At 37.9% G+C, this 72089-nt stretch overlaps 1 protein-coding gene across 1 annotated transcript; it reads left to right on the plus strand.

The window, feature by feature from the left end:
• Nucleotides 1–8994: 8994 nt before the first annotated feature.
• PPP1R3A (protein phosphatase 1 regulatory subunit 3A) lies at nt 8995–35398 on the plus strand. The gene is made up of 4 exons (XM_015853848.3): nt 8995–9813; nt 29475–29533; nt 29642–29778; nt 32002–35398. Exons 1-4 carry the CDS (start codon nt 9020–9022, stop codon nt 34519–34521), a joined length of 3510 nt encoding a protein of 1169 aa, XP_015709334.2. The 5' UTR covers nt 8995–9019; the 3' UTR covers nt 34522–35398.
• The last annotated feature ends 36691 nt before the right edge of the window (nt 35399–72089 follow it).

Genomic DNA, 72089 nt, shown 5'->3' on the forward strand with positions numbered 1-72089 from the left:
GTCCATGTCTCTCCTGTGCTGAGGACTCCCCATCTGGACACAGTACTCCAGGTGAGGCCTCACCATCACAGAGGGGCAGGATCAGCTCCCTCAGCCTGCTGGCCACAATATTTCCAAGCAGGTTTTTCTGAAAGTTTACAACTTAGAAAAAGCCGAATGTTTTCATTGGAGTGATTGCTATGCTTTCCTGATTAAATGTTATCTGTAAGCAAACTCTAAGTGCTGCTCCCATAAAGCATAGCTACAAGAAATGCTAATTTCCACCTTCAATGCCCCTTTAGTTCTCATAAAGTTGAAACATTTTAGAAGAAATTAAGAAAAATATAAAGTAACAAAACTAGCTGAAGGCAAATGCATTAGATAAGCATGGCAAAATGTTTAGCAATTGAAATTAAATATACATCCATAAAATCATAACTACTCTTAAATAGTAAACATGAACACAATATAGGATAAGTATTTTCAAAAGATATTTTGAGCAGCCTTTAGTATAAAACTAATTTTCTGTACTTATAAATACAGAGCTTAATAAAGCAATTTGATTACAATAAGTTTGCTAGGTAAAAATTTGCTTTTAATAAATATAATTGAATACTTAGTATCATCATATACTCTATAACTATGTAAGCATTTATGTCAATACATACAATAATGTAAACTAAAAGCATAGGTACAAGCTTAAGCAATTTCACATAGGTGACATTATCTAAGGAGTGAAAATTTCTTAAATACATTACACCCAAATAATGGGTAAACCAGAAATTAGTCATGCTGTCATTAATTAAAATCAATTAAGATATTGCTATGCATTCAAGAACCAGGCTTGAACTTAAAAACATATTCAAAATAATGCATTCCTATTTCACTTGAAGTATTTATTCATCTGAAGATTTATGCAAACAGGAGCAACTATACATTTAATTGATAAGGATATATAAACGTACAATGGTCTTTGGATCAATACACCAGAATTAATAGTGGCAAGTAGTTCTAACCAATGTATAAAATTAAATGAACAGAAGTATAACTCACTTAGTATTTCCAACAGTGTGGCAAACAAGTAGTATTTTAATGACTTCCACAACTGACTGAAGAAAAATGCATTTATTTTTTCTATTCTAAATGCCACAGCTCCTCCTAAAGTAATGCATCCTATTTTATTATGCTGGCCCACAACATCAGAGGCAGATGTTGGTGGTATGGCAGTAGAGGCTGAACCTTCCCACCAATATTCTGTTACGTGTTGTTGCTGTATGACAGATGGCAGCAAAGGTGCAGTCTGGCAGAATGGCATCTGACATGGAAGTGAATATGGAACAGAGGTGTGTCACTGAATTTTTCCATGCAGAAAATATTGCATCCCACGATAAGCATTGATGCTTTCTCAATATTTATGGAGACCAATCATTGAATGTGACCACAGTGAGGCAGTGGGTGATGCTTTTCATCTGTGACAACAATTATGTGAAAGACAAACCATATTCCGGACATCCATGCATATTTTTATGAGTGTAGCATGCAGGCTCTTGTTCATCAGTGGAAAAAAATGAATAGACAATGGTGATGTCTATGCTGAAAAACAGTGTTTTGTAGCCTAGAATTTGATCTATCAAATAGAGTTATTGTGCTCTCTGTATCTGATGTAGTTTTCATAGACATAAATAGGAGGCATTACCTTCAGAGCAATCTACATAATATAAATGCAATTGTATAAATGGGTGTACATGTTTGAGTATATAGTTATGCAGACACAAATATACATACTAATTTAAAAACTGTGCTGCAGTATACTACAATGTGATTAATATGGGATAATTTTAAAATAATTTCATTGAGCAATCTGTGCTAATGGAGAATAACAGAATGGTTAAGGCTGGAAGGGACCTCTGGAAGAAATCTGGTCCAATCCCCCTGCTCAAGCAGGGTCACCTAGAGCAGACTGCCCACCAAAACCTGTTTACATCTCTTAATCAATGCATTGCTATTGTTCAGCATATATATATATATATATATATGTATGTATATATATATATACACACTGAATATATATATATATATATATATATATATATATATATATATAGTAGTAAGTTAGAAACTAATACTCTTAGGTAACAGTCATTGGCAATCACTGGCTTACATGAGCAAGAGAGTTCTTTTGCTGTCTTTAAACATAACATAAACATTGAAAACTGTACAATATATATTAATGTATGTTGATAGAGTCCCAAGAAGAGATGCCTGTAAAGCTGCTGCACTTCAAGTACCATCTAGTACTTACAGGTATGTCTGAATGCTTAACATCACTGCTGCTTCTGAGGAGAGAAAAACAAGGAATTAGGCAACGTGTGCTGAATATTTAGGCAAATATTCTGATGCATAGCTGAAGCTGTAGGAAATCTGTAAAACCAGTCCATACAAATGCTCTGTGGCTTATTAGTCTGTAGCGGAGGCAAAAACTTCCCTGTGATTAAATCACTGTTTGCATTCCACTTTTGGTATTCATGCATAAACTGCAGTCTGTCAGCATGGAGCATTTTCCAGAGAGGATCTTGAAAATAATGTGTTTGATAAAATACACCTGGTGTTGGGTAGGAGAGACAGTGTCCCCATGGCATAAAATAATTCATAGCAAGGCAATGCTCTAGCTCCTTCTGACGTCCTCGCTTTCGTGCCCGTCGGTGTTGCCTGAAGTCCCCATGAACAAAGTCATTTAAGTTTGATGGGTGGATACTCCAGTAGTTCCCCTTGCCATCCTCACATCTTCCCACTTTGATGAAACAATCATTTAGTGAAAGGTTATGCCGAACACTGTTTCTCCAGCCTCGACCTTTGTTCCGGTAGAAAGGAAAATTATCTTCAATATATTTGTAGATAGCAGCTAAATTCAGTTTATTTGCAGGGGAAGAAAGAATTGCCTTTGCAATTAAGGCTATGTAAGATAGGGGTGGTTTTTCCAGAATTCTTCCTTCATCCACAGGTACAGAAAGACCACTTCTGGTGCATGTGTGTGAGCTGGGAATCTGGGCTGGAATCCTATGAACCAGATTTCCATCTTCTCCTCCTACAGTAAGGATGGCTGGACTTCCTTCACTGTTTTCAGAATAGTCTTCAGTCATTATAGCAGCATGAAGTCTAGCAGTTTTTTTAAGTGTCCTGATATTTTTCTGTAAGTATTCAGTTGAATAATTGGTTCGCTGAATATAAGCAGCAGGAGAAAAGGAAGCAGGACTTTAAATATGCTTCACTCGTGCACATAGATTCCTATTTTATACTCTGTTAAGTCAACATCCTTAACAATGAAAACTGAACTGCCAGTGTTTACAAAAGTCAAGGTGCGAATCGTAGCTGAATGAAAAAAAATATAAAATAATTATACTATGTTAAGTATGAAGATAAACAGACCATGACGTTAGCCTTTTACTTCATTATAATCTGAGAAAACACCCTTCAGTGTTCCCCACTGAAATGTAATGATTAATGAAAAAATGACTGTGGCTTGATAGCATTGTGAAAGGATTAGACCCTTCACTGATATGCAGAACAAATTGAAATCAACATGTTGGTTCCTGTGTTCTACACCTAGTCAAGCATGTTGTATTTAGTACAACAAACATTTGTTTAACACCCTAAAAGAAAGTACTGCATGACACTTGCTATCCAATTTGGTAGCTGCAGGATACCTATTCTTGATGAAAATGAATTAAATTAAATTAAAGCTCAAAAAAAACCATGGAATTCTCTGGTCCCAGTTGTGCAACTAGTTTTCAATCTGAGTATGCATGTGACCTGTCTTTCTGAACCCAAGAAACCACTTGAGGGAGCAAGTAGCACTCAAAGTGAGTGAGTGCTGTGCACTGGGACCCCAATGCGTGAACTTCCACTTGAACTTTGACATAACCCTCAGAGTCCTGAGTTCTGACACTAGTAAGGACAAGACAATCATCTCATGTAATTAGTCAAGAAAATTGATTAAGTATGCTTAAGTATTTTCTAAAGTAAAACAAAACAAAGTGGTAGAAGCTTTGAAAGAAAACCTTGCTTCTCAGAAGAATCATTCTCCTTGGTTACTTGATTGTCTTCTTTTGGGTCACTTCTGATGTTCAAAATGTGTTTTCCCAAACGAGATCAGTATTTCAAGGCATTAATAACAGCCTCAAGGATTCAGTCTTACAAGGCTGAAGTTGATATTGTTCATGATTTCCTGACTTATGGAAATAACTCTTGGTGGCTTCCTTCAAGCGTGAATTCTAGCAAAAAACTGACAGAGGGCCTAGACTACCCATTAAACTGATCTCTTTGAGCTTGGAGTTCACATCCTAGTTGATTATCTTGATTGAGTACTTGCAACATTTTCTCAGACTCTAAGATCCACTAGCTTCTGGTTCAGTTGGTAGCCATAATCTTTTTAGATCAGGAAACAAGACTAGTAATTCTATTGTCCACACTGATCTTAGTTATGAATTCTTTTGAAGGCATTCATTTGACCTGCCCTATCCCTACTACAAAATTCCTTCCCGGCACATCCGTAAGTTCCAACCATCTTACCATCATACTGGTGGCTTTTCATAGTCTTCTGTTGACTTATTTATCAGTTTTGTTCTCCTTCTGTCTTACTTTTAGCAAACTAATTGTGATATCGTGGTAGAAACTGTTGAGGTTATCTCTGAAGGGTGTGACCTGGCACTTCAGATTGTCTATTATGGATCACCACACTTCTGTTACTGCAGCCAAAAGCCAGTCAGATCTGAATGCGTTTCTACAATAATAATATCAAAAGTGATTTCACCAGATTCATTGTAGGTTATATGGTTATTTCTAGTGAGATATGTGTCTTTATGGACTAGCATCAGATTGGAGAGCAATTACCTCACTTTGATAGGGACTATATATTCCTTCCTTTGTTTCCAACAAAGAATCACAGAAACAAGCACATGTTCTGCTACTTTAGTACCCACTGTTTAAAAGTAGAAAATTTTAGACTGGACTTTGAGTATCTACAAGTATTCAAATTAAATAAAGAATAGGGAAAAACCATCTTACTGATGTTTTCAATTTCAAGGGCAGGCATTCAGAAACTGAAGAAACTGAGGTTATTAAAGGAAGCCAGACTGAAGAGATAAGGAATTTAAGCACAGTAAAGACTTAAAAATCAAAAGCACAGAAGTTGGACTCAAATCCCAAGCAAGAAGAAATGTGTAGAAAAGGGCTCCATACCTGAGCAGATGAACAATCCTGTCAGCAAATAATACAAGGAAAGAAAGATGTTAAGGAGAATGAAAGATAAAAAGATGAACAAAAGAGAAATATTCTGAGGAGCTAAAACCTCTAATCTCTGATGTAAAGATTTTCAGGTGTGCCCACAAGGAAAATATCCACCCCATATTTCTGAGCACTTTATTTGTTTCTCCTTGCTCCATGTTATTATTGGAATTGATTTTGTTTTCCTTGAGTCTTTCCCTTTAAAAGAGAAAGAGTGAAAAACTTCCCAAATCAAGGTTTCTTATACAAAATATAAGGCATATATAATTCTTTGTTTTATGCCTATTCTTTGTGGGAGTTTTCTTGTCACTGTCTGAAAAGTCTGCAAAGCTTTGACATCAGAGTGATAGCCACTCTCACTCAGTCAGTGTCCAGTTTTATCTGAAAGAAGAAATATATGCAGAGAAAATATACTGTCTATTCTTCCTATACAGACTTTCTCTAACCTGGGGAAGCAGATTCTTCTTCAAAAATAACTTTCATAACTTACTAAAGCAGCTTTAGTAAGTTCTCTCTCCTCTGTAATGTTTACAATGCTGTTCACTGAAGAAGTAACCCCACACAATGTCATTTTATTTTCTGCCCATTCTTACTGTATTCTACCTCCTATTTCCATTGCTAATTAAACAGTATTTAGTAAAACACTTGCTTTGATTCAACATTTGAATTTGGTATATGCAAAAAAAGGCAAAGAAGATGAGGATTCAGAAAGTAATTGATTAAGGAAATTACCCCTTGAAGGAATTCTTAAATTACCTGTTGCTGATACAGTCCAAAAGGAAATTCTTATTCTGTCATCTGACTTAGGTACTTTGGACACCATAAAGCAAGATGCAAAGAAAAAGCAAGATATTTTCATTTATTTCTTGTACTGCATTTTTCATAGCAATAATTTTACATTGTTAATGAAATTCTTACATGCACTGCAATACTTGCTTTGGTGTATCTCTCTATACCCATCTGGTTAAATACTTACTGAGACTCTCATGAAAGCAATAACATGGAACAGACTTTCCATGCAAGCCCTAGTTCAGGTGGAGGAACAGTCTTTAGTCTCCACCCCTCTGCACTGAAGATGAGGCTTGTGGATTCAAAGTGATTGTGGCCATTTCCCCTTGTCCTTTCTCCACACACTGCTGAAAAGAATCTGGCCTTGCATTTTGCCCCCCACACTTCAGATATTTATAGACCTGGATCAGGTCCCCTCTCAGTCGTCTTTTCTCAAGGCTAAACAGACCCAGTTCACTTAGCTTTTCTTCATAGGGGAGATGCTCCAGGCCCTCCAGACCCTCTGCTGGACTCTTTCCAAGAGATCCCTGTCTTTTTTGTACTGGGGAGCCCAGAACTGGACACAATACTCCAGATGAGGCCTAACCAGGGCAGAGTAGAGGGGGAGGATCACCTCCCTTGACCTGCTGGCCACACTCCTCTTAATGCATCCCAGTATGCCATTGGCATTTTTGGCCACAAGGGCACACTGCTGGCTCATGACCAACCTGTCATCCACCAGGACACCCAGGTTCCTTTATTTGCAGGGTAGGTGATGAATTCAGTCAATTCACCATAACAGTTACATGTGCACAGACTTGTCTTGATTAATGTCACTGGTATTTCTTGTTTATAGAAGTGTCCTTGAAACAGAAATACGAGTAACCAGTAGGGTAATAATGTCATAAATAAGTTCTCTTTGTTTGTACAATTACTACTGTAGTATTTTCTTAGATTACCTTGACAGAAGAAGTAAAACTGCCACTAGAGCAAGAAGCCTCACTTCCCAAACAGCACTTAATTTGCGTGATACTAAACCAAAATGTGCATACAGCAGGTTCACTGTGTGGCTGTGTGTAGGACAGAATGCAGGAGGAGGTAGAAGAGATGCTTCTAGGATCTCACTGAGTGAGACTCCTCATGGGAGGGGCACTAGATCTCATTCCCTTCCTTGGACCTCAAGAATACCTGTCTGGATAGCATTACTGTCTTTAAACAAGAAATTTGCACTGTTAGCCCTTGCTGAAAAATGCATCATTGCCAAGTACAGTTTTAAAATCATTAAAATCCCAAACGCTGTGCTAGAAGTTCTGCAGCTTATGTTAGAAAGTGATTTTATGAATTTCTCCTTACGTGCTATTTTTTCAAATTACGGTAATAGTAATGAAGTATGGATGTTTTATAAACATTTTCCTGTTCGAAAGTCTGAGCAGACTGGGTCTGTTCAGCCTTGAGAAAATAAGCCTCAGAGGGGATTTGATTAATGTTTGTAAGTATCTTAAGTGTGGGAGTCAAAGGGACATGGCCAACCTCTTTTCAGCAGTCTGTGAGGACAGGACAAGGGGAAAGAACCACAAACTGGAGCATTGGAAGTTCTGTACCAGTATTGGAAGGAACTTCTTCACAGTGAGGGTGATGGAGCACTGGAACAGGCAGCCCAGCAGGTTGTGGATTCTCCTTCTCTGGAGATATTCAAGACCCACCTGGACACCTACCATGGGATAGCTATTAAGAGCTTAAGGTGGAGAAGCATTGGAAAGACTTGGAGATGCTCTGATGGTGGAAGAAGCAAATTACTTGTAACAACAGGAGAAAGGATTCAAGAGAGATCAGAAGGCCCAAGCCATATGAAAGTATGAAGAGATCTGTGATGATGCCACTAATGCTGTCAGTCTCTGACATGGCTAAATCAAAGCAAGTCCTGTCATATTTATTAACTTGTACTGCACAATTACATTATAGCATTCATTTGACCTTTGAGAAAGACACAAGGAAAACAGGTAAAGAAATATGAGTCAAAAATATGACATTTTGGCTCCATGATCCTTGCCCCAAAAACACTGCATTTTTTTCCATGCATGGAATACCATGAAATTGGGAACGAAACTCTAACTGATTAAGTTGATTGAGGAACCATTTCATTTAATATTATCGGAAGATAATCTGCACAAAGGCAGAAAAATTAAACAGAAAATGTATTTCTTCCTCCTGTTTATAGCTGTGTGACACACGGTTTTTGTTTCAGGGCTGGCTGCACAAGTTAATTCTATGACTTGATTTTGTCTCCACTTGGTTGGATGATGCTCAACGCAGTCAAGCACTAGATAATTTTGTATTATAATTAGTGATTAATTCAGTCCTATTTACAATGGTGAATTACAAATTCATGTCTAGGGTGCTTACTTCAGTGCTTTACTGCATTTATTGTCCATTTAAGTTGTGATTGCTGATCCTTAGCTAGAAAAAGCTGGCACAGTTCTAGGATCTGGCTCACTGGCTTAGCATGGTATAATGCCATGGGAGAATGTGGCATTGTACTTTTGTATCTTAAAACACTGCAAAAAATGTCCTTGAAAATAAATATGGAAGTAATTTAAAATATAGTAATGACTGACCTGATACATTCTAATCAAAGATTAATAGCTCTTCATTTGTGGAATGTGATGAATTTGTTGTGAAACATAAGTTGTTCATCTAAAGGTAGTACCATTTGTTTAGCTTTATTTTAAATATTATCTTTCATCATAGCACACAGAGCCACACAAAATAGGGAATGCAGTATTAAAGAAATGTATAATTGAAATTATAACATCAAATACTATCATATTAAAAACAAGCCAACATAGCTGACACACCACAGCATCTATTAATAGGTCTAAGCCCCTTTTGCAATGTCAACTGTAACATTAATCCTTGTTTTAGATCAGTGTCTCAAATATCAGCTGCTACTAGTTGTACAGTCCTCTTTCAGTTTATATCAGAGAGCCTAATGGAGTCTTTCGAAAGACCTAGTCGGGTTAGCAAGGCTAACTTATTAGAAGTCCCTACTGTAAACGATTACTTTTCTGAAGATGAAGATGTTAAACCTGACATTAAACACCGTTTCTCTCCACTTCCCCGAAGGAAGAATTCTGCTTCTTCAGAGGAAGAGGAGGCAGATGCCCCCACCAGCATTGCAAGAAAAGTTTCATTTGCTGATGCATTTGGGTTTGATCTTGTGTCCGTTAAAGAGTTTGATACCTGGGAAATTCCAAATATAGCACAAAACAATGACTTAGAAGACGAAGCTTTCCCTCAAGAGGAATTCTTTTTAACTCAGCTGTTTACATTACCTACTTCCCAAGAAGAAGTTTTGCAAAAAGTGCGAGAACAGAAAGTGCTGTTGGAGTCAATTGTGTTCCTGCCTGGGATTACCTGTATGAACGGCATTATACGAGTCCTCAACGTATCTTTTGAAAAGGCGGTGTATGTTCGAATGACACTGGATAACTGGGTCAGTTATTATGATATCCTAGCAGAGTTCATGCCTAATTCTTGTGGCAGTGAAACTGACCAGTTCTGCTTTAAGATTTCTTTGGTGCCTCCTTATCAGAGAGATGGAGCCAGAGTGGAATTCTGTATACGATATGAAACATCGATCGGTACCTTCTGGGCAAACAACGATGACAAAAACTACACTCTGATTTGTCACAAGAAAGAAACTGTGCCCAAGTTGGATAATAAACCACACAGAGAAGGTGCTGATAGACATCTTAAAGGCTGCTTAAAGACGGCACTGAGCAGGTGAGGTTATGTCTTCTCCGTTGGTAACTTAAAATAGAGTTGACTAATTCTAACTTTCTAATTGTGCTTGAGGGATTTAAAATTCTGTGCTGCATTTTAAAAACGGTAAATGAGGCTAAGAATTTTTTTTAGTAAAATTTTTGAATTTATCAGGTATTATTTTTCTGTAGACAGTTTGGTTGGGAACAAACATCAGAATTTTAATGCATGACAAGCATGCCACTCATTTGGAAAGCAAAGTGAAGGACTACAAATTATGTGCAGAGCACTGATTTTGATCTTTGTATCATATAAACTGAGCTGACATCAGTGAGCTGGTAAGCCCAATTTGCTCTAGATTGAGATAGCTGTGCTGTTAAAACTCATTCAGTCTCTTGGTAAATCTACAAGTGTTTAACAGAAGAAAAAAAAAAAGTGATTTTGGATTTTCTCAGTTGTTTTTTGTTTTTTTTTTCATATTTCATTCTCAACATCCAACCAGTAAAAGAATGGCAATAGTATTTCAGGAAGCTGGTAACTCAAGGAAGGGTCCTACTGCAATTAGAGTAGTGGGTACTAACTTTTCTATAATTGCCTGGGCTGTTCTGTAAGTGGTAACTTGAAGGATCAAATCTGTCTTCCTTTCAGTGCTTGATGTTTTTATTTCACAAATGGTGATATGAATAAAGATTCATAAGGCAGAGCTGATGACATATTAAAAAGTATATGAACATTAGTTAAATGTAGTATTCTCCTAACTGAAAAGTGGCAGTACTTAACATATAACTTGATCTCGTGTAAAGAGATAAGCTCAGGAACAAAAACTTTTAGATTCTTACTCTGTTTTTAACACCTTTTCTTTCTTCTCTGTAAGTAATGTTGATCATGAAAACCTGATTCTTAGGTTTTTGATCAGTGTATTTCCTACAAATCTGTAGGTGTTCTGCAGAACCAGATCTGTTTCTTACTTGCAGTGTCCTCTGTAATACGTAGCTCCCAGAACTGAATTTACATTGAATATTTAGCTCCAGTAATCTTGCCAAGACAGTGCTGTTTGATTTCCCAGATTTTAACTGCCTGTGCTCTTCCACTGAACTGAACTTGTGGAGAGGGGGGAATAAAACCACGGCAGTGTTTGAGGTTTGAGAAGTGAGGAGCCTCCAGGGCTTCCCCCAGCCGAGCCTTCCTGCCCTTTTTCCTTCTTAAGGCCAAGCTTGCTGTGCTGAGAGCCTCTGGTGGCTCTGATTGAGTGTGAGTCCTGTGATAGCATGTGTGCAGTGCGACTTAGTGCCTGCATCACCATCCCAGTGTAGGGCCAGTTCCCTGTGATAACCCAAGACCCAGTTCATAGCCAGACCACAGAACTATCCCAAGAAATGTTCCCTAGGCCCTCACTGGGGCCACCCCGCTGATGCTTCCCCAGGGAATATCCTTGTACGTGAGAGAAGAGGGAGTGACACATTTACGTACCATGTGGCCAAACCCTGACATTTGTGCCTGGTTCTGTACGTCGTATCTGTCCTTCAAGAAGTGTCACATGATGCACTCCGGGTAAATAAGATAGCCTGAGGTATTCTGTAGAAGGGCCTTGATATCAGATAACACAGGCATATGCAGGCAGTGTGATTTCAGCCTGAGTTCAGGTAGCTCACATGGAGGAGATGGACATGGATGGCTGAGTCTTCATCCAAGGGGTCCCAGGCTTCCACCTGTGTTCAGGTCCAACCTGATCATTTAGATACATCTGGGCAGATGAGGTCAAGCGGTGACAAACTGTTTAATTCCCTTAAAACTCTAAGGTGACATGTTTGGTGTTAGTGTAGGTTGTAGAAATATTTCATTTGGAAACTGCTCTTTTGCATGTATATAATGAATACATCACAGGTAACTTAGGCATGGAGATATGCAAAATATAGGAAAGAAGATAACATATCTGTTTCTTAGCATAAAATTAATTAACTTGCTCCCTACCAGAGATGTGAAGTTCTCTTCCTCTACATTAGAATGCAGAGGAACATACATATATATGCATGTGTGTGTGTGCTGTGTGCACAAGAGTACATATATATTTATGCACATGCATATTTGTTCATGTATACACATGCACACACATGACAATTTGTGATAGAAAAATCAAAGTAGTCAAATTCGTGTTTACATCAAGTTCTATTACACATTTTTGCATATGCTTACTAACACACACTTTCAAGACCTTTTAATGGCAGAAGCGTGTAAATATACCCTACAATAAATTAAAAAATGAGCCAAAAGTATTTCTGAAATAAGGTTTCAGTGGTCTCCATGGCTTCTGAAAGACAGTTCTGGCAGATTGTAATCCAGGACCAATTTTATGCTACAGGGACTTCATTGACTTCACAGGAGTTACAGATTTCACCAGTGTAAATGAGGTCAGCATCAGGGACTTTCGTTTCAAAAGAACTAAGATGCCAACCTCCATTGCTCACTTGTTTTTCAAAGTGTCTTTGTACGTGTTGCCCCTTTGAGTGAGGAGGAACACCCTGCAGACATCTGCAAAAGTACCTCATTATTCTCCTTCAGACCCTCATTAAAACTCCTTTGCTTTGATGTCTATAAAAAAGCTCAAGAAAAACAAACCCCCCAAAATTGGCAAAGTGAAGCTGCTGATGTGCTGTGAGTATTTCATATCATGTTGAACAGTGCTGTTTCCCTGCTTTCCTCCACCATCCTGTCTCTCTCTCACCCCTTGTTCTACGCTCAAATTATAAACTCTGCATAGTGTATATATGCTCTAATGCATGCATACAGAACGTTTAGTAAATTGGGGTGCTGGACCATAACTAGGTCGTGTGAGGAGCTGCAGCAAAACAAGCTGATATTCATAGAAGTAATAATTTTATCTATGGATCACACAATGAAAACACAGGTAAGGAATATTGCTGTCCCTGTCCACAAAGTGGGCATCTAAATTGATGATTTCTTTATAGCAACCTAAATACAAGGATATTTAAAAGCAGCATCTATTTAGGACCCTTGCTCAGTTTTAGAAACCTATTATCATTGATTTATTTTCTTTAAACCTCGTCTCTGTGATATTTATACTTTCTCTTAAAATGAGCAATTTACCTCTTCAGTTACAAAATTAGGACTGTTCAAGAATGATGCTTTTTTTTTTCTTTTCATGCAGATAGTCTGATACACTCTAGGGCATAGCTGTGTGGCTCATTAAATGTCATTAGTAGGGATTATTTGTGTTATTTAAGTGAATGGAATAATATAGAGTTATAGAGGAAGTTACTGAGGAAACACAATCAAACTGTGCCAGTTTCCCCTTAAGAACATGAGCCAGGACAAAGCTGCGTGTGAATAAGGGCAATGAGATGGCATCTGACCTAATTATTTAAAAAGAAAATAAAATTGTGCTCAACACTCAAAATTCGCACCTGAAAAAGAATTGATAGCAAAAGGCAGAACTAATTCTGCATGCAGTAATTAATGCTGAAAGGTACTTAGATTCAGATGATCAAAACCACATGCCTATTCATTCCATGTTTCATTTGCTTTTGTTTCTATGTCTAGACATGAAAAAATAGTCTTCTCTCAAACTTTCATTAAATATTTGCTTCTCACTGTATTTTTCCAAGCTAAAATTCTCTTCAACGTAAATTTTAACAGCTTTTATCGTTTTTCATAAATCGTGAAAAGATTCACAGGCACAAAAGGTTTGGAAAAATAATATTTGAATGAATTACTTTATCTTTTAGTCTAATTAAAGGAATGCACTTAAATTATAAATACTCACAGATATGTTCTTAGGGGAAAAAAATAATAACTGACTCCCAAAGATTTGAAAGCTTCTACTGGAAAAAAAAGAGAGAGCTTCTGTCAGAATACAATTCTAATTTCTATCATATAAACCACATCTGATCATTTGGAATAATGTGACTGAATTGTATCAACTCTACTGTTTCCTCTTTTTGTTTGATTCTCTTGGTTTTGCGACATTCATGATGATTTTGAACAACATATTTCTTCTGGTTCTCAGGTTCAGACCACAAGATTTATGTTGTGGAACACAGCCTCCTCCATTGGTCTGATTAGACCAGGACTGGCTATGTGTTGCATGAGGCAAACCCCTGTAAATCATGGTGCACGTGTATGGCGCAGTGATAACGACCTGCAAACTGTTTCCCTGTCACTGGTGACGCTGAGCCCTATTTCTGTGCCTGGTCCTGATTTGCCATCTGTCAAGAGAGCAGCAGGAAGTACAGCACCAGGAAAATGGCTGATAAGGTTAAAAAGTATAGTCAGACTCCTGTTCTCTGAGAAGCGAGGGAAAGCTAGTTTGTTTCTCATAACTGTTAGCCCCTTTTAGTTCTTTGAGCTCACACGTGTAGCACTATAATTGCTGGATTGTACCTCTACCTGAATGGTATTACATCAATTGTGTAATGACTCTTTAAAACAGAACACAAAATTAGGTGAAGTTTTGTACAAGAGCTGTTCTGTGTACAAAGCATGATAGGAAGGAAGAGATTAAAACCCCCTGGTCTGTAGTCCATCAAAGCCAATTTCAGGAGTACAAATACTGAATAGCGTTAATGTAATTGTCAGTGAGAGAATTTCTTCTGGTAAGTGTAATCTCCTGTCTTTAGTGTCAGTCTCATCTGCTTTCTGATGGAAGGTAAAGGAATTATATTGTGAAGGAAGATGCAGATACATGAGTCATTAATGCTCTTTTACCACCAAAATAAATAAATAAATAAATAAAAATAAACAACTATATCCTGGGCTGTATTAAGCAAAGTTTTGCCAGCAGATCAAAGGAGGTGATCCATCCCTTTGCTTACCGCTGCTGAGGCCACACATGGAGCGCTGTGTCCAGTTCTGAGCTCCTCAATACAAGAGAGACATGGACACACTGGAAAGAGTCCAACAGAGATCCATGAACATGGTAAAGAGACTGGAAAATCTTTTCTGTGAGGAAAGGCTGGGAATGCTAGGAGAAGCTGGGAAAGGATGATTTATCCTGAAGAAGAAGAGGCACAGATATCCTCAGTGTGTATAAGTACCTGAAAGGAGTGTGCAAAGAGAATGGAACCTGGTTCATTTTGGTGATGTTCAGTGAAAGAATAAGAGGCAATGGGCACAAACTGAAGTACAAGATGTTCCCTCTGAACACCAGGAAGCACTCCTGTGCTTTGCAGGTGGCAGTGCATTGGCACAGATTGCTCAGAGTTTGTGGAGTCTCCTTGGAGATTTTCAAAAGCCATTTGGATGTGGGCCTGGGCACCCTGCTCTGGGTGCCCCTGCTGCAGCAGGGGTTGTGTCAGATGGACCCAGAGGTCCATGACAGCCCTCAGTGACTCTGTGATACAGCCTGGCAAGCCTTGCTCTGTGCTCAGTCAGTCTTCCGTAGGTAGATGTCAAGGCTGTGTCTAGGTTGTCCTGATCAATGCAGATCTGCATCACCTCCTCTTGGCCTTTTCCACAAACTGTTAACAATCTAGGACTTCTAAGGAAGACATTTGGAACTAACTTAGCATATATTTTGCTATGAGGAACAACTGTATTATTCCCAGCTGATCCATTTAAAATATGGCATTTAAATTATGTTCCCTTTTAATCCTTGTTCTTTTGATTATTTCACATCATAATCAGAAAGAGGAAAGAAGAGAGGTGTTAAAACATGCGTATTCTTTATGTACTACTATTTAATTTCAAGGTTGTTTCTGGCATCTCAAGTCACAAGTTACACCTTGATCAGCATACAGATATGGGATTTGACTAAAGTTTATTTCTATTATTAGGAAGTGACTGCAATCTCTGTTTTTACCAGGAGAGCAGCTGCTAGACAAGCTATCCATTCACAGGGAGCCAGCTAAAAGCAGAACTCCTCCGCTGCTGAATCTAATCTAGCATTCCTAGCCCTTCTCCTGCCTCCTGGTCAGTGCTAGTCCTTTACAGCTGTAGAAGCAGACAGCACAGGCACAAAAGTGAGAATTCTCAAGGTACTTCAGGAGAATGATTACTGGGGAGATAGGACAATTATTTGAGATGATCTAAAATATATTACTCAAACAAGAGGGATAAAAGCAAGCTGTGGAGCTGAGGCTGAATGTTAGGAAATACTTCTGTAAACTTATATTTTGAGGAAACTGCAACAGCTTTTCTCTCCAAAGTCATTTAAAATAAGCTAAGATAAACCAATGGAAAAATATTCTACAGGGAACAATCCTACTAGGTCAGGAAGTAAATACACACAGTTATTTGTCTTCTCTTGTATCTGTCTAATCACAGTATTTTGAAATCCAGACACAATTAATATTTGAATTATGAACTATCTTGAAGACTCTACAGATACATATCTAAGACAACAGCATAAGGTTTTGAACACTGTCAGAGACATCTGCAAGTCATACCTGTGGCATACCTGTGGACAAATAGAAATACATTGCTAAAGGAAATCCTGTATTCCATTGTTCAATTATTCTTTTGTTTGGTTTGGTTAGTTATCTATTTTGTGAACTGGCCCTGGCTGGTAAGGAACATTTTAGTGCTCTGTCTTTTGTCCACTGTCCAGGTATTGCAGGTCATAAATGTTCAACTGGAAAAAATACATATTCAATCACATTCACCTTGTCTTGGTTAATGTTAGTCCTGGAAATATGTTTAAAGTCAGTGAGACATTAACTGAGAGCACTAGAGTCATATTTAATCAATGCATTCACTAAGTGTCATCTGAGCTGTTTGTTGTGATTATGAACTTTAAGCCACAATCCAGCTCTAAAATTGAAGAAATTGATTCAGCTACAACTGGACTCCAAATATCTAATCAATTACCTATCATATTTTTATATGGATTATGAATTGATTATTTTTTCAGTCACAAAAGATAGAAAAAACATGGCCCAAACAAGTATTTTGCAAGTTAAATGAGTCCCTGCCTCAGGGCAAAGGAAGAGCCAAGACCTTTTAACACTGAGGGAGCATGTTAGAAATAGCTATTTGATCCCTAGGCCTTCAGTGACACACACAAAAATATTTAGTTGATATGCCAAGGCATAATGGGGGGCTTGGTTTTCTGACTGTCTTTCCACTCTCCTCCTGATCTGTGGAGCCAGCTGATACTCTTGACAGTAAACCCAAAAGATTTATTACTGCTGGTTACTAATAACAGTCCTAAAGAGTACTGAAGAGCACTGAACTATGCAACTGAACGCAGTGCTTCTGTAAGGAGTCCACATGGACTAGGTAAAGCTAGCAGTTCTTGCATACTTTGCACTTAGGTGTACCAAGTGATTTTGTAATGGTTGTTCCCACAGTCAAGTTTATGGCTGTTAGTGGTGTAAGATGTTCAAGCCTTGATGATTTCATATTATAGAGGGCTGCAGAATTTGTCAGTTTTTGTCTCTTCCCAGTGACTCCAATAAGTCTGTACTAATATCCACTGGATTACATTCAACACGTGCTTGATGTGCATCACGCTGTGACTTTCTTCCTCTGTGACAGTAAGAAAACACACAGGAAAAAATGTTACACAAGTCTCTTATTGTGATAACACCTGGATATTTAAGCTTGTTGGGGTATTCACTGAGCTTAGAAGTGCTTTCCAAGTCATAGAGCATAGGAGAACTCTCTCAAAAGTGGCTGACTAAGAATTTCTGTAGTCACCCATTCTGTTCACTCCAAGGGTGGCAGTCTGTGCTTTAGCCTCACCTGACTGCCATCTATCTCTGAGGCATCTGTCATCTTCCTGTGTACGTGCCTCAGCATACTGCAGTCAGCCTCTAGGAAATGACTGTCCCCTGACTTGCTGGGAAAGGACTGCTCTTTTTTTTTCCACTGAACTTAAGGTCTTTTTCCCCTGTGAGCTATCCTAAATAGATGCAGCTTGGCAGAAATGTAAGACTTGTTGATGGTACTTGCTTTTCTCTCCTTACATCTTTTAAAGCAGTGGGAGAAAAAGAAGCAAGAACAGAGGTTCTCCACCTCCAAAACCTTTCTACAACATCATTTTAATATTTGACAATGGCCCTTCCACACAAACTTCAGCCTAAGCTTAGACCTTAGCATACTTGACTCCTAAGTCATATTTTTTCTCTTTTTGGCCCTGGAGATAGTCACCCCAGTAGCAAGGTGCTGCGCTGCTAATTCACACCGGAACTGTTGATAGATCTTCTAGCTGTACCCAAGGGAATCTCTCCTTAGAGAACTTTCTTGCTGAAGTATCAAGCCCAATCTGTTGAGGTACTATATTAGTTTTTTGACCCATCTGTGTACAAAACAGCTCTGCAACTAGTCACCACTGATTTTTTAGGTTTTTTTTTTTTATTATTATTATTTTAAATGTAGATATCATAATAAGGTACCACAATTGTGACAGAGTTGTAAGAGGTTCTGACTAAAGTTGCAGTCTTCCTGTTTGTAGTTACTGTGGCTTAATTTTGAGACTCGTGCGTGGGTTTTTCTGTATTCTTCATACCTATAGTAATGAGATTTGAGGATAGACTTGGCTATGTTAATGGTTAGAATCTGGCACCAAATTGGAGTTTCACTCTCATTTCAGACATACAGGCACTAAAATCTTCAAATGGACAGACACTCAATTGTACTTTTAAAAAAAGTACGAATGTTTTGCTATTAAAACTCAAGGTCTTTTTTAATGAGCTAGAAAATAAAGACTAATTTCTTGGGACTCTGTTTGCTTTGAGGCTATGATTATTCTCATCCCAAACCAGGCCAATGCATTTTGTTCTGTGCCACCTATGTCCCTGCTTCAATCATAAACTAAGACTGAAAAATGAAAATATTAGTAATTGGAAAATATAATCCCCAGGATAGCACCAATCCAATAATCTTAATAAAAATAGGTTTATTGCAAACATTGTCTGAATCCTATTGGGAATTTTCGTTAAAAAAAAAAAAAAATAAAAATATTCAGATTCCCTCACAGCTGCTCTCTTGATCAATTGTCCCCCTAGATACTATTAATCATCATACTGTATACCATTTATTCACAACATCTTTTCTCACTTTCCAAAACTCTTTACCAGTTTCTCCTTGTTTAGAACCTACTGGCACTCTATTATTGTCCTTTCCCAGGCACACTTTTTGTTCTTTTCTGGTTTCAAACCCTTTCCTTAGACGAGATGACCAAAACTAAGAGGTATTTCCACTAGGTAGGAAAATAACACTAATTAATATTTTAATCTTTCTTAAATTTCATATATTTAAATTGAGATTCTTTTTGGCTCTATTTTTGTGCAAACTGCTTATGAGGGCTGCTAAACTGATAACAGACTTCTGTTAACAGCATAGTTTCAAAATGGTAACTGCTTTGCAAACCATAGTCATGCCATTGTGCAAATATCCTCACCTACCACTTAATGATGAGCGGGTCACTCTGTCTCCATGCCTCTACCCTCTGTGTCCTGACTATCAACAAGGGAGCTAATTAGTGTCAGTCCTGTTTGTTTGGTGACACCTATTTACTAAGAACTAGATTGAGCCTTCTCTAAGACTGTTAGTAGTTGAAGGTCACATAAGAAAATCAATGTGGCCTAGATTTGTAATAAGGGTTCTGATTTTACATATAGCCTCATTCTAGTAGGACCTCTTGTAATGGCATAATATTAAAAAATAATCTGTATTTTCTACTTAATGTTCACACAGTCATTCAGTTATGTCTGGTTATTATTATTATTATTATTATTATTATTATTATTATTATTATTATTGATGTTTGTTTGCTTTTTTTTTTTTCCAGTTTTTCTTTTAATTTCTGAATCTTTTCCCTTGTGATCTCAATTGGTTTAGAACCTAACCAAAACAGTTGAAACTACTGTTTTCCAGTTTACTTATTTTTTTTTCTGTTGTTTTCCTGCTCTTAAAATATCTCCTTAAAAAACTAACCAGAAATAGAAGTCAGTCGCACTACCACACATGACATGCACAATGAACTGATATACAATAGCAGTGCTGTGGTTCAGGCACATTAACACACAAAGAGGGATCATCTGAAGCCAAAACTACTGAGGTAGGAATTAGCCATATTTTCAAATAGAATCGTCCTGCAGGTAGAAATTTGGATGTGTGTTAGTTCAAATTGCAAACCAGAACTAAGAAACAGTACTACCTGAGCTTCAGACTCCCTCAAATGGATTCCAACAGGGCTGCAATGCTCCTACTTCAAGTGCAAGCATTAAGATCAGCTCCTCTTAACAATATGTAAAAGCCTGAAAATGACTTAGAACATTTCCCTGAAAGGTGGTACAACTGAGCACTTAGTTCCCTTGCAACTTTCTTTCAGAGCCACTTTAACTGTTGTTTTTTTCTCTCCCTACTAATGGATTTGGTACTTCAGAGATCACATTCGCTGCAGCGTTGACATTGATGGCCTTTCTTTCTGGCTGGTGTCTTTGTTCTGCTGCTCACTTTCTCCTGTCCTTGCAAATCATGGACGGTCTCTTTGCAACTCTGATTTTGCATGCCCAGGACCTCTGTCACTGTGGTCAATCATAATTCTGTGTCAAGTTGGCAAGAGCCAACACCACAGGATTCAATATTTGAATATTATCCCTATGCCCTCTCTTAGAAGAGCTGATGACTTTAATTTTCTCATGTAGTAACATTTCTTTTCTCATATTTTTAAAATATATCTATTTTTCCATCTACCAAATTCTATGGCAATGCATCCTCTTGTACAGTGCATATACTTTTTCTTCATATGAAACAAATCTTGTTCAAATGACTGAAATTCTTTAGTAAGCACAAAAACTTACTGTGTATTTAAATGATTCCTCTGCAAAATATATTCCCTTAATTTCTAGCAAATTATTATCAATGATTTCATATACAAATTGTTATAAGGATAAGCTATTCTTATCTAATGGTTTTTAGGAGTTTAAGAATGTCTCAGCAGGAGTTGCTGAGGGATGAAACTTATAATGATGATTTAAAGCAGTGAAGTGTGTAGGCTGAAACTGAAATAATTATTGCTGTAACCCTCTAAGCACTCCAAGTTCCTCAAGAGAAAATACTTTGTTCAGAACAGACCCTGAACAACAAAATGCTACAAAAGTAAAATAAAAAAATAAAAAAATAAAAAAAAAAAAAAAGAAGAAGAAGAAAACCCTTGGAGCAGAATGATAATTTAGAACTAGGATCAGTATAATGTGAGGATGTTCTCAACAACTGCTCACAAATGCATCAGACATCACAATTAAAAAGGAATAATAATTACGGTCCCATTCTTAAGTATGTAATATTCTATTCCATTCAATAAGACACGAACACTTTAAAACCATCACTGTAATCCACAAACCTATATTTACAACATTAAACTGGATGTTCTGCCTTTTCAATAACTGTCATCTCATCTCTATTATTTTCACCTCAGACTCTAATTGTTTCTTTTATAGAAGCTAACCTACCAGTGTCCTTGGCAGTACAGTTTATGGCTTATGCATTTACAGTAATTGTTTGGGCAATTTGCCACACAGTATAACAATCTTCACATCACAATCAGTTTTTATAATAAACAGCATTAGTTGTGAAAAATCCAAGTGAGGCATGATTCTTTTGGTAGATAAAGGGCACTGAAGATGCCCTTTAGAAAAAGAAAGGAAAACGCTGAAGCCTTGAACTGCTTGAGAAAAATACTGATGTCACAATAGAGCTAATTAATTTGATGGTACAAACAAGAGGGGGAAAGGGCCTTGCATTCATTAGTGTCAATTCCAAATGAGAGCATACTGTTCATAAAAATAATATTCTGCCTTCGTTTAGACAAAATGTGCAGGTAAACAAGTCAGAAATAAGCACCAGTTCCTGCAACAGCAGCGATTTCTCTCCTTAGCTTTCCAAAGGCTCTTTCTGTTTAGCCTCAGGGAGCTCAGGGCCCGGGCAGGTGCAAGCTGCAAACAGCACTGGAGTTGCAGGCTAGACCCGGCCACCCAGCACCCTGGCTCCCTCCTGCAAGGACTAAGCGCCTCATGATGCCTCTCTACAGCTTGTGGGTGGTTGCCCATAAAGGAATCCACCTGCATGCTCCTCTGCTGGAGGTATTTTGTGGCCTCTTGACTTTCAAGCACCCCGAAATTGCAGGGGAAGCACTGCTGTATGAGAGGCTGTTTGGAGGCCCTCCCAGATACAGCTCCCTGGTTAGAAATTCTCTGCTTCTTACAACAGTGTAGGATTGGGCATGGGCTGATAATCCTCAGCCTCCCTATCATGCTAAGTGAAAGTCCCAGCTTGTGCTGAGGCACACTGAAGCAAGGCAGTAGGAAGAAGAAAGGTAGCTTCAAGCCAAGGTTATATATCCCCTTCTTGAGCTACAGTGTGGATTCTCAGGCAGCGCTTGGGCTTGGGACTAATATATATTGGGTACTGGAGCCGTATGTCATAAGAAATCTGGAAGTTTTCATTATAAAGCTGTTATTTCACCAATTGATAACACAGGCTTCCATTTAAACAAGGAAGAGATTTCTCCCTATAGTGCGTTTTATACTTAGTCTTATTGAGACAAGCAATGAGATTATCTTTACTCATTAAATGTTCAGTTCATATATTCAGTGATGAAGATAGAACTAATTATGGAGAACTCATCACTAGAAAAGCACTACAGAGATCCACATGCTGTGATTCTTGGTGAATCCTTAATACCTTTCAGGAGCTGTACAAACACAGGCCAGGACATGATTTTTGCTGAGATCTCAGCAGATGGCTAGGATATATAACACTAGTGGTAGTTTTACCGCAATAATGAGACAAGGATCAAGCTTAAGGTTTTTGTTGTTATTGTTGTGTACAATGCCGACTTTTTTTCCTCTGCATTTTTTGGTGTTATTAGTATTTACTCCCCCATCCCACAGGTATTTTAACATCAGCAGTGCAATATTTTACATGTAATCTTCCAGAGTACTAACTGTGCACTGGGCTGGTATCAGTGAGAAACAACAACAACAACAAAACCTAAACCAACAAAGCAATCTTCTATTATGTCATACACTTATTAAAATGCTAAAGTTTTATTTTTATTTTTCTACTTCTTTCCCAAATTCCTTTTTCCTTAGCTTATTATTATTATTATTATTATTAGTCCTTTTGCTGTTATTGATGCACAGCATAATCAAACCAACACAAGAGTGCTCACCCCAGTCCAATCTTTACTTTTCTCTCCAGCTCTGCGGGGTTACAATTCTGAGGGATTTTTGTTTGACTTCTCAAACCCAGACCCTTTCCTGCACAAATATGCTTTTTGCGGTTCTGCTTCTCCCTAAAACATTATCGTCATGTTTCATTACCTCTTTTCAAGCATCTCATATGTTGTTTGCATCACAGTGGCATCATCCTTCAGAAAGTCTGGCTATTTACAGCACCAGATCCAAAAGCATCCATGGTATCAAACTTTGACACCACATTAGTCTCTTACATCTAGGAATTAGACCTGAAAATAAAACCATCATTGTTTAGTTAACACTTAGATCTTATTAGCCTCTTATTTTAGCTTCACCCCAAGAAGAGAATCATTTTGATTTTGAATCCACCTTGAATTAAAGACTAGAAGCAGGAAAGATTCAGTGACGGTCTAATCTTGATTTTTAAACAAAATTATATTGGTTTATTTTTCTCTTTTATGTATGTTTTTAAATAAATATTTGTTTAAGCATAGACTTAACATGTCTTTACACCACCACACTTTTAAAATTTCAGACTAAATACTATGACATTTTCTTTTAAATAAGAAATAGGATAAAATGGTTCAAGTGGCATTAATGTAATGCATTTTACAGGTGCATTTAATATAATAAAATAAATATCTTGCAATGTCAGTGTTCAGAAATAGCATAAATGCATACAATACAGAACAATGTGAACTGTGTGGTGGGTTATATAAACATGCAGATTCAACTTCTGCAAAATATTTGCGTGAATTCAAACCATGACAAGTTATAACTACTCCACCTATTACAAAAGATAAGTAGCTCCTCGCTATAGGTCCAAACAATTTCAAGCAAGTACCTGCTATGGTGAAGTGAGCATTTCTGAAAGTGTAACTCTCAGTGCATACAACTGCATATGAAATAGGGCTGGACTGGGCGTAGGGGATCGTGAAGTTTTATCCCTAGGGAAATGTGTTGTATGAGACCAGTCCCAAAAGTATGTTTCTATGCCGTGACCTTCTCAGTTTAGTCTGTCTGTTACTCTAACTGAAAGAAATGGCATAGGATGTACTTTTCTAATGCTAATAAAAATTCTTTTAAGTTTCCACAGGGCTCTCTTTTTATTAATATATTAATAGAGTTTTGCTGGTTAATATCTTTCCTACCCTCTTATTACTTATTAAAAGAGGACATCTATTTCTTTTCTCCAACTCTGTTTTGCTAAACTGAAAATAGAAATGCACTGTTTGTCTCCTTGGTTATGATTTTCACCTGCTCATCTTCTTGTAGTCCTCTTCTGCACCTGTTTCAGTCTGAAATAATATTTCCTGAAGTTCTTGAGCTGGTAAGGAGTTCTTACCAGTGCCTTGTAAGTTACTGGCATATCCTCTCCGACATATTACCAGAGAATCTTGCTTCTCTTGTTACAACAGCCGGTTCTCAATGATGGCTTGGAAATGTCCAACAAAAGCAAACTCAGATTTTCCTTATTCAACTGTTCCTTCCAGATTCTGAACCCTCATTTTGCAGAAGAAACTCTTTTGAATCCCTAAATGTATAACTTGGCACTTCATAATTTTGAAGTGCATCCCTTATCTATTATTCTGATCCTCCAGGCCTTAGATTTCTCTCAATCCTCTGTGATGGTGATGTCTCCCAACTTCCTATCTGCCACAGATTTAATTTAACTTTGACTTTTTGTGCTGTGGTCTGTAATAAAATGACTGAGTGATCACACGGCCAGTCCTCTTGAATTCCAGTGTGTCGTCTGCCAGCTCGGCACAGCCAGTCTTGTGAGGCCCCGCTTGGCACTGAGCCCCTCTCCCACCTCTGTGCTCCTGCTCTGATCTCCCTCCTCTCCAGTTTAATTAATAAATTTCCCATGTGGCCACATAACAAATGCTTTAATGAAGTCCAGATAGATCAGATAACTGATTTTTAGACAAGGGAAATACAGTAATCTTAACAAAGACAGACATTATCAGGTGAGTCTGGCACTTTTTATGTCATTTTCTGTTTATCTGCATTTATTTTCTTATTTAAGTTTTGCCTACGGTGAAGATTTTTTGAAGACACTTGGGTCCAAAGTTGCCAGACACTACTTCTCTTCTTCCTAAATCTTTTTCCTTCTATTCTGATGCTGTTACAAATGTATCTGGACCAAAATGATGGATTCAAATAGAAAAGAATTTCAGCTATGTGTTATTTCCTCTCCTGGGTCTGTCACTATTTTGGGTTGGAGTTTATATGATTGTTTTAACTGGAGCATATCTAAAGAAGTTCTACTCCCAGACTGAATAAAATAATACCATTTTCTAAGTCTATTTTCCCATAAGTTATACCTTGCTCACTGTGTTCTTCAAAATGAAACTCTGTCCCACTGCCAGCTCTGAGCTAGAAAAGCTTCAGAGAAGTCTTTTGACTGTGGAATTATACATAACTCATCTGCAATCTTGATCAAACCTCTAAAAATCCTATTTAACTAAAAAAGTTTAATTCCGAATCTTTGCCATATCTTACTGTATCCCAATACCTTCTAAAGTCAAAACAGTACCTTTTTTTTAAATCTTTTTATTCTTATCATTATTACATCACTCATCTATTCTATACTCTTTACATCTTTAGGTGATCATCTTTGGATTCAAATTTACATTCTTCTCTGGGACACAAATTTTACATAACTTTGAGACCGTTGAAATCTTTTCCATAATGTCCATCTACTCTCTGGTCCCCTCGGTCCTACTGACTGGTGCCTGAGCTTCGCCTTTGTGCTCTCTCTAAAGGCAAAATTATACCCAAATCTGCATTCCTACTTCTTTTTATCATTTGGTCCAAATGAATGTTAGTTCCACCAAGAGTGAATCGTACGAGCAAAAGCATTTTTTGAAGCTGGTAGAAACTCTCAGGAATTTTTCTAACTTGCATTTTTTGTCAGAATATCCAGTTTCACTTAAAAATTAAAATAAACATTTTAAAACTGAACACATATTTTGTGCCTCTCAATACACAATGTAGGTGTATTCAGATCCTTGAAAACTACAGTGAGTTAATTAATTTAGAACACAAAAGCTGAATTATGCTAACAACTTACTTAGCTAACTAGACAAACAGCTTCCATGAAGAGCAAAGAAGAAAATACACTCTTAAAAAGCAGTGTTAAAAACTGATTAAATGTTTTAATAGTAGAGATTTGTTCCTATTTATCACTGTTTATTGAAATGGCCAATATTTATAAGGTTTTTGGAGATATTTCACTCTTTAAGGTGAACACAGACATTTGAGATTGTTCTTTAGTTATATCAACCTATGGACTCAGCACCTTCATGACATTTCTTGGATTAAAATAGCGCTGTTAAATTACTATTGTTTTATGTGTACTGTGATCCTTAAAGACTGCAGTATTAATATCCTCAATTTAGGTTAACTTCAGATTTCCCACTAGAATAATTATATGAGGACAGATATTTTTGATGTAGAAGTAAAATAAGGAAAACAATTGCACTGAATTTCCCTGCAGCCATGCATTTGCAGGACAGAGGTGAACAAATTATAGGCTATGAGCCAACAATCTCTATAAAATTCAGTGCAACAAGGAAGAAGTCATGTTAGAAACCCTGAAGTGGTGCACTATTTTCTTTTGCTGTAAATTCATGATGTGGGGTTATATTACCATTGATATTTATTATCTGTTACAGCTGTGAAAAGAAACCTGTGGTCCAGGGCTTTAGATGATACTGGAACAAGGGTTAAGACAAACAATCGAGTAAAACTGAGTTGCTCAGGTCACACATAATGTGGTACGGTCCCAGCTGCTAAAACTCGTTAGATACTTTCCAGTTTGGATTTGGAGTCTCGTTGTGGGATTCAGTTCAGCTCACATTGGTTATCTAAAACTTTTGGTCTCAGCCTAGGGCAGTCACTGTAGATTTATTTTATGGTCGGTTTCTCCAGAGGCAGAGAAGCTCCTTCAAAGGGTATTTCTCTCCATCTCACTGGCGATGTCCCAAACAGAGAAAGCGAATCTCTCTTCAGAACCATTAGTCTCTCATCAGTGATGACAGGGGCGATGTACACAACAACTGCCTGAGCACAGGTGCTTAGGAAACTAAGGCTAAGAAGCTAAGACACATTCTGGCATCCACCTCAGAACAGCTATCTACATTCAGAAAGAGGTTATCCTTCTTAATAGTCTTACTCAATAGTGTCTGTAATTCACACCAAAGAGAGGTTTGTTAAAAACAAAAATAGTCACTGGATAAGAAGCACACGGGACTGGGGACAGAATCCAGTTCTTTTTTTTTTTCTCCTCGAAATGAAGAATAAGCTAAAGAGTCAGGCTAGTACATTCAACTTCAAGAGCAGCAGTTACTCAGTCACTCTGATAGTTTCACTTTCACACTCTGATAGAGTGTGTTTGCAGTGAATTTTTTAATCTCCTGGGGCTGTGACTGAAGTTGAGTGTGGCGCTGCATTTTGTATGCAAGCTCCACTGATAGTACACTGTTACTTCAGATACAAGCATCTCTTCATCTGCGAGTGCTTCTTGAAGGACTAGAGTGGGTAATACTCCGTTTCTTGAAGGAGCAGGTGAGGAACCTGTCTAGCAGCAAAAGATGCCACCTCTGCTTCTTGAGAGTTATATCCGTGTAGCTGAATGCTGCAGGTAGCCAGTTACATTCATGTAAAGGCTTTGAGATATTTTTCCCCCACTGGATAAAAGTAGGAGATCCTCTGCTCAGCCCACATGGTTTTGAGATCATTATTTTCGATGACTAACTCAGCTCATGTGTTATACAGAGTTTTGGTTCCAAACTTAAGGCTTTTGCAGATATCCCATTAGCAACTAAACTTTTGTATGCATCTGTCTCATGGTTAAGTCCCAAGTTACTCCATATATCTAGGTTTATGGATGCAGGTAGCTGAAGAAGTTGCAAAGGGATTGAACAAAACAGGGTTCTTCATGTAACATTAAAACTAGTATGTAGCAGTTACAATACAAATATAATGATGAATCAGTAATGATCGGTGACGTTTTACCTTAAAAAATGTACAGATCTGAAGATAAAGTAGGCCTTTCACTGCCAGCCTTTTCAGGATGAAATGCAGATTATTCTGATTGCAGCAGCTGTTGGCAGAGTAACGTACAACTCGGTGTGAGTAGGAGAGGGAGAAATGTGTGGAGGCTATACATGTAGCAGAACTCAAAAGTGACGTGACATTCATATGGATAACAAGAATATTCAGCATTATTGCAATTAATGGGGAAAAAAAAGAACTACTGAAAGAGTGTTAAATCTGATTCCTTGAGGACAAATGTCTAACAAAAGCCCAAGAAAAAATTTAGTAGGGTGATTCAAATTATCCCATATCTTTTCCTACAAGAACTTTACGTTTACCCCTGATTTATCTGATGGTGGCCAGAGTCAGAGATCAGATGCTACACTGGAAGGATCTTCTGTCTGCTTTTGTCTGTCAATCACTGGAAAGGCTGGATTTTTAGAAGTTGGTGCCAGTCAGTGTCTAGTACCTTTTCATGAAGTATAAATTTAGCATCCTCCTTCTGAATTAAGCATTTTAAGCAGTAGAGTTAATGTTATATCAATTTGAATGGAAAACGAACAAACAAACAAACAAAACCAGCCAAACCCTAGGACAATATAGAAGGGGAAAAGATTAATATTGGAAAATTAGAAACAACTTTCAGTAATACAGGTGGATGGATGGCTGAAAAAATGCATAAATTAAAAACCTACAGGAAAAAAAAAAATCCATCTCATAGAGAAAGCATTAGGAATGACATCATAATTCACATTTTACGTAATTGCCATCCTTTTTATATTTTTTCCTCTTTTTACTAAAGGTTGCATCCCTATGACAGACAGTTCCAACTGCTATCATTTTGCATCGGTACTGATGAGAACAGCAGGCGCTCAGCATCTGTCTGTAGGTGTTTGTTGTGTTGGACCTGGCCTTTGTTTTCATGACAGCAAAAGCAATGGTAAAAAATGCATTGTCGGCAGTGAAGCAGAATTCATTCCTGTCGGCCATCCACAGAAATCTATACTGTATGCACGCAGAGATAATCCTTTGATTTGTTTCAGGTTATAAATACGTCTTTTTCCAGCAATCTCTGTATACAGTTATTTGAAAAATATAAGCAAGTGAGAGTTCCAGTCTCCTGTGAGCATGTATCCTTGCAGACTGTTGTCTGACCCCAAAGTTACTCTTGCCTGTCAATGACCCATCTAATCACCTTTGTGCTGCTTTCTTAGAAAAGGCCTGAGAAAACCTATCAGCTTTGTAATGTAATTTGAAGGTCAACACATTTTCATTTTCTTGGCCAAGTTTTTCTTTGTTGAAAACTTAATATCAGGTTATTCAAAGAAACTACTTTTGATACGGCTGTTATCTTCGGACTTTCAAACAGCATTCAAAATTTGGTGTAATTAACCAGCTGTCTTTCTAACTGAGTTTATAAGCAATTAGAACAACAATTTTTCTGCAGAATAACACAGAATTTTTCTTTTTGTTTAACAGCAAAGAAGAAATATCGGAAACATCTGATCGTGACATATGGAATAATTCAAGGACTTCAGGTAATACACCTGGTTTAATTAGTTCTTTCTTAGTGCTCATGTTAATTAAAGAAGTGTAACAAATAATCCCATGGAAATTATTCAAGCATGTTTTTGTTAACTCTTCAGATGCAAATATCCCAGAGATTGTTTGTTCACAAGCAGAAGACAAAGAGAGTGCACCAGCTAATGAAAATATAAAAGATAATAATGCAGAATACAACCAGGGTGATCACGAAGATGATGAAAAAGAATTAGAGTTGCTGGTAAGTGTTATACAATTATATCTACAGTATTAAATGATATGAATCCATTTACGCTTCAAAGCTGGTGAAATGCCCCCTTTTAACAGAGCTGACTGATGTACTAATTTACAAATGTAAAGCCTTGGTCTGTACTTTCATTGAATTTCTAACTGATTCGACAATAGAAGGTGCTTTGATTTCAGCATAGTGCATCAACTTTTTCTGGTCTTAAATTAATGACTTCTCCCTTTTACCTCTTTACCAGAGGCTCTAAGTGACGGTTTGAAGGAATTAGAAGACTAATATTTCAAAGATCTCTCATCCTAGTCTCTAGGATAAATACATTCTTGTAGAAATGCTTTATATTCAGTATAATTCTCTTATTTATGGTACTGTTTGCTTTTAGTTGTTTTCAAAGATAAACTAACTATGTAATACGCTGCATGAACAAAATACATACACATATTTACATAGCACATCTTTCTATATCAGTATTTGGTACTAAATTTGTTATAATAAATTTTACAGTGAGTGAACATTCAATCTATTTGGATTTGTGTGTGTGCATGTGTGTGGTTTGGCTTACGTTTTTCAGTATGAAAGAAAAAATGGCAATAAATGAGACACATACAGCAATTTATTATTCCCAGTGTCTGTTCTCAGCTCACAATCATTTGGGCGCATAGATTCGTAATCATAGATTATAACAGCTATCACCTGTGAAAATGTGAATGCTGAATCAGACGGGAGAGTAAGGTGGGAACCTTTTTTTTTCCTTATTGATAGAGAGAGAATAAATTCATCTTATTTGAATATATTTTTTTCTTGCCTTGTCTCCAAAAAAAGTTCAAAATTGTTGCCTATTGTGGGATATTTCACTGCCTGAAAGTCAACCCGTCTCTCTCTTTTTTTATGATGAAACATAAAAAAGGAGGACCTCAAAATCCCTTGTTGTTCTCAGTCCACTCTGTTACAAAAAGCAGGATCAAATATAACCGTTTGTTTATCAATTGCCAGGATTGTCTGTACAATAAATGAAGGGGGAGCTATAATTTAGATGTTAATTTGCACTATGCGCTCTTTAATGAATTAAACAATGAAGGCTTATAATAGATGGAAATACAACCAAATCTTTGAAACGCACAGGCATTGGCTCACAAGACAGCTGTGCAGTTGACAAGTAACATGAGCCTTATGTGAGAAGAAGGGGAAATCGTAAGATTTGCATATAATTATTGAGATCATGCAAATGTCAGTTATGAGGAGGGGAAAAAAACACAGGCATCTCACTGTTAAATCCTGACAGTTGGCATCACCGAAGAACTCAAATACACTTGAGCACTGGTTGGCAGAGGGTCATTAAAACAGAATTTGCAGAGACATTAGCTCCCTCACTTTTCTTTGAGTGACGTTTTACTATTAATAGTTTGCAGAGGCTTTGCAGAAAACATATTAATAAGAGAAACTGTGACGGGGGTATCTACAGCAAGTGCAAATGCATAAAGGGGTGCCCAAGTAGCTAGCCTCTAATTGATCAGCTAGTGCTATCAGTGTGACTATGCTAAAGTGAAAAGAGAGTGCAATGACAAGCAGCCATAGCTGAATAATACAATATGATATATGGGAGCTAGGAGGGAGAGTGATTAGTTTCTGGCCTTTTACTTCACTAATCTCATTTCCAACTCATGTCTTACTAGATTGTCTAAAATCAGTCTGGTTTGAAGCCTGTAAAATGGTCCCTGAGAGAAATGAAGCAAAGATAATCCTTACAGTATTTGTCAGTGTGAAATGTGTCTTTGTTTTACTGGACAATACTGTACATTACCAGGCTTTGATGTACTGTATCACTGCCCTCATTTAAGTGCCAATCCTCCCCCTCCCCAATGCCTCTCTCTCTCCAAACCTAGAACTGAATGTGCAGAGAATGAATTAGCCTCCCTTTAAGGGAATATTCTCTTCAGATTTAATTTGTATAAAATGCACTAGCAGCTTACTGAACTCATGAATAAAGAGAGAGGGTTCTGAATTCTATTTTATTTCCCGCTCCTTTCAACGCCACCATAAAGCTCATTACCTATGTTAAAAAATACATACAATGCAAATTTTGTAAATGGTTCGGAACACGTTTCCATAAAAGCTTTGTTACCGAAAACAAAACTTTCCATAACAAAATCCTGCCTCATTCATTTGGCACATTTTTTGTAAAGCCTTTTTTGATCATTCTTTTTTATTCTATTGTTTCAGCTAAATCAGCACTTCACAGGAGCTAAAGGTACCTCTTCCAGAGATGAAAGGAATTTAGACACAACAGAACCAGTTAATTTTCCAAGTGAAACTGTAAGATTGGAGAAAAATCTAACCTGTGTAGAAAGAAGCAGTGACTTGCTGAGGCACCCAGTGCCTATCAGTTCCTTATCTGAAAATACTTCACAAGTGATAGGAGAAGAATTAAAAGGTAATGCTAAGTATTCCATAGGAGGATATAATAGTCACCCATCAGGAAAGGAAGTCTCTTCTGGCTCAGCAAACAGCAGCAAACAGTCTTGGGATTCTACTGCTATCAGTGAAACCCTTTCATCGGTAAAATACTTTCCTGGAACAAAGCAGAATGAGGCTATCAATATTGCGGCTACTGTCTCAAGCCAACAAGGAGAGAGCCACACAGATATTACAAGAGGTGAAGCAGATAATGCCTCAGGAAGTAAGATGATGGAGAGGTTATTCATCAGTGAGGATGATACCTCGAAAGAGGCCTGTGAAATGAGACCAGCAGCCATTTCTTCAGTGCATGATGAATCCTTGCAATTAAAAGAATGTATAACAGGAATGCTGGATGGCAATGCTAATCCAGCTCCAGAGTACCAAGTGCCAAAAACATCTCACCAAACTCTGGATTCATTGTCATCAGCTGCTGACAAAAATGAAGGAAAAATCAAGATGATTGAAAGCAAAGTTCAGGCACATTTAAAAGGAGATTTACATATCGACACTTTTGCATACACTGATGTCTCAACAGATTCCACAAAAAGCCAATATACACACAAAAAAGGAGTTTGTGAATTGTCGGAAAAAAAATATAGCACTGATACAGAGAAGGAGAAAAGAGTCATCGAAATAGCAGACTTAGCACTAATCGGAGAGGAAGAAGCACCCAGGCCTTTCAAGTCTCACAGAAAACATGCCTTCAGCACATCGTTCCTGCCAGATGAAGGCAACAAGCACAGAGCCAGGCCTGCACAAACAGGACCTGGGGCTTACTTGCCAGAGGATGAAAGCAGAGCTGAAGATGCTCAGGAACACAGAGGATTCACAAGGTTAAAAGACAGAGGAAAGACAGAGAATGAAAATAAAGGAGGACTGGTAGGGATGGAAAGTGAAGAAAACACCACTGGACAGGCATGGAAGCGAGCAGATAGTGGGGTGCGGTGGGCAGCAGGGGGTGATGCAAGAGCTCAGAGCTCTTGTACAAGAGAGCTATTTACCTGCCAAGAGGCAGAGAGTTGTGAGAAGTCTCCTGTCTCTGAGCACAGTATTACAGGGAAAGGAGAGGCAGGTATGGCTTATATAATTAAAACAACATCAGAAAGTGCTCCAGAAAAAATGTCTGCCAGTGAAAAAGCAGTAATTGCTAAGCTACCTCAAGAGATTGCACTAAGTGACAGGCCCACAGAGGAAAAGGAAACAGCGTTTGATACACATGAAGGGAGAAATGATGGTTCACATTATGCTCTTTGTCAACTCAACACAGTGGGTGTATTATATGACACCGAATTTGAAAAGGAATCAGTTTTAGATATTTATAATGCACGCGTACATGAAACACTGCAAGGAGAAACGATGTCTGTGTGCAGTAGCAGGGAAAAACGTGCCAAAGCAAAACCAGACACTGGAGATATTCCGCCTGCAGAAGGAGATGTGAAGGCTTCTTCTGCAGAAAAGAAGGAAGGCGTGAGGCAGGGTTTACATTCAGAAGAAGTATCTAAATATTCCCAGGGTGCCCAGAGGCATCGCTACAGTGAGGAATTGGCAGAGCTCTATAGCGAAGAGAGCTACCTTGGAACACCTTCCTATTTGCATGTCAAAGCTCAAACAAAAACATCAACTTCTGGTACAAACACTATACCCAGTTACCACAACAAAAGCCCTCCACTGGCATCTTCTGCAGCAGACATGGACCATCCATATATTCACTCTGAATTCAAAGTCATTGAAAAGGTTGTTGCAGAGTCAGGATATGATTTAAGTCTGCCAAATGAAATGAAACATATTAATGAAAGCCTCTTTCCTGAAGCTGAAAGAAAAGAAGTACCTTCCACTTCAGACACAACGGTTGCTAGAGAAGAAAGAGGAAGCAGTATAGGTCAATGTTTCCATCAAGCAGAGTTCAACCAAGAGAAGTCATTGAGGCCAGAAATTTCAATTAGTAAGGCTACCAAAGAAGTTGCTGGGAGAGGCTCTGATTCTCACCATTTAATAACTGAAGGAAAAACGCTAAATTGGCTTGATGAATCTCAGAATGAAAAACAGAACATTTCTCATCCTGCAGATATGCCTGACCAGAAGAGTGAAGAACAGATGCTGTCTAGTGAGTCTCCAGGTTTAAAACAGATTGGTTGCAAAATCTTTTGTTTCTTCTTCTTTCTTGTGTTTGCTGCAACACTTTACCACTATGATTTGATGGTTTGTCTCGCACTCTACATGTTCTCCCTGTACTGGCTCTACTGGGAAGGAAGAAGAAGCAAAGAGTCTGTCAAGAAGGAATAACATTATTTGATTATCAACCGTGCTCAAGATCCATGGTCAATAGTCTCCAACCCCTCCAAAGCATTTCCACTGTTGAAGAGATTACTGATTTTTAGAACCAAAGCAAGGTTTCTACTGAAGCATCTTTTTAAAAGATTACATATGAAGTTGAGCCTTCATATACATAACTATTCTATAGGACCATCATGTTTGGATCATTAAATACCTGTAAGAATATGAGATCTGAAGCACGTCAAGTTAAAATGAAGTACAGCTGTTGCTCTTTAGCACATTATGAAGAGGCAATGCTTCATATCTCTTTAGCACTTAAAAACACCATTATGTTGCATTAATTACTTTTGCAGTAAAGCTTCAAATTTTTTAGTTTTTTTTTTTTTTTTTTTTTTTTTAAAGATTTTGTGTAGTATGTAACAACACAGGGAAAGGTGTAATAACTAACTCAGTATTTTGGTACTGATACTGAAGTTGATTAGTCAACACTCTAAGAAATATGACGTCTGATGACAGCTTAATTTTTTTGTCCCAAATTTTGTTTTGGTTTAGTGTTACAGTGATACTCCTGTTTGAAAAAATGTGAGGTTAGACTGCAGTTGCATCATATAGCTTTCTGGATGTAGCTGTGTAGATGAACAGACATGCTGTTTCCACCCTGTGGCTGAAGAGATCAAACGTCACAGTCACAGGCTTCTTACTGTTCATGCACTTCCACAAACATTTTTGTTTTATTTGTAAATGAAGATTATGTAACATGATAGAGAATTTCATTGAACTGAGTGTTATCCCAGACAAATGCTTTGAGTTACAATTTTTTTTTTTTCCACCAGTGTTGCTTGAGCATATCTAAAAAGCATTAAATAAATTTTACAAAGGAGTGCTATGACTGTGTTGAGCATGTCTGAATTAGGCTTATTAATTTTTTTCTATGGCTTATTACCTTGTGCTAATCACACAGCAATAGAAAACAGGGTAGGTGGGGCAGAAAAGCCTAATGTCTATCCTAAGAGCCCACAGAGACCTAGTGCAGCAGGCATTCTGCAGAGCAGGCATGCTGGAGGCTCCACTGCTACAGTGGTCCTGATCTGTCATGTACGGTCATGTCTAAAGTTTGTCCAAGAAGAAAAGAGATGGATAGATTACATTTCAGTATAGCCATTTTCGAGATGATGGCCACAAATGCCATCATAGGTAGTATACTAAAAGAAGCACCAAGGTGACATAATGCTACTAGATCCCTAGAACTTAAGAAGGAAAGGTATTTTAAGCTACATTTGTTTCCCTCTCCTCAGCTCAGTACTGCCAGTATGGAATACCACGCTGACTGTGAAAGGCTTGTTTGCAAGATATAGCTGAAGTTCCATAATAGACTAGTCATGTGGTTGTTGGCTTAGCTCTAAAATAATGGTTTAAAACTTAGTTATATGTTTCAAGGTGCTAGAAGACTGCTACAGGGAGCACCTTGATATTCTTGTTCTCCAGGGAGTATAACTTTGGGGCTCTGTGGGAATTGTGCACTCAGTGGGAGCGAGAAAATACAGGGGATCTGTTGCTGATGAGCACACTGACAGCTGTATACTCTGACAACAGTTGAAAGCATCCATAATTGAGTTTTAGTGATGGGCTGGAGGTACTTAGGAAGGACACAGAAGGCTCTAATACTGGTCTGGATCTTCTAAGGTACATAGGAGCTAAATGATCATTGAGATAATAAATTTATTCAGTAGGCATAAGAAGGTAGGTCCAATACAAAATTTATGTTTAGAATTGAATTTGAGTCCGAGTCTGTGTAATTCCAAAATCATAGGATGGCCTGAGTTGGAAGGGACCTCAAGGATCATCAAGTTCCAACTCCTGAGTACGTAATGATGTCAAACTCTTCTTTACCCGGAGACCACAAACACTGAAAGAACTGTGCCTTTTCATGGCACACATAGGCACTTTCTTAAAAGAACATGACATTCCTTCACTGTTGGCAGTTCGCCCTCTGTGATTTGACAGATCCCTGGTCTTAGTGGTTCAACATTTAAGCCTGTCTGGTTTAGAGAACTCCGGTATTACGTAGGTCACTCCAAAGTAATACCTCCTACATGTTTCCATGGAAACTACAATGACTATACAAAGAGCACAATAACACTATTTGATAGAACAAATTCTTAGCTACAGAATACTATGTTTCCACAAAGTCAGCACCACTGGTTAAGCATTTTCATCAGTAATGAACAAGTGTCTGCATGCTGTGCTCATAAAAATCTGTACCAGTGGAGGTGTGACCCACTGTCACTACCACCACTACTGCAACTCATCACCCATCACCTTAGTGTGCTCATATCCATTGTTTGATCTCCAGAAATGCTCAGAAAGCATTGATGAATGTCAGTGGATGTCATTTTTCCCACATGGAGGAATTCAGTAACACATCTCTGCTTCATACGCACTTCCATGTCAGACACCATTCTGTCAGACTGTCCCAGTGCTACCATCTGTCGTGCAGAAACAAAATGTAAAGAAGTATTGGCCAGAAGGCGCACCCTCTACTGCCATACCACCAGCATCTGTCTCTGATGTTATGGGACAACACAGCAAATTAGGAGGCGTTTCTTTTAAAGTAGCCCTCATAGTTCACTTCCTGGTACAGTGGGGGCTCTCAAGTAGCATCTGATATATTCTGACAGGATAAAGGTCCTCAGTTAGAGGGCTAAAAAGGTGAAGAAAGCACTCTTTGCTTGTCCTGATGAAATTATTACTGTTTACTCTGGCCTCATGCCCAGCGAGAACAAGAACACAAGACATGTCGTACTGTAATAATTAAAATAATTTGACCAGTAAAATAAATAAATAAATAAATAGATAGATAGATAAATAAAATTAGAATATCCTGGTTAAAAACTTTCTTATTGTAATTAAACTATACCTTTTTATTGAAAAATTTAGAAAACTCAGAGGATCAAATCTCAGGTTTTCACCCTTTTAGGAAAATGCGCTGTCAACTAAATTGTAGAATCCAAATTCATGTCTGAATAACTTCAGCTTTGCTGAACTAGGGCATTCCATCCAGTAGGGTGGACATGGACAATCAGACTACTATTGTTTTCAGAAGGAATCTGGTCCCCAGGGCTTGGAAATACTTGAATGCATAGATGGGCCCTCATTTTTTCAACTGAGTTAACTGAGGGTGGTTCACTGCTCAAAATTTTTGCTGCTTGACTCTCCATTTAAAGCCTAGAGACTTTTATTTGCAGTCCAAATCCAAAGAGCTTTCTTCTCTCAGAACTTTGGTCCTACAATGAGGTTTGATTTTTAGAGAAATCTAAATCAGATCTAGTCCAAATGCTTAAATATAGCTAAATAACTGAACATCCTGAACACAAGCCTTATTGGAAGCTGTTAATCAGCCCAGGTGTTGTGGAAGTGGGTAAGTCTGCTTGTGGTTTTTGATTAAATCTTGGAGAATCCATAGAGTTCAAGAAGTATATACAATAGGAAAATTTGTTCTCCTTCCTTGTTTGATCTGGGAGCCAGGATACCCTGCAGCTACAGGAACCTTTCTGGCATTTTGTTTGAAATGAACAAGCTGAAAGTGGTTTCTCTCATTTACTTCAACACTTCAACACAAAATGTTTGGTTGTTTGTTAAAGATTCAGCTCAACTGATTGGACCCCAATAAAAGGGTACAGGGATAATCAATATGCCCAGGACTACGGGTGGATAAAATTGGATTGAGTCAGTCTCTGGAGAACAGCATAAAAATGAGAGCCCTGGAGCCATTATGGACTGCATAAATAGAGGAGATTTGTTAGTACAGTCATTCTTCAAAAAATAGTGGGATTCTACAGTGTATCATAATATATTTAAACCAGTTGCTAAATTTCAGCTAAAGTTTACTTGAGTTAATTCAATTTCTATGGAACTTAGCTCAAAATATCTTTATTCCGGTCTGCCATTTTAACACATACAGTCATTCAGAATTGGAATTTAGGGTAAATATTTGAATGTTAGAATAAGCGTATTTCACCTACATACAAGTGGTTTATTGTTAGCATTTCTCAGATTTGGAATGGGATTTTTATGTTCTATATTTAAGATATTTAGTCATCGTACTTTATGATTGCAAAACAGGACTCTAGACTGATCTCTGAACACAGGTGCCTGAACTTTGAAGTTCTTATGTACTTAAAACAGCAAAGCAAGTAATTTTATCTCTTTTATTTACCATTTGATAAGGTATCTTTTTAAAGTCCTCTTACTTTTGTTTGTAGTATGAAAACAACACCTTCAAAACATTCTCAAAATATTCAACTCTTACTTATTTCAAGAAAGAAATGACGTGTTGATGTTTTGCAGTGATTCATATTTAGCTGTCTACTAGGCCTTAGGAATACAATTAGTAGTTTTATTTCTACTAGTTCTTAATTATTTATTCAGGCTGCCCTGCAGAAAAAAGATATGATCCCATATTGCAGGCCCATGGCCATCAAAGGTTCAACTCTTACACAATATAGAGATTAAAAATAATATATAGTGGAAAAAGGCTGGCTTGCATTGCTACAAGTATATGGGATAACTGTTTCCTGTGATGTTTTTACCATGAGAGGCATGTCGCATTACTAATATCTGAACTATACATGTAACAAATTAATTTTCACATTACAACATCTATAATCTATTGAATTCACTTAAATAAAAATCTGGAGCAGCAGGGAGAGGAGGGGGAAGAAGGTCTATATCCAGATACCTTGATAGGATATAGTGAGAACAAGCTACTTCGTTGGTTCCCAAAATATTTGATGTTAATTGCTGTCCATCAGTGTTAATGTTAATGATGTTAATTTCTTATCCATCAGTGACTTTTGTTGTGACACTAGATAGGCTGCAGAAATAAGCTGTAGGCTTCCAATGGTCCATGTAATATTGAAAATGAGAAACAAAGCATGCAGAATCTTAACTAAATCTGTAAAGGAAGGTTACTGCAATATTGTTCTGTCTATACTTGTGTTTTGGTACCTGAGTAGCTGTACAGCTGAATTAAACACATAAGCTCTCTAGTTATCAGATCCATGACTGTCAAAATAGACATTGTGTTGGATAGGGAGCAGCCAAAGTTATCTAATGGGAAACCCTGATGGCAGAGTTGGGTCTTATACCCTTGCCCTGTCAGGGGGATTAGGTACTTACACTGAGTTACAGGGACATATTTTTTTCAGATCAGATTTCATATACTGTAGCACTCTTGTGCAGTGAAGTATCTAAGCCACTACTTTCATAAGCAGAACACTGCAGGAAACAATCTCAGAGTTTTGGGACTGGAGAAAAGTTTAACCTCTTTAAAGCATGCACCAGAACACTTGTCTAAGTGGGAACATTTGGATACAGCCCCTATTCCAAGACAAATTTGAGCATTTTAATGTGAAATTCTAATCAGATCAAGTATAATACCGACACGGGTATTTTTGTTTTTCTTCATTCAGGCCACCTTCTTCCTTAGTTTATTAAATACATCTTCCTGGCCTACACTAATGTCTGGTGAATCAGCACAGGATTGTAGTTCTAGCCATGAAGGTATTATAGGTAAATGGATAACATCACCAATGGATGAACCCACTGTACCCTTTGAAGAGCCTGGTCTTGTACTTACACTCTATGGTCAGACCCCTTTCGATTAAATATGGTCAGGATTGCTCAGTTGAGTTACACAGACTGGACCAAGGAAATGAACTGGTAGAATAAATAATAAATGTCTGAAAAGGCAGGTGGAATTTGTGGATTTCTCCTACACTGTAGCACAGGCTTGAGTCTTCAGGTGCCTATATCGTTTTGTAGAGCTCTTTCCAGCTCTCTAAAACTTGCAGTTCTTATGAGAGCACTGTCTGAGAGCAAAAGACCACAGAGATGCATAGTGAGGGGACTTGTGATGCTTTGCTGAACTAGGAGTTCTTGATCCTGGTGAGGATTCAGAAAGGAGGTGGTAATCCAAGGCTTTGAACTTCTTTGGGTTGGGAGAGATTCTGAGACCAAAATTAAAAACTCAGATGTCTGAGTGAAGACAATATTGATGAAAGAGGGTTGGTAGATTGAAGGGACTGACGGTTTCTGTGTTTTGAACAGGCATGAATTAAGTGAGTTGAATAATTTAATGAGTGAAGTATGTATGACTTAACAGTACATACATGTATGCATATGTGTGTGGGTGACACAAGTACAAGTGAGCAGAAAGGTGATAAGGAGAATTCATGGGTGAGCAAAGAAGAAATAATAAACAGAATGGCTAATTGGAAAGTTTTTGAATAGCTAGATCCAAAACATGTGAGTTTAATAAGTTCTGAGTAGGTTGGGCAGATAAATATGGTATTAGCTATACCATAGCTAATTAAAGGAGTAAAAATGAAAGTAGAAAGTAGACTGTAAGTTTGACTGTAACATTCAGTGATTACAGATCAGAGCACGGCTCTGAGGAACAGAACCAAAGACTCATTCTCAGCATGCTATAGCCCTTCATTTACTCAGCTCAGTCTTCAGTGACAGGAAGCTATGGGTGTTGGCAGTGAACAGAAAACACATAGTACACATCAGGCTATAGACATCAGTGAGAAAATTCAAAAACGTTTGTAAGTAATTAAGCTCTTGTACTCCTTGAGTGGCCTCATACAGCTCAAAGCTATCTAGGAGTTTCTGTATTTTTTTGGCTAAAGAAGGACATTCAGATTCCTAGGGACCATAGCGCTCAAGTGTGCCTTTGCATATTCTCTTCTGTGTGATGGAAGGGAAATCATAGGATGTATAATCTCATATACTGGTTTTATTTACTCAGAAATTTCTTCTCCTTTTCACCAGGGGAATCTTTCTGGGGCTGAGCATGCCAACCACTTGTTCTCCTGGCACTGCTTTCTCCAAGGGAAGACAGAAGAATGCTCCATACTTCCATACTTCCCCTCTTTCTCTGAAGTGGGAATGAGATCTGCCAAGGGATAGATAGTGAAGGAGTTAGTTTAATAATTAAGGTCCCCTTATTAGGAAGGAGTGCCTCCCTATTCCCAGGGCAATCAGGGACAATTAGAAGCAGTCTGAACTCTTTAAATACAGCAACAGTGATCTGTTTGGGGAAAAGTCCTGGTCAAACTCCTCACGAGCTTCTTATTTCTTCATCCAAGCTACATGCTTTTCTGTTCCCTTCTGTGGCATGGATGAGTGGATGAGTTGAGATCCACCACTGACAGGTGACAAGTCTAGAAGGACTCTGGTGTACATATCTTGCCCCCCTAATAACTCCAGGCTGCTCAGGGGCAGGAGGAAGAAGGAAAATGATAGAGAGGAAGCAAGCAAGCACATCTGCATTGTTCCACAGCAGTTTAGAAAGAGGAGAATTATCTTATGAGTTTGGTTGAGCTTGTGATCAACACATCATTGTTCTCAAACACATGCTGCACTCCAGAAAAGGTCACAAACCCAGACAGTGACTTTTCATTTTCCCCTCCACTATACCAGTAATACAAAACAAAACATCAGTAGTAGAAAAGCAATTGATGACAGTTGTGTTCCTGGGAGTAAAGCAGTGCCTCTGTTAGCCTTGCAGGCAAAGAGGGTGGGCTGCTGCAAATGCAGAGCTTTTGGACAGAGTGGCTGGGAGGTGCTAACTGCCTGCTTTGCTGGGATGTTTCCCGGACACCCACTCATGTGACCATTTCCAATCATTTAAGGCACCTATGCCCTGGAGCACAGATGCTTGCTCTCAATCTTACGCTAATGCATATGGTAAATTGCAAGTAAACGGTAATGCACTGTTTTATCCACTACATGATATGTAATTGGGTATAAAGAAACATTTAAATAAGCTGTTCATTGTCTTGAAGTTGTCAAACATTGGTGAGACATAAACTGCAAGAAACTCAATACTAGAAACTGCTGCTGCGACCTTTTAGACTAACTCATCTGGACTGACTTACACCTGTAGCTGTACATCATCTTTTAGCACGGACGTATCAAGTGAGAAGTAAACATAGTATTTTTCAAAAAGTGTGTTGTTTGAGATAGCAAAAAGCAATAGCATGACCTGCCATGGAATAAATACACTTTCTTTTTACTTCTATGAAAGAAAAGCAATAAACTTATGAAGTCAATAAACACTGATTATAAAGTAAATTGATGGCAACTGTAATCTCATTAATTTTAATGAATGAATACTAAATCATTTTCTGTTGTATGTAAACAAAACTACACTTTTACTACATACAAGGCATCACAATTTTCATATGCATTTGATTTGTATGATATTTAAGATAGTCATACTCTTGTGGGCAAGTCATCTTCACTGCCTGAAGGCGTGGACCTGGAGAAGAGTTCAGGTATCTACAAATTGGGAGTATAGCCCACAGCTCTGTATAATGCTTTTGTGTTCTCTATGCAATGCAACAGAAAATGAGGCATTCCGGAATGATGTCTCAGAAACCTACTGACTACAAACTTGTTTGTTCTGAACAGAAACACATCTGGTGGGTCTAGGTAAATCCTGAATCAGTCAGAAGCCACGGGTAAATGTATGAGGTGGGGAAGAGGTGCCAGTAGTCTGCAAAGTCTTACCCCTGTGAGATCTCTGCTCTAAACTCCAGGCTGGGAAAGACTGAGCTGACCCATGGCTCCTTGCACAGCTGTGTTTCCTTCTCCATGCTCTCAGGGAGGAAGGGGTATCAGCTGTATGTCAGGTCTCCCGATGGGGATGGTCAGAGCAGAGTATGGATTCTGCTTTACAGTGAAAAGCCATCATGAGTCACTAGATTACTAGATTATGATTTTAGATTTTCTCAGCTGCATCCAATTCTTGTTTTAAGCACTTGGGACCTTTACAGAATATAGACACTCTCTGGAGTCATCAGTGTATGAAAACAGAAAGCAATTTGGAATTAACTTTAGTGTTACTCTTCAATAAATTAGTAATAAAATGATGCAGCTTCCCTTAGATTCCTATCTTGTTTGTTTCTCAGCAGTATATTGCCTTCTGCTTGCTAGAAGAGCTATAATTAAAAGAACTTTCTTTTCAAGCACCCCTTTCTTTAATACTTACATCCTTTTAAACACTCAGATTGCATTCATTTTCAGTTCAACATTATGCTTAGTGCATTTGGCTTTTTATACTTCTGCTGAACACAAAGGCATTTTTATGTAAATATATAACAGATATTTTACTCATACACAAAAATCATTGGATTATTTAATATGTTATTATTATTTTACTTATTTATTTTTAATAGTAAGCAAATTGTGACCCAAAGCAGACAGATGCAGACACACTGGTGCTGGCAGTCAAGCTAGTAGAGCTCTGCAATGGAAAGTCTGGAGATAAGTGACTACAGAGAAATCAGTCTCCTGGCCCAGCACTGTCTATTCAGTGACCACTCTCCGAAAAATGCAGGAGTGCTTCAAGTACTACAGATGCTCAGCATCTCAGGGTGAAATCTGCAGTCCTTTTTATGGCTGCCCTTCTGTCTTCATCGTATTTTTCTTCCTATTTGCCATCTTTGGTAGAGCTACTTTTTATTCATTCTATAGTTCCCCATTTTGTAATTAAGGCTTCTGCAGAAGCTGTGCTGTGACTGTAGATATATCTAAATAGTCCACTGCTGGTAAGTGAGTGGAGTCTTGGTCAGCATGAGAAATAGTCAAACATACTGTCAGGTGTGTTAGTGGTTGAACGCACTGTTGCTTCTTCCCTGGAAATAACTAACCTGAACCACTCAAATAGGCAACTGGTCTTCAGCAGGTTCAAAGTATGGCACAAGGAGTTCACATTTGCTTGGATGGGAGGAATAAATTGTACATACATTGACTGAGAAATGCTGGAGGTGGTTGGAGGGACTTCATCCCAACTAAATTATTTCACGGAACACAATCTGAAACGTATAAAATTCAGGTAAATTCTTTGCTTGGTTTTGCTCATAAAATCTTATTAGTCTCATACAACTTAAATATATATGTGTGTGTGTGTGTATATATATATATAATATGTATGTGTATATATATAATATGTATATATATATAAAACGCATATATATAATATATATTATATATATATAACTATAATAAATATTATATATATGTATATATATGCGTGTGTGTATATATATATATATATATATATATATATATAAATGTAAGTTCCATTGTGTCTTTCTGCAGCTTAAGATACTTAATTCCCTCCGTGTTACAGTGGAAGATATTTGCTGTACAAGTCTGAGCACTGGAAAGCAACAACAAAACATGTTTATTTGCAATTGACATACCTAGGACATGACCTGTGGAGCAGGTCTGCGTTGCTTGGCTGGAAAGTCTAACAAATTTCACTGTGTGACTTTTTTGGGTAATTTTGGCTACAGATTTTGTTACAGTGATAACCTATTATTTCATTACACTGTATTTAAAGGAACTCCTTGCTATTATTGCTCCGTGTTATGGAGGCTGTGTATTTTGAGATGTTTTTCCATGATAAGATACTTAAAAGCACAGCTAGTTGTTTACCTCTTGAAACTGAGAGGAGATTAAGAACACCAAATAAAATCACAGAAACAGCAAGGGTATTTTCTGAGGATCCTGACTGCTCACCAGGAGCTACAGGCACCTATTTTGAGTTATGAAATGAGAGGAAAGCAGAAGAAAGGACAGAGGAAAAAACACTGTAGCATAATGTCCTTGGGTGAACTTCCAAACAACGAACCCTTTCCAACTTACAAGCACTGCTCAGACCAGCAGCGGCTCCGCTGCTTAGAACCTGCCCTATCTACGATGGCACTAAGATGGGTTGGATTCGCGTGATGAAACATTGGGCGGCTGGCTCTGTCTTTCAGTGAGTGTGAGGAGAGATCCCCATGTTCCTGACCCCCTGGTTCTTTAACAGAGAGTTAGGTTCAGTTGGCACTCATAGGCAGCACGGCAAGGGGGAAACACTGAGGGTAGAAATCGAGAAAGGTTGGCAGTGGAGCAGGATTTGGCTCCTTGCTTTGCAGCAGGTATGCAATTTATTCCTGCCTGAGACAGCTTTTAATTCAGTGTTTGAAAACCTTTTGGCATAACATGGTGTTCTAAGGAGTAATGGCCATGTTTTTAAGGAACTGAGGTAGTGAAATCAGTGAAAGATGGCCAAATCACTTCTTAATTGATCCCTTACATCTTAATAAAAGATATGGGATATAAGTTTTCTTTTGTAATACATTTTTCAGAGCAATTGCTATGTTATTTTTATTCTAATGAGTGTGGAGATTTTATAGGCCGAGTTTCCATTTGGAATAATAGAAGCAGTGTGAGAGGTGCCAACCATGTGGGGACAAATATCTATAAAACCTGCTGGCTGTCTCATCTGCAGGAACAGGGAAGTGTAGGCTGATGGCAGCTGACAGGAGCCAGAGCTGAGGGATGTGGGATGTGAGCAGCCCAGGAGCCAAAATGTTCTTTGACATCTATGGCAAAAAAAAAAAAGACCATCATTATTATGATCTCCTCCATAGCACAGATCACGGTGCTTCAAATAATGATCCTAGGATGAGAGACACTGCTTTTTAAAAGTGGACCTACTCTTGATTTAAGGAGGGAGAATGAGAATGTATTGTATCTATCTTCGATAACCTGTTCTGGTAGTTAATTATTCTCACTGTCAAAAAACCATGTCTTCTTTCTTGTTTTGCTGCATGCTAATTTCAAACAGGTGTTTGATTGTGGAAAAAAAAATAGCAGGCATGGTAGGCAAATAAAAATTGGGGAATGCTGTTTTGTTTTGGTTTGGGTTTTTTTGGTTTTTTTTGGTAAGACTTTGCAATTTTACTATAATGCTAAAAGTTTTTCACCTCTTCTTCTTGCTGGTTTGTAATGAATTTTGAAAGCATTTGACATCTTAAAGCTGGACTTTTACTTAAGGGTTAAATAAGAAAAATATTTTTATTTCTATAAAATAAATTTAGATGTTATTTTAATTGGGGAAAAAACACGTACACACATTTAAAGTCAGTGGTTTATTATCAGCTTGAATCTTACAGAGACACTGTTATAAGGATTGGCTTCTGCCACTCAAAGGGGGATTGCACTCAGTGTGGGATAAACTATTCTGAACCAATCCCAAAACTGAATTAGTCTCAGGGCTGAAGAATGGGGGAAAATGAAGCTATAACAGATTAACACCTGTATGCAGTTGCACAGCCATTATGTTTTATTTAGAGTAATGTAAGTCCACGTGACAGGAAATATATCTACTGGCAGCAGCATGGTATTGAATGCATTGGCCCCTGTCTTCTCTGTGCTGCATCTGGGGAGATGCTCATGTGTGCTTTTTGGTGCCTGGCTGGTGTCATGGCTTCTGCCAAAGCCCCACTTTATGCCCTCATATGGACATCTAGAAAATCTCACATGGAAGGTCCATGTTTATTTCCCTTGCTCTTCACAGGTGTTATTAGCAGTGAGGATTTGTATTATCTCAGAGAAGAACAGAAGCCTGCAAAAGCAGTAGAATTTTCTTTGGCTGACAACCAGATTTGGCCATACAGGATACAGAGTTCAAACTCCTGTTGCAGAGCTTATTCCTTTCCTTACAGTTGATTAAGATGTAGCAGAGAACCAACAGAATGGGAAGCACTACGTCCTGCTGGGCCATATCTCTTTCATGCATCTGAGCAGCACCTCTGCAGCTCAGCTGAGCTGCAGTGCAAGCTCATCCAGCAAGCCAGTGGGTGGACATTTGTCTTTAAGCAGGCCAGTGGGAAAAAATGATAGGGGAGCTCACAAGTGAAATGTCAGGAAAGAGGCATAACATTTGGCATGTTAGTGAAGGTGCCTTGTGATTTTTAGTGCTTGGCTGAAATAGAATATGGGCCAGGCATCTTTGGATGGGCACAGGAGGTGCTCTTGGAAATATTAGCTGTGATGTCTCACACATGATGTAGTCACACTGCAGTTGACAGGGCACTGTGGGGTCACAACACAGCACAGAATCTGTACCTGCAGTACTTATGAAGAAAGAAGCACTGTTGCTTTCACACCTGTGTCAATCAAAATCCTCTCTGGGATAAGGATAAGTTTGACTTATACAAACTTAGCGTGATTAAGATGATGTACTGAATAGCAGCCATAGAAGTCTTGAGTTACTGAGATGTAATACCATATACTTTGAGGCTTGTATCAATGATTTAAAAGTTTCTTCTTGGATACTGTAGTTGCCCCTAAAGCTGGCCAGGCTAAATGAGAATGAGATTTACAGGATGTTTTTTAAATGCTGATTTTGTTCTTTATTTTTGTTGTTATTTCACAAGATGTTGCTGCATTTCTCAGAGATTTATTTTATAAAAGCATAAACTTTTTACTCTGAGTTGTGCTTCTGAGTCACACTTCACTGAGACAAACAGCGCTGCATTGGGCAGCCACCGGTGCTTCATTCAGATGCTATAGTTATGAGTACATTACAAATAACAGTTTAAACTGCACAGATATGTGGTTTCTAAATCATTGCTGATGCTTATGTTCTAGATTTGGCAGAAAGAACACAAATCAAATTTCCAGTGTCTGATGTGGTAAAGCTGAGCTGTAAATGAAAAGGAAAGTTACTTCTGACAGAAATTTCTATATGAATTTATTCAAATTCTGCATTCTAAGATAGCATTAATATAACTCTAAAAGTAAGAGACTAAGAGGAAACTAAGACTGACTACTGTGTTAAATACACACGTTTCTTGGGCTTCATATATTACTTTGACAATGTCAGTACCATTAGGCTCTATCCTTTTTAGTCCACCGCACCAGAGAAGTGGGCTAGACAAAGTGAGTAAGTGAATTCTCCATCATTCACTTCTTTATGTTATTGAGAGGATCGATAAGTGTCCATTCAAAGGAACTGAGGTTAAGCCACTCATTAATCCTGCCTCCCAGAGATTCTAAAATATGATTTTCTTTTCTTTGTGATCACCTTTAAGGCATGTAAAAAGAAGTGTATTGAAAGTGGGGATAATATAGAAAAGAACTTGATGGAAGATTAAGTAAGCTTGTGTAGCAATAACAGCATTCATTGAGCAGTTCTTCTTGTAGTCTGGTGTTTGGTCACTTGTAGCACCTTTCTCTTAGCAATATTTTAGCTCTGGAATCTGATTTCTGCCTCTGTTCAGTTATTTTTTTTCAATAGACTAGTGTTCACAGTCAGAAAGCCCTGAGCATTTTGGCAATATTTTTGATATGATAAACTTGGAACATAAACAAACTGTCAGTGCTAACGACCAAGTTCAATGAAAAGCTGCTTAGAGCTGACAGGCAGCTCGGAATGGCTTTGCTTATGTATCCCAATATTTTTTCACCTTACAGTTTTTAACCTCCTTTTGTCTGCCTGTTCAATAAAGAAGGAATCACTGCCACTCAGGTTATACTCTAAGGTTCTTGAAGCACCAAAGCATGATGTGACTGTTGCAGCTCCTGTCTTTATCACCTGCAACCAAAATGTGTTACCTTCCATGAATTTTGCAATGCATTTATGCTTTCCCACTTGGACTGTCAGCACTGGGACTCACAGCAGCAGGTGCTCCAGCTGTTTGAAAGGCACTTTACAGACCAGCTATGGGAAGGTCTGCTTTCTGTTTGATTTTATGTTTATTTTGGCAAAACCCCTGGAGCTAATGTTTGTTATTCTGAAACAACTTTGAAACTCGCTTAGGACTGAATGATTCAGGGTGTGTACAAAAGGGTATGTATCTGTGCTGGAATACACCTCTGGCTTGGAAACAGGCTAACTACATATGGAATATGAATAAAGCAAACTTGATTCAGTTTGTACCCATCTGCTTAAACCTGACACAAATTGCCATTCGGTTCAATGTCTACTGAAAATGCCAGAAAAAGTAATGTAACTAACAGAACCTGGCTTGCTGCACAAAAAGATGTGCCAGTGTGAGGACAGGAAGGAGGCAGCCTGCAGCTGAAGCTATGAGGACAAAGCAAGCAGCAGCAATGTGCTCTGAAATCAATGGATAGCATGCATCACAATTCAGTTTGAAATGAGAGATTTCTTGCAATGTAACATGACTAAATGAATGCATAAAAGGCCTGAACATGAAATTGTTATTGTTTTTTAACTGACAGTATTCTAACTTCCTAAACAAAGATCTTGCATTTTATTTCTGTGGAAAGATGGCGTTTGTGTATGAAAGTCTAGTCACATACCCTGCATGAGTGATCGAGAAGTATGTATAGAGCTTCTTGTCTAGGTAATTCATTGCAGTACCAGCCCTATTCTGTAATATTAATGGGATACTGTACAAGATTCCACTGTATAGAAAACCACTCTGAAATCCATTTATCTCCTTTCCATCACAGCCACAGAAAGAGAAAGACAATGGCTGGATGGATTTTATGTCTATTCAGTTGCATTTTGTACACAATGGGAGTACAAATATATTGTTAGCCTTGCTCTTTATTAATTGCCTCTCTGGCTATTGACTCAAGCTCAGGTAGTATGTTTTTCAAAAGCATTAATAACCTCTTTGTGTTCTAGGCCAGTGTTCCTCAGTCTTCTCAGGATGATGAGTCCATATTTCAAGTTGGTATTACAACTACCATTCGTATGTATTTTGTAAAGTAAGAGCAAAAAATGTTTACAAATTATTATATCAGTTATCTGGTAGAACCCAATGTGTTTTCAAAGAATGGCTTTTCCCATGTCTAAAAGTCAACCACAGGTGTAATGTCTGAGTCCTTATACCCTGAATGTCCCAGCCTGGAATATGGCTCATCTGTGCCCCAGTAGATGGCCAGCTTCCCTACCCACATGGGAGGCCAAGATAGATGCCATGCCCACAGCTCTTGTCCCAGTCAAGATAAAAGATTTGTACCCAAAATATTGAGCTAGGAAGCACCATGCAGTTACGTGTTTTGTTTTTAGCCAGTCTAGTGATTTTAGCCATTTCTATGTGGACTTGATATAGCAGGGAATGGTGATGTGGTGGCTGAGAAGAGCAGATCTTTGGTACCCTGAAGGTTCTGGACCTCTGAGACTTACTCTGGGATTTCTTTTGTTTGTCACAGATGGTAATCATACTTTCCGTTCTTCACAAAAATCCTAATTATTCAGTAATTATCATAGGGTAATGATGATCCAGCACTGCTTCTCCTAGCAGATGGTGGCTGCTGGCTGAGAAGGTGTCTGATATCCAGTACCGCAGATCTTCCCCTACTCAAAGAGCCCAACATTTTCTTTAGAAACCACACATACATGCAGCTTCATGCACAGCTACAGTACTTGTTTTACTGAGTCTTAGGTTTCAACTGGAATTTTTGTTTTGTGGAATCCCATAAATTCTCTTCCAGGACAATAGTTTTGACACCAATTCACTGAAATCAGCTTGGCAAGACAGAATGATTTTCTACCTTTGAACCCTTTAAGACATTACAGAGCAGTTCTGCCACAAACCAACCTTTTAAAAGTACAGTAGCATTAATTCAAAACAAAAGTGTATCAGAGAAGAAACAGCTTTCCACATGTCAAATAATGGACAGCTAGTGCTGCTGTGTTGCACTAAAACTTGGATAATACAGTTGAAGGGACTACAGACACTCTGCTCTCTGTGTAAGGAGGTTGTTGTCCCAGATGGGTTTTCTGGTTCTGATTTGTGTTTTTGGACTTTCTCTGATTCCCACAGACCTAGGAAGGACCTCTGTCTTCTGCATTCAATAAAACTCACCAGGGCAGGCAAACTGCTGGTCCTGAGATGGTTCCTGTGTCCTAATAGAAAGCACTGTGAAGCAAGAAGAGAATTAGAGAAGCTACATGAAATCAATTCAGGTTCTATCTGACCAAGGTACATACATAAATCTGGCAGGATCCAATTTGATTCCAGAGAGATCGGCTGAGTGTTGCTATGATGTTTCTAGTTGTTCACAACTCTGAAAATACCTACCAGATTTTCATGAGCTTGTTCTCCTTGGATGAAGATAGATTTATTCATTTCACCTCATATGGTAAGGAGTCAAATGTGTCCTGACCCCATAAGCCGGGGCTGGGGAGGGATACTCACACATTTGTCAGACCTGGACTGGCACCTGCATGTGGGGCACGAATGGACCACAGCCAAAATCCTATCTTCATGGATACATTGAGCTCAAAACAGTTTAAACACAAACATAATTTACTAAATTGTCTCTTACTGTTTATGTCCTGAGATGTCCAAAGATCTTCAGGTGTGACAGCATGGCCTGTTTCTATAAGTTTGCTATTAGTTTTCTGTTTATTAGTTTTCAGGTGGCCTTTCTGGTGACAGATCATAATTTTATGTCTCTGTAGGCCTTCACCTAGGCAAGTATAGGTGCGTTCCCTTCAGGAGGGTGAGTTTCTGACCTTTCAAAACTCCCATTATCATCAACCTTTGATTGCTGGGGATTTGCCTTTATTTACCTCCTACTGCCTTTAGAAACTGCAGTAAGCACTCCTTATCACGGCCTCTCAGGCAGAAACGTTAGAATGTGCAAGCCTCTAAAGGTACACTTGCAGTGCTGTGCTCATGATTTGTTTAAATAGTCTTCGATTCTGTAACACAGGTTTCACTTGTATTCAGAAGCATTTTACTCAGGAATCAGTGTACTTCAAACATCTGCTTTAAATTGGAATACGGTGCATGGGGTGTGACTTTGAAGGTGATTCCAGTGTTTATCAAGTCAGATGTTTAGTTTAGCACTATATTACTCTCGGTATGGGAAACCTAATACTGTACTGTGTAAAACAAATTCAGATATAGTGAAAAAGTATATCAGTGTTCCCAAGATAAGGAAAAGTACAGCTTCGTGTGCAATGTTTGTACTCAGACTTATTTTCTGCCAGTGAAATAGCTGCGGGTCAAAAGACGGATTAAAATCACTTGAAGTGGGTAAGCCACAGTTCCCTTACGATTGGTATCTTCTGAGCAGAAACACCATCTAAAGTTCATGATATAATGTTATACCGCTTCCATGTTTTTGCATGAAAATTGTGCTGTGTTAGGCTGAGCAAAAAATACTGAAAAAAATTTCAAAATAATTCTTATTGAACTTCTTACTCTCTGAAACCATTGCATGCTGTGGAATGGAGTGATAAAAAGAAGACAGAATTGTGCGCTATGGAAAATTGATTGTCTGAAATCAGTTTACTAGTATAAAGTGTTTTATTCCAGCAGAGTTTGCATAGTTGACAAGTCACATAATAACACATCCTGGAAAACATCTGCCTGACTGGAGTCTGTATCATATCTCTAAGGGATTTTAGAAAAGAAAGACAAAATTACATGTATGATTTTTTACCCTTTTTGTTAGGCTTCTTTATATTAGCTGATTGAGAGCATTTGAAAGTAACTGTGAAAAACAAAACAAAACAAAACAAACCAACTATTTTTATTTTTCAGAAATCTTGAAGGACTTTTAATTGGTAGTTCTAAGTAGAAGTAATAGCTTTATCATGCCATATTTTCTGTATCCAAAAGAGCTTCAGGACATTTAATATCCAGAGGTAGCACAGTAACAAACTAGATTGCAAACACAATAATCTACACATGAAATGCTAATATACATGAATAGAGTGATGTTGAATTCACCATAAATTATGATTATCCCAGTTCCAAGAAGAGACATTAGTAACTCACAAGGGGGGAACTTAATGAGTGAGTTACGGGGTTTCCATATGAGTGAGGAAGCCACGTATAGCAATTGCTCATTATATAATCTTATTATTCATAGGGCATCTTTAAAAAAGATTTTATCCCCAGTTAAGTTGGGTCTAGTAAAGAGAAATGATAAATAGGCATCCCAGAACTTCCTCTCCTTCTTACGAATTCTTTTCACTATAATGAAAGTCAATACTAAAGTAAAAAACCCATGAAGGCAACCAACAATCCACAAAAGAAAATATCCTGAAACCTCTGAAATTTTTAAGAAATCACAGAATCATAGTGTGGCTTGCATTGGAAGACAACTTGAAGGCCATCTCATTCCAACCCCTTGCCATGGGCAGGGCAGGGCTCCACCGCTTGTGGCCCCATCCAACATGGCCTTAAGTGCTTCCAGGGATGAGGCACCTATGGCTTCTCTGGTCAGCCTGTGGCACTGTCTCAACATCTTCTGTGAGAAGAACTTCTTCCTAATAACTAATCTAAACCTACACTCTTCAGTTTAAAGCTCTTTCCCCTTGCCCTATCAATAGATAAAAAAATAAAGCCTGCTGATTTTAGAAATTTTTGTCAGTGAGGACAAAAACAATGTCTGTATAATGTCTCTGAAAGCTTTTTCAGCATTAATATTTCAACCGTGAAGATAGACATTCATGGCACTGGGGCCAGAGTCTCAATCCAAAGTATAATTACTCTGGCAAAACTGAAAAATAAAATATCTTTTCTTATCAACAAAATAAAATAAATAATTAGATCTATTATTACTTTGGATCTGAAGAATGGGACAAATGTACAGAAATACCTGGGAAGAAATAGGGACATGAGAATATCTATCTCCTATCTGTCCCCTAACTCCACTGAGTAAAGGCTCCTGAGAATAAATAAGATAAAAGATGAACTCATAAATAACACTATTCTGTGAGATACTCCATTAGCCCACTCTCATCCGATTAACACCGAACACCTGAAATTTAGTGGGAACATTCATAAATAAATAAATAAATATTCTATATTACATTTTATTGCATATTACATCTTTGTGCCGTGAAAAACACTGAATGGGATCAGTCAAGTGTGGAAAATTCATACTCTTGATAGAATACAAATAGAATATCAAAATCTAAATTAACATTTTTCGGACGGAACAGAGCGAGAGACCATTAATCAAACAGTGAACTTATTTTTGGAAACAATTCTTGCATATTTCTCACGTTTCATGTTTCCTTGTTCAAAGAATTTCTAAAAAATATCAGGATACTTTTTCAATATATACTGGGACAATTTTCCTCCAAATGCAGTTTTTATTTTACTAATAACACCAGCAGAATATTTTCCAACCATTTTCACTACATTTATATTTTATTTTCCTTCAGCATGAGTTCTAGTAAAATCTACGTTGTTCTGATATTGGTGTTTAAACATGAAATGCGGAGAACATTTAATAATAAATCTCAGATCGCATCCTCAACTGACAGGATGCAGTTCAGACTGGCTTCTTCTACTCTTAATGGAGGGAAATGCAGTCTCCTCTCACAAACCTGTCTTAAAAATAACAGCAATAAAGATACAATGTACCAGTAGCACTGACTAGGCCAGACCTGGAAAAATCCATACCGTGAGACACATTTCTAGATATTAAAGAGTTATGTAAAATTTGGACATAAAGTAACACACAGCAGCGTCATCATGCTTGTACCTAAAATGTGCCACCATGTGAATCAAAGTGATCCACTGGCAATGTGGAAGTCAGTGGTCAATGGAAAAGGTTGCTGAGCTTCAGGACATGGAGCTGGCTGCTTATATTTCACATTTTCCAGGCAGGGAAAGCTGAAAATGTTGATAAAAAAATTAATTCCTAAGTGAAAAAAAATAAGACAATAACACATGCCCGCATTCTGCATGGTGCTTTATACGAACAGTTTGACACATTTTAATAATTTTAGCGACATTTTCTGCAATACAGCATGTACTACAGGAAAGGTAACATTGTTTCTCATATATAATCAATACTGTACCAGCCCAGTTCAAAGACAAGTCAGGCTAACAATACTTAGAGATGGCTGGCACATTATGCATTCTGGAAATTCTAATTTTATGTAAATTTGGGAAATGTATGCATGTGCCAGAGCTGCTCTTTGTTCATGCACTGTTTTAGCATGTCTAAGTAGGATAGGCTGCCATACAACATGGGTTGCAAAACAGCAGATGGGGGTGATTTAGTCTCTAAGGAACTCTAATTTCCTCTGAAAAAGTACTCAGGTTTGTTATTTTATTACTATGGGGAAATATGTATTTTAAAATATATTATCAGTTAGTGCTTGTCTAGTTGGAAAATATCTTGGAATATCTTTAAGTGTTCTCTATGTGGACACTAATTCCTCTGTAGGAGTCCACTGTGAAAATGGATTAAGTTAAACTGGGAAAAAAAGAAAAAAAGAAGTCTTAACGTTGAAGAACATCTACGCAGGTACTTAGAGCATAGCAGCTATTGTGCTTGAAATTCATGCCCTGACGTATTTTGTTGTAGCTTCTTCATAAAAATGGACCCACATTTTATCACCTCTATATGGTTATGAAATGCTACTATTTCTGCATTTACTGATAAAATTCCACACTGAAGTCTGATTAGGGGTGACAAAACTTTGCAGTCAGAGGTTGAATAGTGCATCTCCGAAATACTCATTTTATGCAGATTTAGAAAATAAATACATTTACAATGGTTTCTTCTTTGTTCTGCCACTGTTCTGGCATGTCAGATTAGTGGTAGATGCCACACAGCAGGAGCTAGGAAATGCATTCTGAAAAAGAGATGAGGTTTAGAGCCATTTTAGTCCCTGTCAAGACCAGAGTTCCCAAGCAAAGGGACATGGATTTAATGCTGTTGTAATCAGGATATTTTAAACATTTAAAGTGTTCATGTTTGTGTTGTCAGATTATTTGCTGGAGTTTCATATGCCAGCAATTGTGTGCATGTGGTGGGGATGTAGGAAGAAAGGCAGCTTGTATTTACTGTGCTCTTTTCCATTACTTCAGCCTTAAGAAGATTTGTGGCTAGCAGAACTTTTATGTGGAATGTCAAATTGATACTCCTGAAATCCTTATTTTGGATATCACCTTTCAGATACAAAATGCAAAGTAGGCTCTGGGTCTTACTGGCAGTAGGATGAGATCAGTGTACGTAGAACCTGATCCATCACCCTTTGGAGTTTGTGCTAAACTTCCCACTGATTTTAATGGCACTGAAAAATACTGGCTGCAGCACTCCTCTTCCACACACACCCCCTTCCCCTCCCACAAAAGAACACACTTAGCAACTACAGAACTACGTATGTTGCTCTAAAAATGATGCATCCCATTTATATCCATGGAAAATGCAATCAATACAAAGAGGACAATAAAACTATTTGGTAGAGCAAATTCTCAGCTGCAAAACACTATTTTTTCAACATGGTCACCCCCATTAACTGTGCATTTTTCAAAGTGATGAACAAGAGCCTGCATTCTGTGTCTGCAAACATCTGCACCACTGGAGATGATCTACTGTCACTATCACCAATGCAAAACCACGCTACTCACCACCTCACTGCGCTCACATCTGCTCTTTAGTCTCCATAAACAATCATCAAGCATCAGTGAAAATCAGTGGGTGCCATATTTTCCTCATGGAGAAAATCAGTGACACGCTTTTGATCCGTACACAGTTCCATGTCAAACAAAATTCTGTCACACTGCCCCTCTGCTGCCATCTGTTGCACAGCAACAACATGCAATGGAATTTTGTCAACAAGGTTCAACCTCTACTGCCATACCACCAACATCCACCTCTGACATCATGGGCTGTCATAATAAAATAGGAGGCATTACTTTCAGGTCTACCCTCATATATCAGACCTTTTTGTTTGTTTGTTTGCTTGTTTGATAAACATATGAGTATCAGTAGGACTTTGATCAGAGATTTTACATTCTGGTGGACCCAAAGACACTAATTCTGTTCAACTATGAAGAAATATGTAAGCACACATTAGATCAGAAAGAGAGATTCATCTTGTGGGTTGGAATATGGAAGTATCTTCATTTTTATTTTTCAGTGGAGAGGATTCTGTTTCATCCTGTCTGACACTCCATATAAATCATATCACAAATTTGAAATATGAGGCTTGATGTTTTGGCATTTGAGTCTGATGTCGAAATGCTTTTGCTGCTTTACCTGTGAGGTAAACAATCTATATTGAATGTCCTCGGAATAGTCTCTTTGATAGACTCTGACCTTTTCATGCAGTGCAGTCTGGGTTCAGATGCACAGATAAGCCACATATCATTACTTTCACTAGCCCACTTTCCCACCTCTAAGAGAAAGTTACAGGTTGTACCGATTAAAGCACCAATGGGAGAAAAATGGAATAGTCCATGTCCGTCCACAACTGGGGAGTCTCTGGCCTGAAATGAAACAGCTGCAGAAGCTTTACTTTTCCAGTGAGAGCACCAGCAACCCGTCAGCCTGCCCCACAAGTAAAAGCACAGTCTACTCTGTGACTGCTTCACTAACTAGATCTTTTGTGACACTTCAGGTATCAGTCTGACATAGTCACCAAACTGTATTTTTGTATTTTCACAGTTAACATAGTCTCAGATCCAGTCTTTGGTAGAGACATGGTAAATTTACCAGTGCATAACTTCACTGTGTGGCTTTGCATGACTAAATATTTTCAACATGCTTCGTGGAACTGTGCTTCATGTTAATTTGGGAGCATGCATGACCCAAGCAGGCTTTGGAGAATGCTGCATCTGATTTTCCAGAGTATGCAGATTACATACAAATCCAAAGTGTATCCTAGAACACAGACGCAACTTAAGAAGCTAGCATATTGATATGACTGAAGCAATATATGTAAATCACCTTTCCATTTTAATTGGATATTTTGTTTTACTTGAACTACTTATATTTTCATGATATTGAATACAAAATAAGTAGAATTTCACCTTGCATATTATTAAAAAAATTATATTAGTCATATGCACTATTTTTCCTTTCCATTTCTTTTTTTCTTATGTATTAGAATTGCATTCTAGTATTTATTCTTTCAGGCTACTTCTATAGTTCACCTCTTCCCTTTACCCATTTATGTAAGGTGTATTCTTCAGAGACAGAACTCAGTGCAGTTCTGTCTTTGACATTTCACCTCTTGTAGATATATCCAGTCTCAGAAATTTACACTGCATGTACCATTGACATTAAAACAAACAAACAAAAAACCACACACACACACGCAAACCCAAACAAACAAACAAAAAAATCAATTAAAACTGCAGGGCATGTTAGGATTTAGCTGAGGCTTTAGACTGCATTTGCACACATGAAAACTCAGATTTTGAGTAGATGGGCTGGGAGATTTTGTACCCAGCACCAAAAAATGCTGCATTCAAGCATCTCATAGTCTTCTCAGATGAAAATTGCAAGGAGGGATGATGAGGATGTGTGGGTGTAATTGTATAATTAGACATGTACTGCTTTATTTTAGCACATACTGTCCCCTGCTGGGAATAATCATATTATTGCTGAAAGTAGTTTTTAAGTGTTTGTTCTCCATTCAAAAAGGAAGGCTGATAAAGGCTCCTATGCCATTCTTAGCCAAAGGTATGGCCACCCTGTTCCATTCCTTGATCACCAAAATGCCAAGAGTTTAAGCACTTCCCTTTGCTGGGGATTTCACGCCATCAGAGAAGACTGCTACAGGCAGGGTGCAGCTGCAAGCTCTGCAGAACCTCCTGCAGATGGGGAAAGGCATCGTTCAACCCTTCTATGAGAGGAGCTGCCACGTCTGATCTCCCCATTGGTTGCTCTGGAGAAAGTCTTCTCATGGCATCAAGTGGTGTCCTGCTGCCTGCCCTCACTGAGCTTCAGAAACATCTTAGTTTTTCAGAAAGTATCAAACAGAAAGAAGGACTCTCAGTAATCAATTCTACAATTTATTGTAGAAATGAGAGAGGGACTACATAATTTCGCAATCTCTGGTTTCTTTTGAGAGGTCAAAAACAGTGTTCACTAGAAAGCATAGGCTTAGGGTAGGAGGGAAGCCTGGCTGTCTGGCTGCCTACCATCTGAGAAACTTAATGGGTTTCTCTGATGACCACATCTCCATGCACACCCCCACACTCACCATCTCCTAGTTGCTGGAACTTCCTGGCCAAGAGTCTCTGAGGTTATTTCAGTGCCCATTTTTGTAGTAACTACATATCAGTGCAGTCCTTCAGAGAATAGCAGGGTTGATGTCATAAATGTAAAGTTGACACTGGTGAACCATCCAGTCTTTTGTCTTCTTGGAAGATACAGTGATGTTTTGGGTGCACGCAATGATTTTAAAGTAGTTCAGTTTATGCTGCATGAATTTGTCCTTTCTCCTCTTTTTACTCTTCTTTAAAGTTTGACTTAGCTCTATGCACATGAGCTGTATTCTTGCCATTCATTTTTACTGGCAGTGATTTGAGGGGTTTGAGGAACTGAAGCCCTCCAGATCCCTCATGGACAATTTTTCAGTTTTGAAGGATGAATTTCTAACATTCATGTGACATTTTCTATAAAACTTAGCAATGCCTCAGATATAATGACTACAGTGGGCTCAAAAAATATGCACATATTTACAGTTAACCAGCTCGTGTGTGATTTTTGGTAACAATTTTTGTTAGCTGCACTTATGTTGTTGTCCCTTTGTTTGTTAATCACCATTTTGATTCATCATTCTCAGCAGCTGTTTTCACTTTTAGAGGGTAGACTGCATCACAGGCTTAATGTATTACCAAATATTTGTTTTTCTTGGAATTTCAGAACCAAGTGTTTTGGATAATAAAATCTTTCCCTATGAACTCACTGTTCAGATTATTTTTCGATACATGCAGATAGTGTTAATAAAACTATATAATGTGGTTGGGAGCTCCAGTATTATTTATTCTCTTATTTAGAAATACAATAACAAATGAGGGAGAAACTAGATGCTCTGTAAGATACTGTTCATATGGCAAATCAGTATATTAGACAAAGTCTGCGTTCAACACCCACTGGTGTTAACAATTTTTACTTTCTCTAAAACATTAAGGTTTGATACAAATGATTTCAACATCTACCAGATTCACATGTGAACCACAGATGATGTTTTGCAGAGCTGACCGCTTCAGTGTTGTATGTTTAACTCACTGGTGCTTATCCACCTCGCCCCCAGCTCCCATTGTGAGAAGGGTGTAACCTAAGTGTTATTTTAGAAGTAAATAGCTACTTTAAATTTAAAAATAAAAATGTGGGCTTTATTGAAGATAGGGCACATCCACATGAAAGGTGAGACCAGACTGAGCTCCTGTCCCTGTTCCAAGCTGCTGGAAAGGGGCAGGTCCAGGCTGCCTGTATTGCCCTGCAAAGGTGCGACCATCCCATGTCACACTGAGAAGGAGAGCTCGTTTACATTATGGAGCTCGCTTGTTCTGGAAGAACTAGTGAAGTTTCACCATAAAATGCCCTAGAACCTAGTATTTTCCTGAAAAGCAGGAGATGTAAGTGCAAGTTTCTTAAAGTATGACCAAGACCTTCCTGTTTCACAGCCTCCCATACAGCCACATGATTTTTTTGTGTATGGGAGAAACTAAGCACTAATTAAAGCAAACTTTTCTTCCCATTTACTGAAAAAAACAAAACAAAACAAGCAAACAAACAAAAAAACCCAAACCATTGCCACAGGAAACAAGATAAAAGAATCCAGGGTGCTTATTAACATTAGGAAACATTTTGTATGGGATTTCAGAGTGGGTTTAGGATGCCATCAGGTGGGGAAGCTCTGTATGTTTGGCACCCAGAGGAGCCTCACTGTTGAAAGTGAAGGATACCTACAGTATCTCAGAAATACAGTCGCAAATTGTTGCACTCTTGCTTGGACAAAAGCAACTGGACAGTTCGGTGTCTAAATCTTGCAATAAATTTTATATACAGCTATCCTATATTCCCACAGTATATAGATGTGGTACTGCATCCACAATTTTCCTGCTCCTCAAGTTGATTCCTAATGTTCCATGTGGGGTACTCATACATCTACATAATTAAACGTTGACTGAGTTGGAGTTAGAGGATGCACATTGGAACCTGAGATATAAATTTTAAATATCTCAAAATGGACAGTGGTAATAAGCTGAAATAATTCTAATAATCCCTTGAGGCCCAAGAAAATGCCTTTGTTTGTGACATTATTGTTTCTGAATGAATTCCAAAGGTTCAATCAGAAGCTAGACACTTAACTGCTCCTTTTGACCTTACAGCCCTTTTCTCACAATGAGCAGTTGTCTGAAGGGTGGCCAAGGGACTGGGTCTCCCTGCAGAAACGTATTCAAGATTTAGGCAGAGGACAGGAGAGGCAACATGAGGTGAAATTCTTCCTCATCCCAAGCTGCATAGCCTCTTTGCTGCAAGTATTTTTCAAGTGAAAATGTCAGTGTGAGAGCCATGATGAGCAGTGTCCAGGGTTTGGTTTGTGACTAACAACAGGAGAGGTGACATAGTTCTATCCCGCTTGACTTCCCCTGTTGTAGTTAAAGCTTAAAGATAGAATGTGCTTTTTTTACATCTCTTCTGAACCTACAGCTTTTTGAAGAAAAAGTTGCCAACATGAAATAAAAGAAAAAATATGTTGCCTTTGCAGTAGCTCCCTTTTGATTTAAACTACACTAGAGAGCATGAAAAATGAGTTATAGGAGAGGAATCACACCAGAGCCATTCTCTTGTGTTACTCTTGCCAGAGAAAAGACTTTTATCAAGAAATGCATGCTGTGTTTAGATGTTCATTGCAACACCTCTCAAATGTATTGTTACTCTATATAATAATGCTGATGTCTGTTTTCCTAAGCTCTATATTGGTTAGTACAAGGACATTTATATAATTAAATATGCAGATGTGTTTTCTAAATTAAGGTTTAAAACATTCTGAGTTGCAGTAATTAAACCAAATTCACAATGTAAACAGTATTAAATAATATTTACAAGACAATTATTATATTGAATCAGTATCCTCTGTACTTTGTGTCTCCCTTAATACAACATGCAGCAGTGGCAGTGTTTCTACAAGTGCCACGTGTATGGCAGAGGTCAATGAGTTCTATAAACTGTTGAGATTACCAGAAAAAACTCTTAGCTGTGCTTTCAGGTTCATGTTGGCTTAATAGAAATCAATCATTTCATTTGAATTAGCATATATTTAGGTACAAGTCAATAAAGATCAGAGAAGAAATGAATGGCCTTCCGAGTAACAGAAGGATTTCTCCTGGTTTGGGTAAGCATGCACATATAAGCATGAGAGTCCAACATTTTGTCTTCCCTGGGCCACACTGAGTGAAGAGGAATTGTCCCGGGCCATAAGTAAAATGTGTAAGTTGCTCTGAAAGTAATGCCTCCTATTTATGTTCATGGAAGATACAACTGATGGAAAGAGAACAATTACACTCATAAAAATTTGCACCAGAGCAGATGACCTATTTTCATCACTACTGAAATGCATTACCCACCGACTCACAGTGCTCACATCTACTGCTTGGTCTCTGTAAATGTTCAGTAAGTGTCAGTGAATGCCAACAGGTATCATTTTTTCTGCACAGAGGAACTTAATAACACATCTTTGCTTCATAAACACTTCCATATCAGATGTGATTTTGTCAGATTGCCTCTCTGCTGCCGTCTGCTTCACAGCAACAAAATGTAGTGGGATATTGTTGGGAAGGTTCAGCCTCTACTTCTGTACCACCAACATCTGCCTCAGAATTTGTGGGCTAACATAATAAAACAGGAGGCATTACTTTTGGAGCATCCCTCATATGTAACATAGTATGTATAAGTAACAAAACTTATTTTTTATAGTTCTTATTAAAACAAACAAACAAACAAAAAACTAGTGGGATATGTAACCTTGTTTTTGTGTAACAACCGCATCAGGCTGGTTTGATGGCTGTTCTTAGTGAGCTCTCAAGGTGTCTGTCAGAGATTTTTGTTGAAATTTTACTCTTCCTGTACTTTGCCCTTGAAAACAGTTTCTCATACATGTGTACTGCCAAAAGCAATGACATGAGTAACGCATGACTGTGAACTGGGGGATATCTTTCTCTACTAAGAGGGTGCTTGTTAAGGTCTGGAAAAGAGACATGATCAAATTGTTGAGGTCCTGAGCAGTGTGTCTGTACCCAGGGCCAGGCCAGGCTGCTCAGCAGGGCTGAGCTGCTGCCATGATGGCACGGGGCCAGGGGTGGCCATAGTGAGAGCAGTGCTAGGCCCAGTGGGGTCTGTGGGCCACGGGTTGGACATGCCTCATTATAAACCATCTGAATTAATTATCCAAGTCTTTGTTATGCATATTAGGGCAGAGACTGAAAAAGTAGTTTTCCATGGAGTAAATTACAATTCTTGCCCCTTTTCAGAGCTGAACAGAATGGATATGCCATGCCATGTGATCAGGACAGTTGAAAGATTTCGGTCTACACTTATTTCATAAGTGAGTAGTAATTTCCATCCAGTCAGTCTTTTCAATAATCTCTTAAAAATAGTACATACAGAAATAGTCAATGGATTCAAAAACTAACGTTTACATCAGAGAAAAATAATGTATTTGTATGCATATGAATATTAGACTTTTAAGAATGTAGTATTTCTAGATGTTGCCAATTCTTTCTTTTTAAAGAAAATCAGCTATACTTGGTTGAGCACGCGGAATCTTAATTAAACTAAATAAGACTGTAGTGGATCCAATCTTTTTGGCTCATACTGATCTGTCTGACTTTGGTCTTACAGGGTGCAGTGCTACCTTACTTGTAGCTGAATAATTATTTGTATCTCAGTGAATGCTAATATCACCCCTTATCTAATTTTAGGCAGGCAGTCAAGTTAACACTTCCTGAAGTGACGGCTCTGCTGGGCAACATTGTGGGTCAGGGTCCAGCTGCCCTTTTCACATTCTGTGGGGATGGCTCAAAAGTGCTGGAACAATGGTTTTACACCACATTGATTTTATAATCCCTAATCTAATGTCTCCAGAGGGAACTATAATTCTATGTAACAGGCATAAAACAAAGAGATAGATGTTAATGTTCCTAATGAAAATGGAGGCATCAAGGACCCACTGAGGATCTCTGTATTTATTTTCAGTATAGTGATTCATGCCAGTTAGGTAAACTGTTTTTTAAAAAGCATGTTTCTTAGAACGGTGCAGGACAAATAATGTATGTAGCACAGAACCAAGGTCTGTCAGCTTGCTAAATTGAACCCATATTTATTCTACATTAATCGAGTTTGTATAATTTAGTGATGCCGTGCAGTAGGCCTTTATGAAAGAGTATTTATACCTAAGTTATGCACTAAGGCAGTGAAGCTTGAAGCTGAATTTATGCCATTTAGCTTCACATACTCCTACAGGTATAGTCTAGAGAGTCTTATTTTGACAGAGAATCTGAAATTATCAAAGATTAAGAAAATTATCTGAATCTCAGTTCTTAAGATACTCCTCAAATTTGACTATGACTTCACAGTTGTTTCAGGGTATACAGGAATAGTGGTTGGAAGCTCTCATAACAACAATAAATGGCCTGGAGGAGAATAAAATTATCATTTTAACAAAAATAATGAACTTTAAAAACTGGACACCAAACTCTGTAAAAACAAAGCATTACAATCATTTTTCCAATTTGAGAAAATTCTCTTGAATTCCTGCCCATACAGAACTTCCAGCATGGTTCAGTCTACAGATTTAATAATCAGCCTCTCCTCTCCATCATCCAAGTCATTAATGTAAATATCAAAAATAAACAGAACAAGATGGACTCCTGTGAAATCCCACTCCACATGTCCTTGTGGTTCTGATAGTGAACTACTACTAACTACTTTCCTAATATAGTTTTTCACTCACCACACAGAAAGTTTCAAGAAAGTGATGCTTTCTTGTCTTTCTTTTATGATTGTTATGTAAGTTTCAAAAAGTTGTACTAAAGCCAATGTACACGACATCCCCTGCTCTCTGCTGTCATGCATTTCCTTAAAGGAAAGCTCTCTGTTTGTTACTAATCTCACTATTTTTTCCCTCCTTTTTAAAGACATTCACCATAGCTATACTATTCCAGTCTGCTGGGACTCCAGGAGCTTCTGGAAATAACAGCTCTGCAATTACTTCATCCAGTTCTCTCAAGCATCTGAATTTTATTTGGCTAATCTGGCTGGAAAGTACTGAATTTATCCACATATTCTCTGATAATACCTATTGAGACAGTAAACGTATAATGGAAGCATAGAATATCCCAAGTTGGAAGGAACCCTAAAGATTAAACTGCCCTAGCCTGCAGCTTTCTCCAGCTCTTGACATTAACTGTCTTCAGAATAGGAATGTCAAGAGGGAATGTCTGCTTGCAATTTGGCTGGTCCTGTATGTGATCCAGTGTATTAGTTTAGACCATAAATTGAGTGAAGTTTGCACTATCATTCAGGACTGTGAATTGCAATGTCTGGGGATATAAGCATTCATCTGTCTTTTCCTTCATGGCTATGGTGTGGTAAATTTGGACAAAATGGTACATGGACAGTTTGGGGAAGAAATATATGCAGCTGCTTGCTTCTGCGCTTGGGGCAGAAAGGCGCAAAGCAGAACTGCAAGCTACACGTTGAACTGGAAGTTGCCGCTTACACCAGCAGAAGGACTTTTTTCTGTTGAAAATCCTAAGAAAAACAACTTATCATTCATATATTTTTCCTGGTATTTCCCCTCTAATGTAGTATTTGGAGTCTTTCCATGCACACTTCTGTCAGGGGACCAGAAGAATTCTAGAGGCTGAAGGTGTTGGCATAGACTTGCCCCAGGTTCTACCATAGACCTGTTGGCTGAAAAACAGTTCTTGAAGTAGGAAATCTGAATTCAGAGATGTAGAGCCTCTGTGTTATCAACTACTGCAAGCTGTGTTGCCCTTTTGTACTTCAGTTCTCCAGCTGTTAAGTGAAGGTACTGATACTTTGCACCCTTTTAATGTCAAAGATCTACAGGTAAAATTATCTTAAAGAAAATTTTGTGAAGAATATTTGGCTGGAAGCTTATTTTGCTGTTCTGTTGGAACTGTATCTTGTGTGATTGCCTGAGTCTCAGCTGTCTCTGTGATTTTAGTATATTATTATCTTGGTTTAACATTCAGAAGTCCCAGACTTTGCTATTCTTTATAAGCAGTACATTTAAGCAGTTTTATATCGTAAACCTATGGAGGCATACCTCCATATCCTGCACGTGCAAAGCAGTCAGTTTGTTGAGAGTAGCATATATACATGCTAGTCTGAAAATTGTTAGATGGTGAACTAATGAGAAAAAATCAAATATTGTCTCAAAATCTGAGGATGTTTGAGAACTGAAAGAAATAAAAGTAATTCTGGAAAGAACACTCCTCCTTGCACGTTTGTTGACATGGAACTTTTTAGCTATCAAGAATGGGAATGGAGTGAGAGTTGACAGTGGTCCTCTCATCCTCACAACAGCAGAAACTATTATGCTTTGCATGTAACAATTAAGTGCCCATCAGACAAATGAGCTAAGGATCTTTGCTGCACCCTGCTGAAGCCCAGCCACAGCAGACCCAGGAACATTTCCCCACAAACTGAGCACAGATTATGTTCTTATCTTAGGGCTGTGGCATTGAATCTGGTCCCTGACCAGCTGTGTCTCCATTGGCTATGTGCAATAGATCAAGGCGTTTTCACAAATAAAGTTTCCCTTTCTTATCTTCCCTGTGCCCGGAAGTGCTACATGATCATCTGACATCACTGCTTAAAGAGGAAATAATTCCTGCAAGCCTAACAGCTGTGGTGAAGCCTCATCTAATCAAAAAGGAATATCCAGTCCTGTTAAACATATTCAGTGATGGAGTTTGGCAAATTCTTTCTCAGGTAAAAGAAAGTAGGTGAAAGGCAGGTAAACTAAAGCCCATAATTTCTGATGTGCTCAAGATTCCTATTAATACATTGAAAGTGTCTATATGATAACAACCTCTTACAGAAAAAATAAACTCCATAACATTTCTCAGGGAGGAATTTGGATGTCATTATTCTAGACAGCACTCTATAGGCATTCCTAGATAAGGTGACACACAAGAAAGCAAAGGATTATACACAGCATATAAATGAAAAGTGGAACTCAAAAGTCAGACTCATTTAGAAAATGTCAGAGCACCCCACCGTTAGGGATATGGGATTGTCACAATGCTGTTTTTCATGGTGGCTTGACCATGAGTTGACTGTCTACAAACTGAGAACTCTTGCATTAAAAAAACGAAAAAAAAAACCAAAAAAAACTTGGTGGGAGTCTCACACCTGCAAAGCAAAAGCGAAACAGACCTTTTCAAGGGAATAAGTAGAAGGACACAGAAAACTGTTCAAGGAAATATTTCAACATGCCTTTTTTACATTAAAGTTCAAAGGAAATCCTTCAGAACTGCACACTGATGTGAAAATGCATCAGCAATCATAAAACAGAAATTTGACTTTTCTCCCCACGTATTAAATTAAACATCATAGAAACCTTAAGAAGTCCACTGACCCCAACTTTCTAATTAACAAATAACCTTTTAAGTAAACAGAGCGTAAATGAGTGTACCTACTTTGCTGGAAAAGAAGTTCAGGAAAGATTTCTAAAATACATTTCGATGTTTTCTTATTCACCTGTTACTGTCTTTTCTTCTTTTCTCCTTTCAAGTGTAAATTATATTTAGACTAGCATGGCAACATATAATTACATGTATTTTCATTATCTCATGATTTGGCTTGGGAATCTATACTGTATGCACAAAATGCTGATTGCCTGCAGCTGTGGAAAAATGATTATTTAGACACACAAGCCAGTTGATGATACAAACCAGAAGCTTGAAGGAAAGTCATTCTCAGTCTTAGTACAGGGTAGAACAGCTTGAACCCCTTGAGCACATTTGGACTAAAGGGCCCACATAAACTCATCTACTGTATTTGTATTGGCATTAGCCCACAACAGTATACAATATCCTTGACTACTTGCAGTATAAATATTTACTTTAAAATGTTTCTGTGATTTAGACAGCTGTCCAGTTTTAGGGTTAACGCAGTATAATGCCAAGTAATACTGAATGGAATTTATTTTAACCAACTTTACTATCACACTTCAGGTCTTCATTTCTTCACCGCTTGCTGTTTAAATAGGAAGTGATATCTTTCAAATTAAAAAAATAATAAAATAGTAGCCAAGAAGAATGGAAACCTATGGAAATTATTATGTTTTTGAATGAGAAAATAAATGTCTGCAATTAGCTGTACCATGCGTGCCTTTCAGGTGTCAAACACACACGAAAGTCAAAATATGAAAAAAATACCTTCAGCCTCCTGTAAAGCAAGCCCTTCCAGGGACCTGAACTGTTACCAGCAGCTTAAAACGAAATAAAACAAAAAAAACCCCCAACAATACACAAAAACACGGAAGAGAAAACATATCCCATAACAGAGAACAAAAACTGATTTGCGAGGAAGAAAACAGGACAGAAACAAGCATATACTTACTTGCAATAGAGGATTTTAATTTCAAGAGCCACTATGTTTTTAAAGATAATAAAAAGGCAGTATTGTTAGGGTTAGCTGTGCATCATTTCTGCCTTCAGATGGGGGTAGAAGAGATGGTGTTTCAGTATTGTTTTTGGTGATATTATCTCTGCATTGTTTTATTTCTAATCAAAGCATTTTCCATGCAGTATATAATACCAAACAGCGCTGTAAGTTTTGTTCTACCATTCAGCTTTGTTTAATTCCTCTTTTGGAAATTCATATCTGTAAAAGAAAACTTGAAAAATAAATCCCATCTGACCTTAATTTATGTAACATCGCTAGCTGTAACATAGTATTTGAAGATGAAAATCACTGTATGAAGTACAGGTTTATTGGATGGTATGTCAGATATATATAGTTCACATGAAAAATAACAGAACACATGAGGCTTCCCTTTCTTGCTTCTTTTTTTTTTCCCCCTCCAGAATACAGGTGATTTTATTAGGTCAAGCCTGTGATTATTATTTTTTTTTTCAACAGGGCAGAAGATAATTTTGGTGTCAGCATCCTATTTTAACAGCCCGGCTGGAGATGCTTTAGAAATATATATATATTTTAAGACTGCAACAATGAAATGAAAGGTCTCATTTTGAACTCTGTCCTAAATACACAGAATCAGATATGTGTGTTAACTGTGGAACTTCACTGGGCTCATATAATCAGATCTAAACTGGTATTTCAGTGGTGATTCTTTTTCAGAGTATTTCTTGTTAAATGTTTTTCATTACTTCTATATTATTTGTTCTATGTTTACACTGAAAAAAAACCAAAACAAACCACCCAGGAAATAAACCAGTCCTCGTATGCATAATATTACCAATATACTTATCTGTAAAGCTTTACCATTGCACTCCATAATGCATTAAGAACAAAAACGTTGCATCTCGGTTTTGTTAATAATTATTAGAAAAGTGTGCAAGTGTAGCAGTCCTGTCCCAGGGTTTGGTAAGTAAGGTCATGGTACAATAAGGGTTGCAAGCTCTGTAAGCATTAGTTGTATTTGCATATGTCAGAACAGTCTGTGAATACTAACGGCACAAACACTTCACATCTGCTTCTGTTTACTCCCATGCTAACAGTCAAAAGTACAAAAGTACTGTGTTAATTGCTCTGTTACATACTGACTGTTGACACATTCTCCATAGAGCTTTCATAAATACACTGTTGCAAACAAACTACTAATGACTTTGCTTATTTCCAGCCCATCTTTAAAGGAAATCCAGAATATATACACAGATTAATGATTCCTCTATTTAGCAGTGTGTCTTGTTGCTTGCTATTGTGGAGGCTTGTATAAAGGCAGTATCAATTAAGTAGCAATTATGTATGAAGTGGGAAAAAAAAGTGATGATATAAATAAGTAATGTACATGAAGTGAGAATTTCTGAAAACAACTTGAGGTGAACTCTGAGGCAAGGGCACCGACTAGTGAACAAACCCTCTCCATCTGCTCTTCTATCTAAAACCATTAGAGCCCAATTTGAAGTCTGACTAAACAGCAGTGATACCTGTGGGCTTCCACTGAGATTTTTTTCACTATATATGACATGCCCTGGAGAAATTTTTAAAAAAAAAAAAAAAAAAAGAAAAAGAAAAAAAAAAAAAAGAAAGAAAAGAAAAAAAAGAGATGGGAGCTGATGGGGAAAAAAAAAAAAAAAGACTACTAAAAACCACCACTAACAAGCTAATCCTATTTAAATTTGTGCTTCGAGTTTCTTTTTGCTCTGACACTTCAATATACAAATATAATTATTTTATTAAAACAACAACAATAACAAAACACAAAAAACAAAAAGAGCTTCATATTGTTAGCATGGTATTCATTTTCTGACAATCCCATAGTTCACCTAGCCTTCCTCCAGCAGCAAGTACTGGTAGTTTTCTTAACATCCCTCCTCTTCTGACATTTAAATCCAAGATCTGCTAAAAAATCTTTCCAAAATGGTGCTTTTTCCCTCTCCCTCATTCAGGTGTAAACTTTCATTGCTATAAATGAAAAACAGGAGTATAAATAGTTTCCTTTGATTTAATTTGCATGGAGGGACACAAAGCAATGAAATTAGACTTCTCTATCGTATTTATTATCACTTGTCCGTGTCCTGCATGGATCAGGACAATCCAGAATGGATGACAGTCACTAGGAGAATGGCATACCTCCATTAACTTAATCTTTTCCATTCGTTCACGTCCTATCCATCAGATCAGATCCAAGGAAGAGTAATAAAACATTATAACTAATAACTAACAAGGCAAGTTATCTTTTTCTCTATTGAATATCTTGCAAATCTCCCCGTTTTTGCAGTAAGTAATTAAGGTTGTAATGTACAGAATAGGTGTTATGTTTGTTTAAGACACACACTCTTGCAGCCACCCCAGAGAAGTCCCAAGCTTCCTTTATGTCCAGCCACTGGAACCTTCATTCTCACCTCACTTCTGGTTCAGCCTTGGCATTTGCAAAGCCTAGCTAGGGCTCCTTAGCAGTTCTGCAATAGGTGAAGTGAGGAGTCTGCAAATAATGGCTCAAGAGTTTGGTTTGCAAAAATTCAAGTTTTTTTGTTCTCCAGCCAGGAACTGGAGAGTTCAGCCGCATACAGAGAGCCCCTTGTAGAGAGCTATTCCCAGGCTTTGTGTGGACTCCATCGTCTCAACATCTGAATTACTCAGATGTGTACTTCTAAGAGAACTGAAAGATGCCAGGTTATAGGCGTTCTTTACTGCTTGCATCAGGACTTGCTATGAACATAAGAGTCTAAAGTTTCTCTAGGAAAGTTACTTCAGATACAAGTCATGACCATGCGTATGTTGGCAAAAACAAATAATTTCCATTATACTTTGCTTAGGACACTTATGAGCAATTTTCTGTTTATTAGCTAAACTTGTCACTTGGGTATTTACTAATTCAGAATTGGGCTCTTATATATTATTCTAGCAGTTATGGGAGAACAGCAGTGGTTGAGTTTCCTTGTTGTGCTGTTGGCGATTTAAAACATTGTATTTGATCTTTTTTTTGTTTGTTTTTGTTTTTACTTTCTTTTGTAATACATGAAAATCCAGGTAACCAGAGAACCTTTCTGTGCTTTCAGCTCCAGACCTGTCCGAACATCCTGACTTATCAATCTTCCCCATATACAGTGCTCTATACCGTGCTCTCAAAAGTTCTGCTGCTAAAGCATGTAATACTGTCTTTTTGTTCTGTCCAGGTTTTACAACAAAGTCATTCCTCATTATAGCACTGCTCATCTCTGTGTAATTTCTATGTTAACACATACAGCTTGTTTTTCAGATTTGGATACGATTGTTCCAGCTAACTGCTTTTCTAAAGGAGGAGATGA

The sequence above is a fragment of the Coturnix japonica genome, chromosome 1 (genome assembly GCF_054131305.1).
Source record: "Coturnix japonica strain WE chromosome 1, WE-NBRP24, whole genome shotgun sequence".
Lineage (NCBI taxonomy): Eukaryota > Metazoa > Chordata > Aves > Galliformes > Phasianidae > Coturnix > Coturnix japonica.

Bases quoted from the DNA above. Each gene is read 5' to 3' on its own strand.
- PPP1R3A (XM_015853848.3), top strand. From the start codon at position 9,020: ATGGAGTCTTTCGAAAGACCTAGTCGGGTTAGCAAGGCTAACTTATTA. The intron at 9,814-29,474 runs GTGAGGTTATGT...TTTGTTTAACAG, and splicing joins TTAAAGACGGCACTGAGCAG to CAAAGAAGAAATATCGGAAA. The intron at 29,779-32,001 runs GTAAGTGTTATA...CTATTGTTTCAG, and splicing joins AAAAAGAATTAGAGTTGCTG to CTAAATCAGCACTTCACAGG.